Genomic DNA, 72,089 nt, shown 5'->3' on the forward strand with positions numbered 1-72,089 from the left:
AATTCTCAATTTAATGAGACTTCACAAATCTGAACTTTAAAAAAGGGCATCTTTGTAATCTGGTGGTTCAGCATATGGGTGCTGGGGGAAGGAAAGCTATTTTGCATGTCTATAAAAGCTGATACCAGAAGCTGACAGATATTAAATGTGTTTCTAAACAGAGTAGAAGCTGTTGGTCTGATGGTAGGTTGTGTGGGGAGCAGGGGGAATATCCAGAAGTGAGTAGGAGGATTCAGCCTGGCTTCAGCTCTGAGATAATCACAACTGATGTGAGGCAGGAGTGATCAAAGGCCAACACCAGACAAGAGCTGGAAAGAAAGTATTGCCCATTGAGATAAAACACATTTCTGCTTTACTCCCAACATCTTAAAGGACATACAATAATAACTTTTTTTTAATGGCCTGTGGAAGGCCGGGGTGAAAGAATGATCTCCTGCCTGGTACTTCACAGTATCATTATTGTAGCTTTGGTGACCAGAGAAAACGAAGCTTGGAGCAGAGCTAACATCATTCATCAGAGCAGATATAAAACATTTTCAAAGCACAGAGTCACCTGCAGAGTCTCAGAACCTGGCAGCATACCCGATTTTTCCAAATATATCAACAAGGCTAGTAAAAAATGTTGTCTCTCCCCAGAGGTCTTGCTTTTCTGAAAATATTGTTCTATACTTTTCTACTATAACAAGTTACAACACAATTAAATGGTGCAAAAAAATTAGATCTGGGGAAATTCTTGTACCAAGACTGAATAGAACAAGGGAAAGAGAATAACTGCTGATGAACACATCAACTTTTCACTTCTTAGCAATGTTGAAGGGACACATCTTTTAGAGTTTTGGTCTCTCATCTATCACTGGGTTCAGTGGATGTGACCCAAATTAGACAGAAAGAATAGTTATTCTTAGTATAAAGCAGCCATGAATTTCAGAGGCTGCTTTATATTCTTAAATGAAATGAGAGGCCCCAGTCAGTGCTAAGCTAAGTAACTGCTCATTTTGGGTATCAGTGGAGTTATGGCAGAAAAATATGATTCTTTTCATTTCTCCAGACACTACCTTACAAAACTGATTCAGGGATACAATGATTAATACTAGCAGCAGTCATTTAAATTCTTCTCTGACAGCAGCCACACAACATTCTGGCTGAATGATTTCCCACTGGGGCAGGGAGCTGAGTGACTGAGATCAGAAAGTAAACCCAGGACACTAGAAAGCCAACAAGGGGAACAAAAAATCTGAAGGAAAATGAAAAGTAAAACAGTAAATAATTAGTAAAAACACAATCAAAATCAATTTGTCTGTTTTATTACCTGTTGATCCCACTTCTTTCCAACCAATGCAGGAGGCCACATGCCAAGCCAGTGTAAATGTTTTGTACTCAGGAGTATGTTTATTCCCTTGATCACAGCTCTTCCTCACTGCTGGAATGCATGCTATGAAGCTGGGTCTGACAAACCTCTGAAAAACACTTCCCTAGACAAGCAGCATGTGACAAGCAACCAAACTCTGTTCTCCTTTATGACTGATTTTTCTTTAACCTCTGCCATCTTTGAAGGAAATGTCAGAGTAGCAAAAGTCACTTGCTAATATCAAGCACCTTCTGAAAGTATATTCTAAAACCTGGCCTTCCAAAATAGTCCCAATCTCTGAAAACTGGTTTCAAAACTGCAGTAAAACAGGCAGCCATCCATTCTCAGCTCTTGTCACAGTAACTCAGAGATACACAGCCATGCTGACGTGTTGAAAGCCAGTGAGATTCCAGAGAAGGCCATCTGCATGCAAAACTTGCTCTGTTTTTGCTGTCTCAAGTAAAGCCTACTTCTGTTTTCTTAAGTGATTTTTGTTTGTGTGCCATGTGTGGCTTGCAATAGCACTTGCTGAAACAGGCACAGAAAAAAAGAGGTCTCAAGCACAAGGCTGGAAAAATGCCCCTGAGCACACCCACACTTTTTGCTCCAAAAGGCAAATTTCCTAACAGTGTGGTCATTGCCAGGAAAAGATCATATTTTAAGACTTGGTATTTTTTTGTACCTTAAAATAAAGAGATTTATAAGCTTTTATATCCTGATTTCATCCAGTTTCTGTTTCTTCTCTCCTGGTTGTGCCTTTGCTGCTGTTCTTATGCCTACACCTCCTCCTCCTTTTCATTCCATTTTGTGACTATTTTCTGTGGATCTCTTGAACTATATCTTCTCCTAAAATATTCTGAAAATAATTTATTCTGAAAAGAATTTATCTAAAATGTTGTGTTCTATGCTTTAAATTAGTCCTCCATGCTGACACAGAAGATATCCAAATCCCTGGTTCACAGACATGGGGATAAATGGAAAAGTTGTCAAAAATAATGGCAAAACAATTCTAGTGTTCTGTGTCAGGAAGGAGGCTGCTCCAGAGAAGCAGAAATTGCCATAATTTAAGGGACAACTCACACTGTATTTTTGGTAAAAAATGGATCCACACCTGTCATAGCATGACTGCACTAACCTCGAAGTAAGACAAAAGCTGAATCATTATAATTTAGTCTCCAAAAAAAAAAAAAAAAAGCATTTCAGAGTCACCCTCACTGTGCACAACCCACATGTACTATGTTCTTTCCCTGAAAAAGAAAACCACAAGTGGTCTATTGTTAGTAAAGGGCAGCAGCAGAGCTGGGAGAGGAGCACTGGTAGGTCTGGAGAGGGCAGTGCCTGTAGCTGAACACATTTGCTTGCTCTTCAGTGAGCCTGGCCAGGACTTGCACAGCTTTTGGGACTAGCAGCCTGAAGGGACAGGCTCCACAAAGTTGCAACAGCAAAGCTGTTCTGTGCTTATTTAAGCCTCTGAGGCAGAGTCTGAGAGCTCCCCATGGGAAACTTATTTACATATTTGAGTGATACCTCACTGGGTTATGTGAACACTTCTCAGGACTGTGAATCCTGTAGCTAGTCTAAATCTGGGATCTTGCCATGGTTTCTTAGCTTCTTCCCAGTTACAGACAGAGAAAAATTCCAACTGATAAACTCTTTTAAAAGCAACTCTTTTTTTTTTTTTATTGCTGGAAGAGAAAGAGGAGCAGGATGAGCCTTAAGTTTTCATCCATCTGGTGGTGAAGTTTGTGACTGTTTTTAGCTCTTGGACCACAGACCATAGGCTTTGAAGACTTCCAGGCCCACACAACTCTCTCTTTGAAAATTGAAGGGGAAAAAAAAGTTATTTCTTCTAGCTAACAAGGCTGTTGCTGTTTTGGATCATTGAAGCAGGGCAAATCTATAAGAGCAAAAATCTAGTTGAGGTAAGGTTTAGGGAATCAACTTTTAATATCAAGTGGTATGGAATGGAAAGCCAATGTGTCCTTTAAAGCACAGGACTCAGATGTTCCAGGAAAGGTCACTGGACATCTGTGCCACACATACCTTGCATTGGACTGGGGGACTGACACAAAAGTAAGGGATTTATAGGAGAGGAGATGCATGGGCAAGAAAACAGTGGTGGGAGTTTATCAGCAGCAGCATCCTGCAGAAATGCACTTCTAGAAAAAGCACAGAACTGAGCTCTTCCCCCCACACCCTTTGCAGGAGCAGTTTTAACAAAATTCTCTTCTTCTTTTGTGACTAAAATGGAAACCTGGAGAGCTGAGAGTCAGACACTGGCTCGGACCTGTGGTTGACAACCATGAGTGCAGTGGTCCCCAGAGCTGCAGCAGCACAGAGCCTGTGGCCACAGCAAGAGCAGGCAAGAACACTGCACAGCCCCACGAGGCCAGCAGCACCAGCTGCTGCTCTGTGCACACAGGAGGTGTGCAGGGTGGAGCCCTTCTGCTGGGAACCTTCAGGAGCTGTTTGTTCCACAGACACTCGGTGGGGCTGGGCAAACACCCCTGTAGACCTTGCTGGGAAGGTTTTCCAGTGGAAGCAGAGTTCTTCTTGCTCTGCAGAGCACAGATGTAGGACAGGAAGCCATTAGCATTCAGAGCTGGGCCCTAAGCTGCCCTGGACTTCAGAGGGGAAGGTCACACACCTCTCATTTTGCTGATGACTTGTTTCCCACAGGGATGCCACTGTTGATGAATAACTGAATAGCACTGTCCAAAGTCCTACGCTGCATCTCCCTAGTCCAGGGCTGGTTCTCTCTCCATAATTGTGCAGCTCCTGGGACCCTGGGCTGAGCAGCTGAGGGAATGATCAGGTGGAATTGTAAACAGGCAGAGGGAGGAGGCAGAAAGACCTGAGCACATAGCCGTTTCCAGCTACTAGCACAGTCAAGTTATTCTGTTCAAGGCCAAAATTACAGCTGAGGCAGAGAGTGTCCCAGGGAATCCATTATTACTGGAGAAAAGAGCAATTGGCACTAGCTACCTGCAAGCACTTGTGTGAGGGAAGTGAGGGCTGGCTGATGACAGAATTCACCTGTGACCTGGTTGGAGAGAGGGGCAGAGAATGCCAGGGACAGTGTGGAGCAAGCCTGAAAAAAAAAAGAAAAACAAAAAGAAAAAAAAAAAAAGAAAAAAAAAAGATAGAAGAATGAAGGAGGTAAAAAGACCAAAAGGGAGGGGTGGGAGAAGGAGTAAAACTACTTCAAAATTCAAAGTGTCTGTTCATCCAGAACAAGGGTACATTGCCTTCTGTCTGTACATACCCAGCTCTCACCTGAGAGGTACAGCAAGATAATGCCATGTCCTTGGCAAATCCCTTTATTTTGCTGTGTGTCATCTGCTAGCTGGAGATGTCTGCTGGCTGTTCTTGTACCATGGGTCTTGTTTGCCTGACTAGGCTGTAAACTCTGAGGTGTTCATGCACCATGTCTGGCAGCAGTCATGGTCCCTGTGCCTCAGATGAGCCCAAGGAGCTGCTGTAACACATCAGTGCACGTGCTACACTGAATGTTCTGGTGCCCTTCAGCTGCAGCAGCAGCAAGTGCAGCAGCATCCAGTGCGATGTTGCTGAGGCTGAGGATCCTCTGAAGCTGTGAATACCAAAGCAGAGGAGGAAACATGTGAAGGAATAAGTGAACTTTCATCTTCATGTGTTCTTGCAGGGAAGGAAGAAGATTGGACAAGCAGATAAACAGCAACTGAAGTGAACAAGGCACTGTGATCTACTGAGGACATGCAGATCTAGGCCCAGAAATCTGGAGTACAAATAATCAATTTTTTGATGCTCCCAGAGCAGACCTCTGAAGTAGGTGCCCACATTTCTTGCACAGGCTTTGGTGAGCTCAGGAGCACTCTGTAATTCATTTCTTTAAGGCACTGTAATGAGGTCAGCATCGTTTCTCCCAGTTAAGAGATGAGGAAACTGAGGCAGAAGGAGGAGAGGTGAGTGTGCCAAACATGCAGCCTGATCCAGCTACAAGCTTGCTCAAGCTCCTTTTATTATCTCTTCCAAAGAAAGGAGAGCATCATGCCATCCAGGAGTACACACAACCCAAACTTATTTACTTGGTTCACCAGCAACAAACACTGCAATGTCATCAGTTACTGCTAATCTTTCCTGAAAGTTATGGTTTGGAGGGATGGGTAAAACGTTTTCCAAAATCAACAGAGCTCACTAAGAAAGGAAAAAAGAAAATAAGATCTGCTACATACAAATTTCACATCAGAGACAGAGCTAATGTTTCCTGTGAGCTGGGAAGGGGCAGAGTACAATCCCGCTAAGCAGAGGGTGGAGTACAACCCTGCTAAGAGAAAGTCTTGTTATGATGTTTAGTTTAACAATTTCAAAGAGAAATGGGAGGTGAGGTGTTTTCACTTGGCCTGTAGCTTTATTCTGAAGCAATGCTATGCATCCATAGCAATTCCCAAGCTTGTTCTGATCTCCTTGCAGAGTTGTGGCTTAGCGATGGAGATCTGAGGGGCAAGGCATTGCTTTGTGCAAAACTGTTCTTTCACCAGATTCTGGGTGTTGCTGTTCTCTGTTGTACTGGTTGGTTGGTTTCACCTGCCTCTCTCTTATCAGAAGAGCACAATCTACTCTGGCAGACTGCATAAACAGGATCAGAGCCTTCAAAAATAGTATTTTGGGTATTTTTTTTTTCTGGTATGCAAGCTGAAAAATACAGACACATTTCTGAGCTCTAGTGCAAGTCAGATGATTCAGAACTGGAATTGGGACATTTAACCTTAAAACAGCATTATATCAATGTCATATCATTGACCTAGGGAATTTTTCAGAATGGCCTGTGTTTTTGAAGGGATGGATAGATAGATAGATAGATAGATAGATAGATAGATAGATAGATAGATAGATAATCTGTATGTATGTACTTACTTTTTTCTTAGAAGAGGTTAACTATCTATACACTGTATGTATGTCAGGAAAAGCATAGTGAAGATGCAATAAGCTTAAACGTGTTGAAAATAAGGATGTCACTGCTAGGGCTCCTATGCTTAAAGCCAAGCTGGAAGACAAATAATATTTGTATCCATGTAAATTTAGTGGAGCAGTAGAGGGAGTCTGATGTGAAAGGACTCTGGGAAGCAGCAGTAGTGGACAGGGTGCTGGAAAGGCAAACTCCTCTGAAACCTCTCACCCTAAACCCCAATTGTGTCAATGCCTGTGACAGACCCTGCAGCAGGACAGGAACCAGCAACTTACTCACTCTTCACGTGCCCTGGAGGTCCTGGTGCAAACAGCTCATTCTGAAGTGGTTTGCACCTAAAAACCCTTGTACCCTTGGATCAGAATGCTACAAACCAAATGGGACTCTGCAGAGAGATGTTGGGATATTGACATGCTAATTCTGGTGTCCCACCTGGGAGCTGCTCAATCCATTTTGTAGGAAGACAAAGGGAGAGGTAGTTGCACAATATGCAAAGGCTTTTGTAATTTTCATTAAAGGCTGGAGAATCCCCAGGGTTTTATTTAAGCAGAGAAGCAGTGGGCAAAGCTATTTCAAATGCACACCAGTACCAGTGCAGAATGGGAAATGAACTAACAGTAGCTAAAGGTCAGTGAAGGTTGCAATGTACCAAAAAAAAAAAAATAAAAAAAAAATTATCGTTTCTTTCCTAATTAACCCTTGTTTTCAGTTTCTGCCTAGCTTTCCACCCCTGAGGGAGAATGTGTTTGCAAGACAGATGCCAGGTGATCCAGTTCAAGGTGTCCCATCACTTTTGAAGCAGAAGCAAATTACCTGAACTTGAGAATAAGCTGGCAGCTACAAGAAGACCTGCTGTCACTTGTTATTTTTAGATCAAGAAAACGAGATATGTGGCCACAAAGGAAACCCCACCTGCATGCTTCGAGTCTAAGACTGAGGACACTGTTTTTTTCCTCTTAAAGGGCAACACTCCCCTATGTAAGGCAATTTTGACAGGCTTTCAGAAAGTCAGACTGTCCTCTGCAAACCTCTGCAAACTCTAGTGAGTAATACTGAAACAAATTTAGAAGCAGCTCTCTCTGTTTTTTATAAAAGAACCTGTAGAAATGTGCTTTCCTATGCTTTTTAATGGCTCTGTATTTTTCCTCTTTCCTATAAGTGGTCATATCTAGCAAGATCATGGGGTTTTTGGTTTTGTTTTTTTTTTATAACATGGAAAAGAAATTCTTGCTTGTCATTCTAAAAAAAAAAAATTTGGAGAAAAAGTAACAAGCTAATGCGACTCATAATCTTCCAAATCTATATTAGGGAGAAACCACTTATCCTGCAGGAAAAGGGGTAGTCATAGGTTGATCTAATCCCCACTAATTCCAGACAGTACATAAAATCTTCCAGCACCACCAGAGGCAGATTCTGAATCAGAAGAAAGAGGGGTTTACATGTTGCATGCAGCCCCTGACTTCCTAGCATGGAAATAATTCTTCCATGTCACAGAAGATCATAAAGAATAGTTTGAACAGGACATGAAGCAATTACTGCTATGAGCTCTTTACAGCTCTCTGCCTCTCAATCACTCCTCCCAGCCACAGCCTCCTGGAAAAATTTACATTTCTTTCCCATAGCTCAGGCACATATTCTACAGAGCAGGAAGAATGATGGGAAAATTAAATCCACCCATTAGACTAAAGTGCTTCCCTGCTCAAGTAAGATGTGCTACATCCACAGGAGAAGAAGAACAAGCAGTTGATCACTCTGTCACAGGACAGGATGGAGGTGCTGAATTAGTATTGAGCTGGAGTGTTTCTTCTCTTAGGAAGCCAAGCTGCATTTCACAGATGTCATTTATAATGAAAGATAAGGTTTGTATTCATCTGCAGGTTAGGTCTATAATGAGATTCCTTTCCCTGGCCTCTGAGTCACAGTGAAGTGACTTGAGCTCTCCAGCAGGCAGTGTATTAGCCCCAGCCATGGACCTGCCAAACATCAAATACAAAATGCACAGCAAAGCACCCTCTTGGTGTCCCTTGTCATCACATACTCACCTGGGCTGTGGCACCTCCTGTCACCCACAGAGCCATGGAAAGTGTGACACTGGAGCGTGACCAAAAGGAGCTGCTGCCTCAGGGTCTGTGTCTTTGGAAAGTGCCTAGTCCACCTGAAACCTCGCCTAGAGAAATAAATGGTGCTGCTAAAAGTACTGCCCAAGGGAAGGCCTTTGCTAAGACGAAGCCTTTCTTCTTTGCAAATGAGAGTTTGTTGCAAAATAAAATGAGTTTAAAAAAAAGGGGCAAAAAATCCCAACCCTGAACTAGATTATGTGTCTGTGGTTTGTGACCTAGTATAGGACTGTGTGTTAGAAAGATATTAGTTATTCTAGTGTTTCAGATGCAGAATTTTAGGCAGCACTTCAGATTAATGCAATAGCAAGCCTAATCTACGTTGCACTTTCTCTTTCCTATTTTTTGAGCAATTTGACAGTGCTCTTTAACTCTGTGTTTAGGGCCTCTGATTGAGTGTTTAAACGTGATGCCTGTTTGATCAATCCAAGCACTGTTTCTAACCCATACTTAGCTTGCCACCACTTTAATAACAGCACTTGAATAATTCATTGTGCACCTGCACAGAAGGTTTGCATGATCTGCTTTGGAGGTGTCACCCAGAGTCACACAGCACAACCCACTCCTTTGCAACAACCCTGGTGTTGGCCGTCAGGAGCCAGCAGAGTTTCTTGGCATCATCCTCAAAAAGTCAGAAGTTTTCACAGGCTCAGATGCTCAGCACTTTACAGTCTTCTCCTCAATCTCTCATACAAGCACCAAGAAGGGAGTAGGACCAGACAGCATGGGGCAGGAGAAGAAGCAGAATTATTGGAGCCCTAAATAAGACTATTTTGAGGTTTCATCATCAAAATCTCTGTCTCTTTCCATTTCAGTCTTTTGTGATGCATCCCAAAGCTCCTAGGTGTGACTTACAGATAAGGACAGTCAGGTTACCCAGAATGGTTTGAAGCTGGCTTTTAAGTCATTCTCAAATATTTAATATTGCAGCTGATGACAATGGCTGCCCTCCAAGGGAATTTGATACACTAATCCAAAATGCAAAGTAAGGAGACAGCAAAATAAAACTGGTCACTTCCTTCTTTTTTTTTTTTTTTTTGCCATAGCTGTTTGCTTCACTGCTGCTTATTACTAGAATTGGCTGAAATAAGGAATGCTGAAATATATACAAAATAAGCTACACTATTTCTAGCCACACCAAAAATACTTGGAAACCAAACCCTAGCATGCAACACTGTCCTCACTAAATTCAGTTGAAGATTAAAGTCAGATTCAGCTTTTGGGAGCTCTTACTAGTTCCCAAATGAAATTTCTAAACTTAGTAAGGTTTGCTCATTGTCAGATATTCTACTCCAGCCATGGCAGTGGTGAAATTTCATGAAAAGGTAACCCAGGATTTACCTTATATGGAATACATGGCTTTGCAAATAATACAAAATCCTCTCCAGATCTAAACATAAGTCGCTTTAAATGTGAGATACCATTGTGAGATTCTTGTGGCTGTCCCATAGAGGGCCAGAGTTGGACTTTGATGATCCTTGTGTGTCCCTTCCAACTCAGAGTATTCTGTGATTCTGAAGTTCTGAAAGTTATTAACAGAGTTCACTTTTTTTCTCCACAAATCTGTTATGTAACAGACTTGCAGAAATAAAGTAAGATCTTGAAGCCAGCTTTTGTTTTCTTTATTTTGCTAATGTTGGGTATGAAAACACTCAGACAGTTTGGGAAGTAACCAAGAATTCTTTCATATACAGAAATGTTTAAAAAATAAATTAGTAAATTAATTCCCTAGTACTTAGGGAAATAAATAACAAAGCCATCATCTTTTCTCAATATTTCAGCTTTCTAAAAGCAAGTAATGCTAAAACTGTGAGGTTTTCTAAGGTTTCCTCTAGTCTTCCCCTCCTCCCCACTTGTTTCTTTTTATCCTAGTTATATCAAAAATGTCTATTTTATCAGGCAGGAAAGTTTACCTTTCCCTAAAGCCTATTAACCAAATGAACTTTTTATCCTTGAGGTATAGGAAGTCCCTTCTTCAGTTTCAGTGTATCTAATGTCTTCTAGTGCCCCCACAGAGGCCTTCTGCAAAGGCAAACTAAACGTGTCCAAGACAACAGAAAGCAAAAAACCTGGGATGAAAAAGGTGCCTGTAAGTACCTTTGAACTTTTCTCTGTGTATTTTTAAGAGAGCTCTCTAAAAATGAAAAGGGCAAGTCTCATAATAGCTGAAACAGGGCTTCAGAGCTTGAAGACATTTAATATTTCAGCATTAACTATTCATTGTGAGGCCATATGGATCGGTTCAATAAATGATGAAATAACTTATTGAGAAGCCAAACCAAGAACACTGGAAAGAAACATTCTCTTACCCAGCTCAGCCACAGACTTGCACATTTGTTGTTGAAGACCAAAATGCTCTTAGCTCACTGAAGGCTCTCTGTGTATATCTAGAGTCTCATAACAATTTTTCCTAGGTTGTGGGAAACAGATTTCTCATTTTTCTCTTTTTCATTCCTTTTTTTGGCCCTTGCTCTGGTGATTGATCCTCCTCTCCTTTGTCATCCTCAGAACGACAAAATCTGTACCAAAAATGACACTGAGATTGAGATGATTGAGATTGTTCACTGATGATTCAGATCAAACCATGTGTGGCATGGAATGTGCACACGAAAAACCTCCATTTTGTCACATCAAGAGATTATAGTTGTCCCAGGTGAGTAGAGCACAGCAGATCATTTTTCCAGGAAGGAATATGTTATAGCAGCCATGCTGTTAGGCGTCGAAACAAGTGTTTTATCCGTTATCAGCTGACAAGCAAGGTGAGAACATCCTTAAAATTAGGTACAGTTAAAAGCCCTGCAGAGTCAATGCTTTATCCCACTTCCAGATATTCTTAGAGCTGTAATTATTTGTATTAGTCTCTTGTAACTCAATAAAAACCTAGTAACTAGAGAAGAAAAAGCGTGGATTTGTTTGCAGCATGATAAAATTTAGAATTAACCAATATTTTGTTCAAGTACAGTTGAAATCACCCTCCTGATTATTTACAGCTTCTGGTTTTCTCCCTAATAACATAAGACTGGCTCAAGGAAGCCACTTTTATGATTTTGTGTCTTGGAGTCCTTTGAGGTTATAATATTTATTTGTAAGCAGGGTTGCTATTCAGGTTTTTATATTGCCTCAAATGTGTTTGTTGTAGACCCTGGCTTTGCTGTATTGCACTAAGTAGTTTATTTAGTTATTATTTTGTACTGGGTGATTGAAATTTTTCACTGAGTAGTTTTCATATTGCAGAAAGTGGTTTGTTTGTATCACAGGGTTTGTTCAGCTCTCCCCTCTCCCCAAAGCCCTTGGTGATGGTTTTGCCCCAGGCTGGTTCCTCGCCTTGCCCCTCCCATCAGTTGTATCCCATTGGCTTTGGCCCCTCTCCTCGCCTCCCTTCCCTGGGTTTAAAACCTCCTGCCATGATAGATTTTTTTCTCTTTCTTTTCCTCCTTCCCAGATATCCCTGGGGTGGTTCCACAATAACCTGTGGGACTTTTAGTCCCGAGAAGAAAGAGCCCCTCTCGTCTTTTGCTTTTGTCCTTGTCAGTGGAGCCAGGGTCCAGAGCTCGCCAAACGAGCCCCATGAGGCTTTCAATCCAACAGCAAGACCACAGATTCCAATCTGAGGCTTCTCCTAGGCACCTGAAAAGGGCCTCACCCACTTCTGCCTGGTCAGAGAGGCTGCACAGACCCCCACCCACCATAGCACTGCCCATGTTGGTCCCTCTTGTATTGCACTAAATAGTTATTCAGTTGTTTTGCACTGGGTGTTTTGGTAATTTGCACCGGGTGTTTTGGTAATTTGCACCATTCATGTGATTTGTCTGTGATCATATCACATGGTCTTCCCCAAAATCCCCAAAACTCAGGTGTTGGTGGTCTCTTATTGTGTTTGTGGGGTGCCCTCATGGCAGGGAGGAATGATGAATCTACTCCCTGTTCTCAGAAGGCTAATGGGTGTTTTGGTAATTTGCACCATTCACATGATTTGTATGTGATCATATCAAATGGTCTTCCCCTTCCCCCCCTAAGTGTCAGTGGTCTCATTGTATTTGCGGGGTGCCCTCATGGCAAGGAGGAATGATGAATCTGACTCTATGTTCTCAGAAAGCTAATTTATTATTTTATGATACTATATAATATTAAACAATATTAAATTATACTATACTAAAGAATACAGAAAAGATACTTACAGAAGGCTAAAAAGATAATAATGAAAAACTTGTGATGCTTTCTAGAATCCTGACACAGCTTGACCTTGATTGGCTAATAAGTTAAAATAATTCACAGCAGAAACTAATGAAACTATTACCTGTTGGATAAACAATCTCTAACCACATTCCAATGGAGTAGAACACAGGAGAAGCAAATAAAATAATATTGTTTTCCATTCTCTCTGAGGCTTCTCAGCTTTCCAGGAGAAAAATCTTGGGCAAAGAGATTTTTCCAAAGAACATGAATGCCACAGTCTCTTCCTGGTTTGCCCCTCCCCTCATCCCTCCTCACTTGTATCCCACTGGCTGTGGCCACCTTCCTCCGCACCGCTTCCCCTCAGCTTAAAATCCCCCTGGGAGGAGACTCCCACTATTTTCCACTTGGGAAGTCACCTGGACCATCTGGTGTCTCCTATTGAGGAATAAAATAGGACTTTGTTCCCGAGAGGAGAAGAGTGCATTTCATCTTTTTCGTTTGTCCTGTGTAAGATTGTGAGGGCTGGGGTCCATAGCTAGCCGGATTGGACCTGAACAGTCCACCCAGGATCAATCCTACAGCTGGCGCCCAATATAGGGCTTGAAACCACGACCCTGAGACTGCATCCCACGCTCCACCGACTGAGCCAGCCAGGCCCAGGATCAATCTTACAGGTCCCCAGTGCTGACCTGGAACAAGACCTTTGGGAAGAAACTGTACAAGCCCTCAGAGAAATCTCTGGTCACTGCAGGATGAGGCAGGGGACTGCTGCCAGTCAGGCCTCAGTGGTTTGCCAAAGCCCCATTCAATGGAGGAGTGATAAAAACAGGCTACATGTCATAAAAACTGCCCTTGCAGTGGGCAAAATGCTGTTTAAAGTCATTGTTAGAGTTGTTTCACTTGTAAAATGGACAAGCTGGATCAAAAATGGAAGCATATGTTTGACTGACTCACTGAGACTTGCAACGTGCCAGCCCATTTACAAAGAATTGCTTGTCAGCTCTAGCAAGATTGTTCTTTAAGTATCTGATTTTAGCCTGCACTTGACTTGAAAACCAGTAGGTACACCATCCTACAGCCTCAGAGCTAAAACAAGGATAATGAGGAAGAATCTTAGGAAATACTTCTTTTCCATGTGTATGAATTCAACCTATATAACTGAATGAAATATTAACACTCATGTAAAATGCAACATATACTCTGAATTATGGCATGGTTCTAAGGAACCTCAGGAGATCTACTCCAACCTCCACAAGAAAGTTTAACCTACAACCCAGGCAGATGCAGTTTTGCAGCCAGGAGGAATGTGATATCTGTGGACATATTTGGCCATTGAAGCTCACAAAGCAGATCTTGCCATACCAGACCTTTTGCTGTTTTTTTTTTGTTTTGTGTTTTTTCTTGCTCAGGGTGATATCTGGACTGATGGAAAGCATGGTTTTCCTACTGCAGCTGTGTTCACTCCTGCAGCATTTTTCTAGCTCCTGGTAATATAGACATGGCCTGCAGCTAAAGCAATCATTTGGTCACACACTTGAAAGGCTCAAAGTTTGCATGCAGACCATGGTGCTTTCCTTTCATTTGCACATCATTTGCTATTAATAAAAAGACAATAGTAACACCAGACATGTACCTTAAGCACAAATGAATAATAGAAGATAAATTATCCTGAAATATTTTTCAAAACTCAGGGAATAGTAGCCTCATAGCAGAAAATAAAAAGGCTTTTACAACTCCAAATGTGTTTATTAAAGGGTGAAACAATACCCCAGGCCATGTTATTTCAAATTAATGGGGCCTTTTAACACACATTTCTTGATATATCTTATTTGTATCTGCTGAAGTAATATGCAGCTGTGAGGCACAGCCAGAAGTGGTACTCTGCAGAGAAATCTCTGCTGGAGAAACTGCAGAATTTTTATAATTTCAATTAACTGAGTGGGGGAAATCTCCAAAGTGAGTTGGCAAACGGTTTGTTTTTTTTTAATCCCATTTTCCTGGAAATAAAGATCCATTAATCAGCAGTGATGATTAGTTTCATGAAGGAAACTAAAACCTATTAAAAACAAACAAGCAAACAAAAAAATCCTGTCTAGACTTGTAGACCTGTACAACTAGAGAAGCACAACCTTAGCACTGTCGATGCAGCCAAGCATGGCATGAGTGAAGAGAGGCCAGTGATGGCAGAAATCATATCTGAGTGGGAATGAAAATAAACTTTACTACCAGAGTACAAATACAGCCAGTGTGTAAAATAAAGTATTACACTTTGAAATTAATTAATTATACCAGCACATAGCCTGTGGCTGCGTAAGACTGAACATTGATCAATTGAACAGCTTTGTGTTTTTAACACTGTTCAACATCCAATATGGCTCTCAGAGACATTTTTGAAATATTTTTCAGGTGGTTTGCAATCTGTTTTTTTACAGACAGAGCTGTCACAGTGACTCAGTAGGATTCTGCAGAGTAGTCAGTGTTAGAATCAATACAAACAGCTGCAGGGGATGCATCCTTGGAAGAAAGAAGAAAAAAAAAAACAACCTCATCTTCAAGATTTATAATTTTCTTTTTAAAATTCCAAGCCTTTGTCACTTTTGTTTTTCCATAAGGTCTACACAGAGATTGCCTTCAACAAGCACAATATCTGAAAACATCTGAAAGTATCTGTAAAGTACACTGAATTACCCAGTTTCAGATAGCACCAACTCCAAAGACAGCTTTTAAAAAGCCCAGAAAGGCAGCTGAACTTCTAATTCTCAATATGACTTTAAAATATGGTAATCCATATAAATTGCATAAATATGCATCCCTTGTATACATTTTTGTCAGGCATGTATTTTAATGCTTTTTTAAAAAGTATATTTAGCTCCATTTAATATGTATACACCCTTCAAGAAGATGAAACTTCACAAAATTGCTGGCCAAGGAGGAGTTTGGAAAAAACACATTGTTGAAAAGTTTTACATGAGTAACTCCTTAAAAAAAATAAAAAAATCACTTATATCTGTTTTAAAAAGCATTTAGTGATGGAGACTCCATAGGCTTTCTCAGAAATGCTTCAGAAATTCACTATTTCTTGATACCAGTTTCCTCACTGTAGTTTATACCCATTTTTATCTCATCTGCCACAGTCATGGAGAAAGACAGCTTCCCTTCCTCTTTGCAGGAGTGCTTTACATATCAGAAGGTCTGTTACTGTATGTTTTCAGGACCTTTGATCATTCTTGCTGCTTTCCTCTGCGTTCAGAGCTTTCAGAGTTTATGCTACTGGAACTGAGGACTTTTGATCTCTCAGAACTATTTGAAGTGGCAGCTGATGTCAAACATTAGCTTGCTATAAGCTGTTTACCTGTGTGCATTGTATCACAGAACAGAGACACCAGTATTTGGCCAGGACTTCTGGACACCACTATAAGGCCCTAAACCAATTTAGTACCAGCAATTCCCAGAGGAACTTGACTGAGAATTTGGAGACTGCGAATTTTCCTTCTATTTCTGTCCTTGACCATGGTGCTTTTATCTCCATGTATCTGCTTCCTCTTTCAAACCTCCCACATGCAAATGGTGCATAAGAACCAGGCATTACTAATTTTATTTTTCAGCTCTTTACCCATGCTATCATTGTGTTGGGGAACTCTAGCAAAGTTGGTACATTTCCATTCAAAGTATTTCTTCAAATTCCAAAGGACTGTCTACTGTATTCGCAGACTGATGATAAGTAATTGAAACACAAGACAGTCTGATGGCTTTGTCACAGGCTGTTTGAAATGTCAGCCTGCTGGAAACCTTGGTTTTTCAGTTGTAATGCATTTCTGGAACATATTGCAGAGATACAAGCTCACTCCATTCCAGGGCCTGCAAAAATTAATGATCTGTCCCAACTTCGTTTAGATGGAGATGAAGTCGTGCCTTAACAGCCACTGGTAATTTGTTCTTTGCTACAAGAGGCAGGGAATCAATTCATTCATTCAGGAAATGAATCGATTGCTCCCCTAAGCATATGTTTACCCTTGTAAAGAGCAGTTTATAGAGTAGGATGCTTCACAAGGACTTTGGGGAAAACGAGAACTTTTAATTGCCTGACCATTTACATGTTTGGAACGTTTGCATGCTCTTGCTTCCTTTGAAGTCAGAGTCTAGAGCCCCCAAGGACTATAAAGTTACAGGATAATTACTGATTGTTAAGGAATTGTGCTTTGTAAAATAATTGTCCATATTGTTTCTTCTCTATTGCCCCTCACCCCTGGTAGCCAGTTGATTTTAAATAAGAGAAACTTCTAGATAGAAAATGTTTAAGTTTTCCAAAGACTTTTGACAAAAAAAATCCCCTTCACCAAAAGCAATTGAAGAAATCTGGCAATCAGCACGGAGAAAAGTCGTGGCACAGTTTAAGACTGGAGACAGATAGAATTGGACATCAGTAGCCATTTCTCACTGTTGACAGAGGTTAATAGTGGAGTGACCTGGGGACCAGCCTCAGGACTGGACTGAGGACATTCAACCCATGAATTAATGAATTGAAAGGGAAGGTGAACGCCAAGGTGACTATGTCCCCTTCATTATTCTAGATTCTTGTCACCACTAGGGATTACAGAAAACTTTTACAGGATTTTACTGGATTACAGGAAAGACCTAGCAAAGACCTGGGGAATGTGCCAGATGTGATGAATCCACAGACAGCTACAATTTTTGTCAGTACTGTAAATTAAGAAAGAACATTTTTCTTCTTCTGCCTAATAGCAGTTAAAATATTGTGTCACGGTTATCATAGATTTGCTGTTGTTGTTAGGCTGCATTTTCTGCTGTTTCAGCTCTCTTCAGGACCAGGTGAGAAGTAGTGCTACTGCAGAAAAAGAGGTTGGGGCTCAAACCACAATGAGGAGAGGGGGGGAATTCTGCTTTTACAGCAGCATTTGTTATTTTAACTGTTTCATCAAACCACAGCACAAATGCTTTCTCTGAAGATCAAACAAAATAACAAGGAAATCAGCTCTCCTGAATCCAAAAATGGCCACTTAGTCATTTGGAACACCATTCTTCTCGGCAGGGGAAAGCACTGAATAGCAATACTCCTGGCTGTGTCTCCAGGGTGTCTTTTTGTGGGTATCTGTAACTCTCCCAGCACTGCTGCAACGACAGCAACACATTTTTAGAAGCCAGGACAGCTCATGTCACACCGGTGGCATAAGGATCCTTCACACCAGACCCCAATATGCTACCCTTTAAATAGATTTTCTTCTCCCTCCAGTGTGGCTCGTGGAAGCTCATCAAGCAAGACGTGCAATACCATAGAATAAAAAAGGTGTTCAGCAGAGCTTAAAGCAGTCCTAGAGGTGACAGCTGTGAAAAATGAAGTCATTTGCAGCCACCCTACACAGGCACTCCTGCCTCTGAGAGGCAGGGAGCTGCCTCAAGGACAGGAGAGCCCAAAGCTTTGTCACAGTGGATTAGCTCACCTTCAGCCAGATAGATTTGTACTTCCCAACCTCCACTGGGATTGCTGGCTCCAGAATGGAGAGAGCTTAGTGCTTGTTTGTTGCGTTGAAATAGGCATTTATCTTTGTTATTTCTGTATTCAGGATTACCGCCTTGGGTGAGTGGTTCTCAAACTTTTCTGTGTTATTTCTGTATTCAGGATTACTGCCTTGGGTGAGTGGTTCTCAAACTTTTCTGTGTAATCGAACCAGAAGGAAGTTTCACAACCTCAAGCCAGCTGTATATAAATTAAGAGAATGTGGTCATTCTCAAAAAAAGACAGAGTCTGAAAGTGTAGAAAGCCTGTGGAAAGCAGCTCTTGGTAATTATTTTTTGCTTATATACTGCTAATTTTAAATAGGCTTTTCATTTTAGATGGGCTGCTGTGCTTGTCTGTTTCAAAAAGAAACATTACAACTGCTTTCCTGTGCATTTTGCAATACTATATTTCACAATGCTGTTTCCACTCAGCAGAATATAGTGGTTTTACAGTTCAAGGTTAAATAATAGCACCATTTGGAAAGCAAATATTGAGCCAAAGAACTTCAAAGCTGCAACATTCACTAATTCAGCTTCTATGTATTTAAAACTGTAACTACAATAAAAGAAAAAATGCTAACAGAAAAAGCACAATTAATTACTTTGAAAAGATTATAATTAATATTTCAAGTTTGGACTAGTTTCTTTTGCTCTCTCCCAAACTGCAGCACAAAAAGTCCCCGGAACTTTATCAACTTTTGCCTTACTATACTGAGTCAAAGCTCTCTGCAGCAGAAACTACTGGACTGTATAAACATGAAATTCATTAGTGAATGCATTGCAGCAGATAATCATTGCTTTCCTTTCCTGTAGGGTTAAAATTCTTTCTCTTGTCCCAGCCACAAAGAAAGCTTTGCTGCAATAATCATTTTTCCATTTGCATTTTTTTTACCAATTCTCTTGCAATACACTTCGCATTATTTTCCTTTTATTATGTTACCTGATAATTTCCTGGTATCCCTAATAATATTAAAAGTATGCTGCTTTGCCCTTCTTATGTATTACCTGTAGAGATGTTTTCTGTAGCATCACCTTCCAATGCAATTTCCTCCAAAACTCATCAATTCATAATCAAAAAGAGAGCCATGGATTGGACCCAGCTGCTTTGACAGCACAGCCACATGAATTGCACATGACCCTGCACACTTCAGCTTCTTGTTTTGTGTTTATTAAAAAGTCCTCCCCACCACTGGCTCCACTTTTTAACCACATTTTATTTTCCAGCCAAGTATTATTTCTTGACATGCAAGCAGGACAAATTCAGAGTTCTTCAACTTGGCAAAAATAACCTGGGCGACTGCACTGCACAGGTTAACAGGGCTTAAACTCACGAGCATTTCCTCCTTTTGATCATACCTTTCCAGAAGGAAATCATAACTGGCAAGGTCAAACCAAATCTTTTCAAGGACTAAATAACTGTGAAACTGAGGGAGGCACAGATTTTCTGGGGCCTGAGTTTATTTATATGTTGGAGAATCTGAAATCAACAAAATTCTCTTTTTTCCTCTCCCTACATACTTCTTGTATGAGTCTGAATTCCTTTGCTGCAAAAATAACTTGTTGCAGGAACAATACTCCAAGTTCAACTTTATCTTTGCAAGAGCTAAACGCCGCAGATTAAAACAGTGAAACTATTTAACACCCTCCCTAATATTTTCCCCTAGTATTTCTCATGTGAAGGAAGAACTACATGTCACAGAAGTAGAAAAGATGAAAGTTTTTGAGAAGAGCTGGCCTCCTGTAGACACTTGGCCCGGATATTGACAAAAACAGCACCACACAGAAACATTTGCCTCCTGACATGGTGGAAAACAGAGCAGATTGCTAATACACAAACCTTCGAGACCGAGTATCTCATATTTCTCTGATGTAGTCACACAACCTTGGCGAAACCTGTTATAAGATGCTACCAGTACTGGCATAGGTATCAAAACACCAATAAGAACTTAAGTAAGTGGCAATTTCTCAGGCAGAAACACAAAATCATTTTTCTGGTTGTTTTTGTTCATTGGTTGGTTTTCTTTTTTTTTTTTCTTTCTTTTTTTTTCCCCACTTCTTTTTGTAGTTAGGTTTTTGGCTGGTTTTGTTTTAGTTTGTTTTTTTTTTTTTTTTGAGAGGGGATGATAGGTGGTTGTTTATTTGTTTTGCATTTGGAAAGGAAGTGGCAGAATACCAAAGTTATTTTCATACCAGCTTTTCATGTCTCTTACCAGCTGCCTCTAAAAGCCAAGTACAACCATTTAATTCCTCATTACAAAGAAAATGTTTGGATTAAACAGCCCTAAATTCTTCAGTTCTCAAGAGGAAATTCTTATATGTTAGGTATCAATTGTGATAACAATGATGTCTGATTTGATCCATTTATGTAGCATTCAGCTTCTACAAAAACTTCATCAGTTCTTATTCTTATCTAACCCTGACAAAGATATAAAGTATCAATTTTTAACCAGAAAATTTTATCAAAGTCCATGAATCAGGGAAATTCCTACCTCTTATAACCTGCTAATCATGGTCCATGAGTAAGATGAATTACCCTCTCTCTTTCTTCCTAAAATGAAAGAACAATAATTAAAGGGAAAAAAAAAGCTACTTCTGTGCTAAATATTACTCTGACTGTTTACACATACAGAAGTTTCCCTCAGGCAACAAGGGTTTATTCTATTTTAATCAAAGAACATACACAACATAACTCCCAGCATTAAAAGACCCCAAAGACACAGAATAATGAATTCATCCACCATTACAGGAAGATGAATTTTTGAACTCAAAGGAAAAACCTGACTGAATTCCTCATTATGACAAAAGAAACCCTGAAAAATAATCCCAACTGCTGATAACATATTAAAAAGTGACATTTCTTACTATTAACCTGTCAAAAAATAGATCTAGTATAATTTCAAAGCTTCTGCAAGACAAGTTTTGTATTTGCTCTTAGTCAAATACAAAGCTAAATTGAATCCCTGACTAGATTTCTGCCTTTATCACTGCTGCACTTACACTAAATAAAACTTAAAAAGAAACTTGCTACCCTCTCAGTGTGCATCCACAGTGATTCCCTAATGGGACTGCTGGCAAGAGTGACAAAGCTTCACACTGGGAGTTTTGGCCACAGGCTTTTTAACAGTGGGACACAGAACCTTAGGAGAAACATTCCAAATCCTCAGAAAATCACTGAGGCATGGCCCATCCATGGGTGCATCCTAGCCCATGTACCCACTGCCTGGCAAAGATTTGAGCATTTCCTTGGGAGAGATTCCAGTAGAATATGCTTTTTATCTGCAGGAAGTTTTCACCAGGCAGGTCAAACTCACATAAGCTCTTTCAAATCGGCATTTCCTCACTTTGGTATTTTGTCACTAAATAAAAAGAACAACAATCTGGTTGAGACCTTTTTTTAAAAGGTAACAGCTTTCTGCCTAGACGGCTATGAGATTATTGAGGGGTTTTCCCAGTCACTAGTGCATTTGGAGGTCCACAGAGTGTGACAGCACCTCTCCAGAGTGAAAAGGCTTGTGTGTGCAGCAGGCAGCTCTGCACTGACATGGGCCTCTGCTTCATAGCAAAACTACAGTGCAATAAAACCAGCATTTTCCAGCCCAAATGGCTGAGGAGCAAGAGACACCTAAGATCTTCTGAAAAAAAAAATAATTAAAAACTAATAAAACCCAATTCACAGAGAACATGTTTCATCTATTGTTTTGAAGCAGGAAAGCAATAAAAAATATGTTCAGCATGAACACACACAAGTATTACCAAATGCTTAAACCCAAAATATAACAAAAGTAAACAATTTTAATTAATTAGATTATATCTCACAGATGCACAAAAATTCTTATTCATTAAATTACTGGGTGCTCATATTTTTCAAACACAAAACCTGAATGCAGTACACTTTTCTTTGCCTTACCTCAACATGTACTGCCCTCCAACCCCCTAGTCTACAGCTCAGATTTTTATAACCTTGGCTTATAATTGTTACTGAAAAGCATTTAGTCTCCAATAGAAACTGTGAAGAAATCAGCCTGAAATAGAAACTGGTCTGTGAAAAACTACTCAGTCGCTATGGGATCTTATTTTTTATCCTTCACTTGCCTGCCTTGTTCATTGGTGCAGTATTTTAAATTCCTGCAAAGCCCTACTCTAGCTCCTCTTGGGCTCCTACTTTTTGAATGGAAGGATGGCCAATATATATTCAGCTTTTTATAGTGAGAGCACAGCCTCAGAAGCACCTCCTTATTAAGTGCACAGGTTATGCAGCCTCATTGCTGTAGGCTGGATCTATTTTCTTTCAAGTTACTGTTTAATATGGCTCTGTAAATATTTAAATGTATAGCTACCTTCAGCAATTTTGTTAATTTATAATTTTAGGTGTTGTTCTTATGTTTGCAGCCTCTGACACTAGAAATTTGTGTGTGCTTCCTCCATCTCTAAATGTGCTCTTCTTGCTTCTGAGAACATTGCTGCTATTGACTACAAATTGCACTAAAAAACCCTTTAAGATGTGTCAAGACCTGGGATATAATCCTCCCATCAGCTTACATCTTCAGCGAAAAAAAGAGAAGGAAGGAAGTTGAAAACTGAAGTACAGAGAAGTTTGTGTGATGCCTAGAGAGGCTACCTAGAACAGAGGCTGGACAGTGTTAAATGAATAAAATGGGTATTTATTAAAAGGCCTTCAAAGGATACATCTTGGGCAGTACAAGAGCCCAGCCATGGCTCCACCCAAGATGGGCTCCTGGTCACCAGTTTTGACACTTTTATAAGTTTTGGTCCATTTACATATTGGTGTAAAGCATCCAATTACAGCTTCAGGTTATGAAGTCCCATCCTCCCAGATTGCTCTCCTCAGTTTGCTGTTTACACTTTTTGGGCCCAAAGCTGTAATGGTGCCCTTGGTTCTCAAGCTGGAAAAGGATTTTTTTTGTCTGACTAAACTGTGAAGAGAACTTGCTAACACTTTATATAAAGTTCAGAGTTACACACTAATGCAGTACAGAATCTGGAAAATACGAAAGCTACAACTTCCTTAAGTTTTCTCTGACTACGCATCATGTGCATAGTCACAAAAAATAATAAAATCTGCTGCTGTTGTATTAATCCCAGTTCTAGGGGCAGCTCACCAGTATCACAAATGTTGTTCCAGATTTATCTATACGTAGATATCGGTAGGAGGTGCAGCACTAACTTTTCATAGCAATCTGTCAAAAGTACAGATGTGAGGTATCCTTCAGCACAAATGTTCTTGTAGAACAGATACACACAAATACAAGCTTTTTTTTTTTTGCCAAAATATTGTAGAAAATAGATTTTTGTTGTAAAAGGTGAAATTATTGCTTCATGCAAAAGAGCAATGAAAAAAACCCTTCAAAACAGAGTTGCAAGACAAAGCCCACCGTATTTATAAGTAACAAGAATAAACTTTAGGAAAGACTTCTGGAATGTAAACCCAAAATTTATTCGCCATAGAACTGGTTTGGTGGCTGCACTGAGAAGTTGGCAATAACCAGCCAACAAGATATTTTGTGTCAATCAAACAGATCTGTTGGTTTTCCACTGAAAATAATACAAGAATAAATAAAAAGAATAATGAAAGAAAAAAAAATGTGGCTGGACATGGTCACAAGATGCTGCTACTCAAACAAAAGGCTCCATATCTTAATTAAAAGTGTATGTCAAAAGGGAAGAGGAAGCATAATTTAACTTCAATGAAGAGTTGCATACTTTTCAAGACTTCCCACCTCCAAATACTTTTCAGACAAAAGAGTTAAAACATTAACCCAAACTAGATCTTGTTTATTTTACTTTGAGACAAAAGCTTTAGTTGAACAAACTGAAGGTTCTTTCAAATGTAATGAGGAATTACTTTCATTTAGAGGAAAAATAATATGAAACACACAGAAAAAAAAATGTTTCAGAGGCAAATTATTTAATATATGCACCAAAATTGAGCTCACCAGCCAAGAAACTATTTTTGAGACTGAGTTTTGGACCCTTCAAATTTATGTTCAGCTTGAGACAACTGAAATAAATTTTTCTTTAATTAATTTTGATAAATGGATTGAGACATGCAGTCTGTTGTGGTTTTGGCACACTGTCCTGCCTCTTGAGTGGCCACGAGATGAACTTCAGTGCATGAAAGCCTCTATTCTTAATTTTGAAATGTTGCAAAATTATGTAGTAAAAAAGAAGTAACTGAAAAGCACAAAAGAATCCTGTGTTCTGTGGCAGCCTGCAGTGCACCCAACCCAGAGACATTTAGGACGTGGCAGAATGGAGAGGTGCACTCAGATGCTCTCCGAACACCACCTGAAGGGTGAAGACACAAGAGACTCCAGGATTTCTATTTAAAAGAAGGCTCTACAAAACAACACTAGGTCACAATAGCAAGCAATGGTATTTAAATGCAACACTTCCAATTTTAAAATTAGAAAACACTGTTTTGACTGCTAAGGTGAAAAGAGAGGAGCCCTGATCCTAGGGAAAAAAACCATTCATTTACTTCCCAGGCAGACAAAAATTGCATGGGTTTGAAGACTCTGAAGGCACTGCATGAAACCAAGTGCTTTTCAAACACTCATCTAGGAAGTTTATGGCATAGCTTAGAGTTGACAGCTGTTTCCAGATGTCAGATCACGAGTAACACATAAATATTTTGAGAAGAGCTCTGAGAGTATAGTTTTCTCCAAACTGAGAGAAACAACCATGTGGTGCAATTGAAAAATTCTTTTGTTGGGCCAACATCCTTTTGGACGGGAAACCATTAGCTTTCAAAAAATCAGCCATAGATAGATAAGTATTAGAGACTCTTTACCTGCATAGATGAACTTGGTTTGCCAGTCACTGAGGAATGCAAGTGAAAGAAATCTGCATTTTGAACCGAGAATATTTCCTCCTGTAGAAAAACTGCCCATTAGAAAAAGCCCCAAAGTCACATCAAAAACACTCACAAAACAAAGAATCAGTAATATGAACACAAGAAATGAAGCCCACACACATCAGTTGCCACTGGCCATTACACCATTTGAACTGCTTTGGCATTTATAGTGAACACACACTTGTCCTCTCCAATATTTGACTGAAAGGTTGTGCATACAGCAAGAGAAGTTCTGTAAACTTTTCAAAGTTTAGCAGAGAAAACCAGGAAAATTTAATTTATTTTGAAATATTTTTTTGATATTTATAGTTGTTCTACTTTGACACATCTTCCTGTACTTTTCTTTATAAGTGTCTATTTTAAAATAAATCATCAAACACTTCAGGCAATTAGATTCAAATCTCTACTGACAAGCAAAGTTAAAAAAGGAAGTTCTGACAAAGTCACTGTAAAGATGTCACAAGAATAATGAATAAACATTTCGATACAATTTTATTCATACTTCAGCTGCGATTTCTGTTAATAACTGTTTTCAATTTCTTTGATGAAGGAGAAAGCAATTTGCTTCAGTCTTCACGAGGAACATTCCTCTCTCTACAGATTGTCTCTTAGAATTTAACATGAACAGATCTTCAACCTTAACCACTTAAGCAGGGAAAGCAGACTGCAAGGCCACAAAAATTATCAAAACCCCCTTTAAATGGATGTACTTTAAAACCCCCCAAAACAACCACAAAGAGCACTATGTATTTAGTTTTCAAAGCAGCTTCCATGCCATGTTTCTTATAAGCAGCTAAACAGTTTAATCACTGTACGTGTGAGCTGGAACTTAGATGCCTTCCAGGCAAATAAAAAGTTGTAGCCTGAGGTTAATAAAACACAGGAGTAGAAAGAAATGAAACTCCGAATTCTCATATCGCACAATTCAAGTTTATTCCATTCATTCTTGCAACACAAACTTAAAAATACAGTATCATATAGCATTCTGATGTCTATGAACCATGATAATGATGAACCCAACTGTGTCAAAACAGTTAACAATGGTGAAAAGAGAAAGTCAAATATCAAAATGCACAGAGCACTAATTTTTCTTCTGTCACTGCGTAGAAAGATGATTGTTTATCCATTTACAAAATATAATTAAGACAAGTTTGTTTTGAAATTTTGCATGCAACACTGCAATTGCTTGACCTAGGACACTCTATTCTTATCAGCCTCTTCTACAAATAATCAGTGTTATGTTCAGTTCCACTTAACTATTGTACTCTTTTTCTCATTTGCTCCCTGTAAGAAAAAGGGAGCAGAGGGTACAAAATCCAAAATATACTTAAGTTTATAACTTATTCAGCACAAATTTCAAAGGAAAAGGTTTAAGAACAGAGTGGATTTCCAAGTATATGCAATTCCAGTCTGACAAAGTATTTAAAGTCTGTTTATAGAATGAAAAATAATTTACAGTTTGGTATTTTTATCTAGTTAGGACCTACTCAAAGATAGAGGAAGCCACCCATTATTTTTTCCACAAAATAGCTAACAAGAAAGAAACAAATGAACAAGCCCAGTCTTGAGACAATTACAAATGTAGAAGCTTTTATTTTTACTATTTTTTTTTAAATCCTGGGCAAAATTATTAAACACCTGTTATGTAGTGCAAAAAGCAGAAAAGTATTTCTTCTTTATAAGCCAAACATTAAATGCCATCTTTTTAACTATCTCAAAGGCAGCTTGGGTATATATTACAGCCAAATTAACACTTGACTTACTGAAGTCTGTTTGCTTCTTTTTCCCCCCACAGGGTGAAGTAAGAAAAAATAAGGTGTCCCCATAATTGTAGAAAAAGGGAGGCAAAATTGCCTCAGTGAATCTCCAGAAGAGTTAGTACAAAGATGATGTTTCTTTGCTCACTTAAATGAGTTAAAGGGAAGGGCAGGAAAGAATACAGAAGGAAAAAAAAAAAAACAAAAAACCAACAAAAATACAAAACCACTATGCCCAGACAACTTGACACTAATCAACACAAAAAACTTGAATAATCAAGTTCTCCATGTAAAAACAGATTGCAGTTTTCTAGACTAGTATTTGAATAGCTAAGTATTTAATAGCATAATATGGAGGCAAATTGATGTCAAAGATTTTTACTTTCATAGCTGAATAAAGAGTTAAACCTATTGTCTGTGTTCACACTATTACAATGACATGACAATCCAGCACTGATCAGAGATAAGATTAAAGAGTCCTCTTATAAATAGTTATTAAAAGCACTGTTCACCAAATATTCTTGTTCTTTTATCAGCAGTTCACCAATTGATTTATCACTGATTTCCAACCCTTCTGTTCTTCCTCGCCACCCATCTCCAAGAAATAGAGTAATTGCACTGTACAGTTTATGGCCAGAGTTGATTGTTTTCTCCATTGCTTTTCTTATGCAATGTGTAGGTGTAAATCAGTTCTTGCTCTCATTTTACACTCTCAATGCAATGCTTTTCATATTCAAGACATTCAATCCTAATATGCAACATTATTCAAGTAGAACTAAATCTCCATTAAATACTAGTGGTAGTCACCAGTCTACTTCTATATATCCTCTCAATTTCAACAGTGATATCAAAGTAATATCAGCTACTTTTGTTTAAGAATTCAGCATGAGACGTTATATACACGTGCTTTTCTGTATTTTGTTACCAGGAAGTTTGAAATCTGTATTTCAAAAGAGAGGAAGAGGTACAGTTTGTGGTACAGAGCCTGTTACTCAGTTTTAGATGAACCAGGAGTCTAATGAAAATTTTCAGGATGAAAGCCAGCAGCTCAGATATTCCTGAGGAGCACAAGATGTGACAGGAGTGCCTACAACATCATTGAATACCTTCCGACAAGTGGTCAAAATTGTCATACTAGTATAGTAAATCTTATCTAAAAGTCAATGGTTAATATGGTATGGTCATAGTGGGAACTTCCAGAACAAGCCTCATTCCTTAATGGAATTTAAGAGGTTCATCCATTCGACACTGAAAGACTGATTTGAAGATATGCACAATTAAAAAAATTCTGTAGCAGTTAGAGCAAGTTAAGACTTCTGCTTGTACATCTTCCTGCTTCTACATCTGAACTTAGAAATATTCTATGTTTACCAGAAAGGTTTAGCAACAATATTCACCTGATCTTTCCACATTTGCCTTGATTACCCTTGTGTACCAAACAGCCTGGAGCTTTCACACGTGTCTAGGAATTTTATGCTGATGTGGTGAGTAAAGAAATTTCATCTTACATTTCTTTTGGAAAAAAACTACAGTGAAATTTTGACCTCTCTGTCAAAATCAGTTACTTAAAATGTCTGTCCTGGACTGAAACAAACATGGGATAGAAAGACTTCAAATTCAAGCATCCAAAAGTACCTTGGCAGATATTATGGAGTGTAACACCACCATGCCTCAACTGGTCTTTCTTTGTTTGCTCAAGAGTCAGACAACATTAGTGTGACATCCAATTAGTCAATATAAAGAACAGCTCCAATAACTAGTATCAAAAGTCCTCAAAACTGTAACAGAAGCTTTAGGCAGAAGAAGAATAAAGCTACCCACTGAGAGAGAAGAGAGAAGAGCAACCCAGCCACCTACATTACTACACCTCAGATTATGACAGACACTAAGAGCATGGGACTATTGTCTCCTTCACAATTAGTTTCAGGTACATAGCACAGTACTTCCATCTAAAGGAAGTACTTCCATCCATCTAAGAAATCTTAGTACTAATCTAGGAGGCTTACAAGCCAAATATTCAGCATGGTCTGTCTTCCTTCTTCCATTTTCACTAGAAACAGAAAGAGATTGTGCACTGGAAAGAAGTCCTAGAGGGACACTGTTCATAATAGTTTTCAACCCCCTCCAACCAGATTATCTTTGATACAAGCCCCTAACTAGTCTGACTCACAAAGAATTTCCCTCCCCCCAAAGTATTTAGCTGAAGAAGCTGGAAGATGCAAAGAGTGACAGACAGGCAGCAGTGTGAGGCCACAGGAGAGACATTTAAGATATCAGTCCATCCGTCACTGAAGAAGAGTCTTGATTGCCTGGTTGTCAGTGGCTTCAAAGGCAGTTAGTCCATCTGGGCCTTTCACAGTCTTATCAGCACCCTGGAAAGACAATGGGAAGGACTGTCAGTTCATAAAGCCAGGCTGCATCAGTACAAAGTGTGTCAAAAGATATAAAACTTGAATAATTATATTGATTACACACAGCTTTTATTACAGTGCTTGTTTTCATTCAGAAACCAACCAGATAAGATTTATGTACAGAACTTTTCAGCATGCAGCTAATCTGAGTTTCCAACTTTGTCATTTAAAAATAAGGAAAAAAGCCACAATTTTTGTTACACAGAAAGTTGCAAATCCAACAAAGTATCAGTTAATCTTAGATGTATTTTTTGTTTCCAGCAACTAGTACTCTTAAAAAAGCAAAAATTCAGTGTTATAACACTTCTACAAAATATGGTGCAAGAAGCTCTCACATGCTAAATTAAACAGGTAATACCTGGAAGAGCTGATTTACTAACAAATCATACTATATTTGTTCTATATCATAAAATGTCCACACTCATCAAGGATGGTGCTTCTCTTCCATTCTGAAAAAAATGTGCCTATTGATACATCAGAAAAACAACACCACAAAATCATTCCAAGTCCAAAACTGCTCAGGTTTGTTTTGAAAGAGTTATGAATCTACACCTAAAAGGCAGCCAAACAGAACAGGGAGGCAACAGGAAAATGTAGGATAATGCACCAACTGGATAAATCAAAGAATTAGAATAAACTGCTGCAAGTAAGCACAAGCACTGTGCCAGATTTATGGGAGGAGAACAAAAGAAGGGAAACACAGTGATTAACTAGTCATGTTTGCTTTGAGCACTGTGTAATCACACTCATGAAAGGGAAAACACAGACTAAACTGTAAATAGGGTAGCTAAATAATGGGACAAAAGTTATTAGAGATCACAGGACTGATTTCGGAACAACTCTGCAAGATTATATGCAAATCTCACTTGAAAATGACAGGAAAAACACTTTGGGTACAAACACATTTTGTCGAAAGTGTGTACAGCAGAGGGTTGTCTTCAGTTTATGCATAAGCTCTCCACAGAGTATGTACAAATCCCTTCTCAAATACAAGAAAGATTGTCAGTTATTATTAAGGACACTGAATAGTTTAAGGACATAATGGACCTAGAATTTCCATGGCTTCACTGATTATACACACAAATCCCCACTGAACTTCCATACATAATACCATGTCTGTTCCCAAGACAACTCTCATTTCCCTAAACTTTGCAGACAGTCTAATAAACTGGATCTGATACCACTGTGATGTGCTTCCAATGCTACTTTTCACAATGTAGCATATTTCCCTCTCTAAAACTCCTACACTCTTTACTTGAATGTACTGAATCTGTCATTTGAAAAAGATGGTTTTGCAGTGGTTTAGATGGCAGCACTGCCAGTCTTGTGGTCCACTGGCCAAACTCATGCTCTTGGAGCTGCTCACCTTCCTTGTGGCCCCTAGAGATCTCAGTGCAAGAGATGCACTGAGTTCCTCCAGTGACAGGAGCAATTTTTAGTATTTCCTCTCGCCTATCACTGTGTAACATCCTTGATCCAAACAGTACAAGGATGTTGCAGTTCTTTGGCATATGAACATGAGCTGAATTAGTCTGTTCCCAACAAATGACAATTTGGTTACTGCAAATACACACTTGGGCTGAAACCATGGGAACATGGCTTGTAAAACATTTATTTTTCCCCTAAGAAAATCCCCAAGAGATATAGCAGGTGTTCAACACTTATAACCTTAGCTGTCCATGGAAAAGAAAGGCAAATAAGAGTATGAATAGCTTCTTTTGCAGGTGTTGATTATTTCTGCTCCTTAGATAGCACAGATTAGAATCTCTGTGGAAATTAAGAAGGCTTCAAAGCTGTTCCTTGATGTTAAGCTCAGAAAATCCTGATTTGAAGAAAAATGGAACTGTGCAGTAACTGACCTGACAGAATTTAAGAAATTTTAATTCATAAAACTCTCCACCAAAGTACCAGCATTTAGGGTACCAAAGATAACAGTTAACTGAGGTAACCTTGAAGTATAAAGAGAGGTTTTAATCTTAACATAGGACTGCTCTCCCCGGCTCAGAAAAATACTTCAGAAAAATTATTGACATTCAAGACCTGGGTTTCTAAAACAGCTTTATTGAATGTAGGATAAAAGGGTCATGACTACCTAAGGAGGACACCGTTTATTAAAGCCGGTACTAATAAATTTAGAAAATTGGCCATTAGCTGGACAGAAAGACTCCTGCCTACATTCAATAACAAGAGAAGGAAACAATAAAGGCCAGGTCAAGAGGACTTTAATTTGTAGAAGTACAATACTGCCTGGAAGCAACTTTATTAACAAACTCATAGGAGTACAATTATTTCATAGTATTCTCTACTTCCCCAAAGTAAAAAGTTCCTAATATTTGTGTTATGTTCTACTCCAAAAATACACATACACAAATAAATATAAGCCCTCTCCTGGGCAGGGGAATAACAAACAAGAATGTTTGCCCACTTCAGTCACCAAGCAAAGCACAAATGTTAAACAGGCTCTGAGAGCCACACATGAGCTACTTGGCTCCAGCTGCAGTTCTGGAAAAAACCCAATCAACAAGCACAGAACCCATGATGAGAGCTGAACTCCCACCAAACTGTGAAACCAGAACTGGGAGCACTTAACGAAGCTGGGAGAAGATTGGTTTACACACCATGCAGCAAACTGCTAAAAAGAGTTGCCAGATGACACAACAGAGGCAGATGTTTCCTTGTTCAAAAAGTACATGTATGAATTAATGGCCAACAGATCTGCCAACACTTCTAAATGGGACAGATGCATGCATCTCTGAAATCCCCAGTACAGCAACCATGAATGAGGGACATGAGTGAGCAGATGTGGTCATACTCACAGCTCTTCCTTTTGCCACTGTCAGAGAAGAAAAAAGGGACTAAATTGCCCAACTTATAGGGTATTTCTTGTAAAACAAAAGCAGAGCTATTTTGGAAGTTGAACAAATGGATGAATTTTGTTGCATTCAAAATTGCCTATTTTAACATATTGGTTTCTCTGACACTAAAAAACCACAACATTTTATATTACAAATCAAACACCAGATTTTTAAAGAAAAATATGGATCAATGTCTGAAACACTTCTTGAAATACTCCTCCTCCCTTTCAATAGCTGGAGAGTCTCACATAGAAGGTTTTCAACACCTACACAGTCCATCCACCACAGAAAGCAATGGAGAATATTGGCTTAGTAACTGGGAAGAACATTAGAGTCAGGAATTTTTAGATCTTCCAGTAAGGGTTGACTCCCGAGTCCTAGGTATCTGCTACCAAAGAACATTTGACTACGGTACAAACAAGGTACGCTTAGTGTTTAAAGAAGGTTCATAAAATAACTGTGCTAAGAGACAGAACAACCTCTACATATAAGCCCTGCCTCAAACAGACAGAGCTGATAAGCCAACTTCCAGTTTATAAATATTTCACCAGCTAGCCCAGGTAAATGGAAGCAATCAGCATTTAACTCTGCATGAAGAAATCGGAAAGTAATTTATTATTTGAACTAATATAGGTTGGAAAACCCTCCAAACCAGAAATGGAAATAAATCAACATGGGATAAAGGATACCTTATTTTCTGATGATCCTAAATGAAGGATCAATCCTCACAATAAATTTAAGCAAGTCGGACACACCATTTGAATTGTAAATTAAGTCACTGCATTTGTTTACAAAAAGCATAAATAATATCAGACAAGATCAAAGAAGTTAAGTGAAATTCATGCAGCATTAAGGCAGTTAAGGAAAACTTCACCCTGGAAGTGGCATATGAAAGTATTACATGGCAAGAATTCCTTTGGCCAAATGACTTAAGTGTAATCAAGGAGTGCATGTGAATGGAGGAAAAAGATTGCTTGAATTAACTACTGGCTTTGTAAAACTGATCACTTTTGTAATATAAATCAAAGTGTAAACGGAGACAGATTAAGCTTATTCTCCTCAGGACAAAATTTACAAGCTGTAGGACAGAGAAAGCTTGGCTTCCTACTTTTATTTCCCCTCCCTCTGCCAACCCAGATGGGTTCTCAGTCATCTGGCAAAAGCTGAGGGAAACCACACCTCTGAGCAACTTCGCAGCAGAGATTGCATCACATGAAGCACTTAAACAGCTGCCAAAGCCAAATCCACTGAAGGAATGCATTTTCTTCCCCTGATTTGCAGCTCTGCTCTCTAGCAGGAGCCCACAATACTCTTATGGTCACTGTCACTTTTGCTACACAACAGAAGTCCTTCAACTTTGTCTTTCAGCTATACAATCAGAATACCCTCTCTGTTTTAGCAACACAAATGGCATTTGTTTGATGTTTTGAACATATCATCTGGAGCATCATAATCTTATTGCAAAAAAAAAAATCACAATAATATGCTTTGCTAATGGATAACTTGTTCAAAACATTTGTATCTCACCTTTGACAGAAGCAATTTCACACATGAAACGTGGCCCTCATAGACTGCTGATAGGAGTGGTGTGATATTGTGTTTGTCTGGAGCCTGCAAATTGAGATACAATTACTTGAAGGACAATTTCACACAGCATTATAAGGTTTCACAGAACATTTTAATTTTCTTTAATCAACAGTAAGGAAGTAAAAATTTAAGAATATTAGCCAGAAATGCATTCCACAGGATTTTTTAACCTTTTTTTTTAATACAGAAAAGTTAACACTTAAGAGGTAATAGCAAGATATATCTTCCACAAGACTTCAAGGTATCCCAAAGCTTGTCCATAATTTTAGGCCAATTGTGCAGTTTCAGCTGACAAATTTCACCCCATTTAAAAACAGTACTCCAAATTCTCCCATTTTATAGGCAGCATCACTTCAGAAAACAGTTTTGGCTGAAATATTCTTTTGGCTGTCTTCTCTGTAAACTACAGTCCTGGAAAGAATAAGATATGGAGCAACTGAAATGCTATTTTTAACTCTTCCCCAGCTAGGAAAATTCCCAAGGAAGAGAATCTTTCCAGACATCCAGGAGCAAAGTCCTAGCATTTTTGTTATGAACTAAAGATCAGATGTCTTACATGTTAACTTTTGGACAAGCCTTCTAAGGCTCGTCAACATTTGGGGTGTATGGTTAAAGTATTTAGGAATTTAACTTCTGGAGGGCTGATAGAGCTTAGTCAAGCTTTTCAAAACAAGAAGCTATACATGTCAAGCTGCAGCAAAATGTCTTAAACAAGAAAGAATGTCTCCAAAGAAGACACACACTTTTTCCAGTGTGTTCAAAAAGAATTAAAACATTTAATAAGCATAATTGTGAACTTCTAACCTCTAGAATGTCACCTCTCAAATATTTTTAAATGCATCAAATTGTTTAGTTTGATTTATATCTTTCAGTGACCATTTAGGCACTTACACCAATCTCTTTGGTGTGTGTGGGAAGACTAAGAGCTGTTTGCAAATACAATAATACATACATTAATATCAGCTCCTTTCAAGAGCAAAAATTCCAGAATCTCAAGCTGGCCACAGTCTGCTGCATAGTGAAGAGGCTTCCTCCCACCTTCAAGCGTCCGGTTGACATCTTCACCCTTTAAAATAAACATAATCTCATCAGCAAAATTTTGGAGCTAACACACAAGGAAGAGCTTGAAAGAAATCAAACACTTTCAAACATGCTGAAGAATGTTCCACTCAAACATTTCAGTCACTGCCAAAGAAAAATTAAGTTGCTCAATTTCTATTCCCTCACATCTGCACTTACGACTGTAAGACAACCTTGATCCCTTGTTCTGTATTGCATCTCAGGTGTACCTGTACACAAAGTACAAGTGCACTAGGTAACTCACGATTTAAAAAAAAAACCCAAGCCAAACCAATAAAAAACAAACCATTAGAGCTTGTACAAAATGCTCCCCTTGGCTCATTTTGCTTCTCTTGCCCCACAACTAGGATCACAGTTACCTAGCTAAGTTCCTTTATCTGCCTCTATGAATACTGAAGCTTTGCATAATGACAAACCAGCTGCATAGAAGTAAGTCAGCATCATAACTACCAGCAAGTGAGTCCAGGTCATCCATAATTTAAAACCCAATTATGAAACTGTCCACCCTGTTTTATAAATAGCACTTGCCAATTCTACATGATATAAACAAGTCTGAAGAGTCAAGCAAATGAGGCCACAGGAAGTTGTACTCTAATGCCTCTCATAGTGGATTGAGACATCTCTTAAGGCGTAAACAAAATTTAATTTACTGAGTACCTAATCAGCTTTGTTTCCTCACCTTGGGTTGTGCAACTAAGGATAAACTGATTTACTGCCCTTCATCAGTGACAAGAAGTTACTGGAAACCAACTAGAGACAAGCTGTGTGGGAAGTGGCTTCTTGTTCTTATGTGCAAGAAATGTTCGTATTTTAGGAAGTGGCTAAATTTTGCATCATACCTCAAGCCCTGTATCTCCACAGAAAAACAATCAGAAGAATTTCAGCTGCAGCACCAATTCATACTTCTCTATAGAGCTCCTGCAGTCCCTTCACTCCTATCCCAAAGTTTTAGAAAATGCACAGAACAGAGGGATTGACACACATCTTCCAGCCATTACTTCCCTTCTAAGAATGAAAGAGAAGATTGCCAGAAGGAAATCTTATTCTGCTTTTGATGTTCCATATAATCAGTTTTATGCTACTAGTCAAATAACAAGATGACCTCATTATTATCCTCTCTTCTCAATAGAATATTCAATTATTCATCATATACCCTTGTAGCAGATAGTATTGTGATGTAGCTTCTCATTTGTTGAATTTCATTGACAATTAAGTTCAAATTAAAAAAAAAAAATCACCCAGATCAAAGTAGACTAATAGCACATAAATAGTCTGGGAAAGCACATAAAGAAGCAGCATATACTTATGCTGATCATTAAACACTACCCATACTTTTATTTGCACATAGACTCTTCCCATAATTTTAAAACAACTGACATTTATATAACCCATCATGTTTGCCGATACTTTAGGGATTGAGTGCACAGGTTTGAGAAGCCAACCACATGAAAGCCACATAATAACCAACCCAAACCAATTCAATCTCCAGGCTCGTAAAGCCTGACACGTGCCAAGACATGGTAAGTAAAGGAGCATGGGAGAAGGGCAGGTAAGCTAAGTTCTGGGACAGCGCACAGTCAAGCCATAAAGTTGACAGTCCAAAGGAAAGTTAGTCATCACTTCTCAAGATTAGGACAGTCCAGCAAAGCTTTTCACTTCCTTAAGCTTAAAAATATTATTTGACTCACTGGCTTATACTATAGTAATTTTTCTTTTGTTTTCAAAGAATAAAACAAAGGTCCTCTTTTCTCTCTTAAGATGGCTGTGGAATAAATTCCTGCTGGATTATGAACTTTCAGAGGAAAAAAACCCCAAACACCCAAACTCCTATTTTTTTAAGATCCTGAAAGTTGATGAAAACATGTTTATAGGAGAGTACCTAGCAAAAGGTTTGCAAATAAAGAGGTCCCAAACACAGATTACATGGCACTGAACATTGGCACTGAGAACACATATAAGTAAAATTCAAAGTTAAACATTGGAACATTTTAGTCTGAATTAAAAGAACACAGACATCATGTAAGTTACAAAAATTTAAAATAACCCAAGCACTCCTACATTCTGCAATAAACCAAGTCAAACATCCAGCTGTTTCATAGGTTTGAAAAGCCACTGCAAAACAGAATGTCAAAGTTTTACCTGGCCTTGGACTGCCAGCCCAAGAAATATAGAAGTAGGAAGGGAAGATAAGCCAATGCATTTAATATACAGGGATAAACTCTGGCAAAATCACTTGTTTCAAATGCAGTCACCAACAAATATATATTAAAAAACTTGCAGGACCCTTCACAGGTAATTTCTCTCAGGTCTTTAGATCTCCTATTTATATTGCCTAGGGCATTTCTCCATAGGACAAGCAGTGATTTCCAAAGTGAGGTGTGAAAACCCAGAGAGGTGTGCAAGAAAATCCACTGGGGTGTGAAAATAAACTAGATATTGTGCTATTAATAAAATGTAAAAATAGCATTTATTTAATCTTTAGTTCATATTTAATTTCCATTTTTGAGGTATATTTTATAATGTGCACATTACACAGTACAGGAGTACATACTGAAGTTGACTTAAATATTAAGTCCCCAGTGCACCTGCTCAGAGCCAGGCTGGATGGGGCTTTAAGCAACCTGATCTAGTGGAAGGTGCCCCTGCCCATGCAGGGGGTTGGAACTAAATCTTTAGGCATAAGATAAAGGCTTGAACCCCTGCCTCATAAATGAGAAAGCTCTGGTGAAGGTGTGGCTAATTATACCACCGCAATGAGACAAAGTGGTCTCTCAAGCCCTGTCATAGGTCAGTGCAGGAAACAGCACGCAAGTAAAGATTCAAAGAAAAACATTATCTCTGCATCAAGTTTTCCAAATTTACTGTGGTTTTGAATAATACTGGCCTAACATGCCATAAAGAAGGTTATGAACTTGGGTATCAGCAATCCTATGAGGTGATGATTCTCAATACAGAACTGTGAGACAGCAAAATAACCAATATATTGATGGGCTGAAACTAAGCTGCTGAAGGTTTACACTAAAAATCACCATCTCCTGCAGAGGCACATGGCCACAATCCACATGAACTGACAAAATGGAGCATGATTTTTCCTTTACACCCACAGGAGCAAAATCTTCTGTGTACTAGATCAAAAGTGACAGAATGATTCTTCAAGGAAATTTTATGGGACTTCTGCCATTTTCTAGTCTAACAGAGCAGCAAGGTTAACCTGTGTATTAGGAGAAGATACAATTAAGCCAGGATCAAGGAATCATATCACCCTCAAAATAAAACAGCTTCACTCAAAGGTCAGGCTTCTCCTGAAAGAAGATTATTTATTTTCACTTTCTAGAGTAGACCCACACATTCACTAACAATGGTGCAAATATTTGTGCATAGCTTCAGAAAGTAATTTGCCCATGCAAAAGAAAAGACATGATCACCTCTATAATGGCCTTCCAGAATACACCGAATTTACTCAGTCAACCATTTAAGGCTAAGTCTGGTATAAACCGCATTAGTAACATTTTTCTTCTCAGATCAAAGAACCAGGGCACCAGCTATGCAATAGCATTAAAAACCTGCTACACCCATGAAACATCAGAAACAGCAGTTCCCAGGTATCTGCTTTAATGCCCTCTATTAAAATGTGATTATGAGTAAAGAAAAGCCTCTGTGAATCTCCAATTACTAAACAAGATGACATAAAAGAAGACTTTTATACCCTATTTCAAAAGTCACATAAAAATGTGACTAACAGAATGGCTAACAGAAAAATATTAAATTTGGAGATCTTAAGGTATCAATGTCCTTGAAACATGGCTATCAATTTTTCACTGCAGGACAGGAAAATAAAAACTGGAAACTCACTTCCAAATACATTTAAGAATTTTGCTCTTTAACTAAGAGTAGGATTCATTATAACACCCTATGAATGCAACTATCACCCATTTTCTGTAATGGAGCAATTTAATCCATAAAAACATCTGTTCCAACTAATTTCTTAAGTGACTACTGTCAAAAGTAGTTACTCTTGAACTTAATTCTTTCATTACCCTCCTCTCTCACACATTTTCCTTGCTTTACCTTCTCTTGCAACTATACCTACACAAAATCCTTTGTTATATCTCATGTCCTTTTCCAGTTTAGTTCTAGTCAAGGCCTTCCCCACCCTGGGGAAGTGCTTATGTTCTTCTTGGGTACCCACCCCCAATTCCCATTTTTATGCTCCCCTCTTTCTTCCTGAGCTCACAGAGGAGATCCTGACAGGCAACCTGCCCTCCTGTACACCTGATGGATGTCCCAGAGTAATCTGGAAGGATCTGCACCTTAACAGCTTCCCCGAATAAATTGTGCCAACTTTTAATTCTTTTTTCTTTTGCAGCCCTTGTTAGAAGAATGAACCAGTCAGAGTTTGCTGACTTTGTCCCTAGTGCAGATTATGACATCAGCACCATGAAAATGAACAAGTTTAGTCATAAAGTACATGTTCTGAAGCTCATTATTTTCCACAGAGATTAGTTAACCACACCTAACTGACTCTATCCTTCAACTGCCCCTGCCTTTCTGCAGCCTTTATTACACAAGGCTGTATTCAATGACTGCTTTGGTCTCCGTTTATCTGCTCTTTTCCCAGCTCCTGCCAGTTTCAGAAGCATCAACACTTAAAGCCAAATGAGCTAAACTCAAGTTTAACCTAATCTAGGTTAAACTTCACCATTAACCTAATCTAGGTTAAACGTAATCACCCTACAGCACACTCCAGGTGCTTCAAGCACAGGCTTATTTTGCAGTGGCACAGGAACTGAAACCAAGCCCGAGCCAGGTGTTCACATGAGCACTGTGGTTTGTCAGAAGTGTTGTTCTAGAACGTTACTGCCAGGCTACAAATGTCACAGCTCACCCTTCACTTTAGCACCAACTTTTCTCCCGTGTGGCAGCAACAGCTTTGCTACTTCCAGCCCAAGTCTGACCCTTCGCACCCCTGCAGCAGAATTAGTGGCTGAATGATGAATCCGATGAGAGAACTAATCAGTATGAGAATTTATTTGATCATTTCCTTCATCTGTTCCATGACTTGGCATCTGAACACACCAGCAATTAGTAGCTGGGATTTACACTGCAGTTCTACCACAGGAATAGAAACTGACTATTGTGGCCTCATTAAATCCTATTGCATAGGTTAACTGTATTAGTAGAGCAGTGCCTGTAATACTTATGGCATTAAAATGCTCTTTCAGATTTAGAAACAACTCTATATCTCCATCTGTACTTATCAGGCAAAAATAACTGCATCTCCCCTTTTCATGCATTCCTGTCATTTCAGTTTTAATGAAGGAAATCAGATTCCACGCAGTCAGATGTCCTTAGAGGGCAGGGAAGCCTCTTGCAGGAGCTACTGTGTAATTCCTGTCCTCATTATACTAGGAAAGAAAACAACTCACTGTACAGTCTCTTGCATTACTTCCACCTCTTTGCATACAAGGGATCGCCACCTTTACAGTGTATTAGATAACTCTGACATTTTAAATTTACCAACAACTTTGCTGTCTCAGTGGGAAAGAAGAGGAGTAAAAAATATTCTTTCTATAAAGCAAAGTTTAAGCCCTATGGATGAGATATTTTGACTATTTTGCTGCATATTGAAAATATTACTTAAAAAAATGTCATATTTACTATTTTCTTCACAGGCTTTGTTTATGCTGGTTGTATTATTTGTTTTTAAAAATTCAAAGAGATTAAATGAGATGGCAGAAGTAAATTAATGATGTTGGATATAATCTCAAGGCATACTTTGCTATAACAGAAATGATACTGGTATCTACTGAATGAAATCTTTCCCTCTAATATAACTAAGTTTTAGTTTTTAAATCAAACTAAGTGCCTGGAATGTTAAGGTCTATGTTTTGCAGTGGAACATATATAAACTGAGCTTTGAAATCACTTAAGAACAACATATTCCTTAGTCTTCTGAAGGAAGTGCAAGCTTGGATAAATCACACCTGTAGAAAAATTTGTTAGTCATATACTCAAAACAGTTTAGAAAACAATCTTGCACTTCCACAGTGGGTATGTGGGGGCATGGATGAACTGATTATGCCTTAATCTTCCCCAAACACTTTATTTCATTTTCTCAGAGTTTGAGTCTGCTCACACCCCTTCAATCATTCGCCATTATAACTTTCTTCAGATTCATTAGTCACTGGAAAGACTTTTAAAAAAAGCCACAAGCCCACTCCCCCACCCCTCAAAAACCTGCAAACACCAGGTAAGTACTCTGAAAATGAAAATACATTAAGTTATTTTTGCCATTCTACTTAAATTCTCAAAATGGTTGCATTTTAAGTACATAAGCCAAAGTATTTTACTGTTTAACCTGTGTTGGTTTCAGTTGTATGTTCATAGAGTTTTCAAGTCTTTACTGCTGCCACATGGCAGCTCTGGGGCTCATCTAACCAAAAGTTACTTCTCTAGCAAGGAAAATGTAAACAACTTGACTGAGAATCCCTAAAAACAGTACAGTAGAAACAACTGAAAAAAACACCCATTTTCTACACACAAGGTCAATAATTCTACATTTTCTAAAATAACTGTTGAGCTCAGAAATATTGTAAGCCAAGCACAAACTTCAGTCTTTACTCAAACAGCAAAAACAACATGATGTTTTTTATGTAGCTAATCCACGGGTCATAAACACTGGTGGTAATGAGGGAAAACTTAAATACCACACTTCCTGAAATCTGACTAATAATCTAAAAATATAAGGAGAGTTTAATTCTACAAGCTTGTCAGTCTAGTGACTCATGCCATTACAGACTATTTAAGGCTGAAAGGGAACTTTGGAGGTTATGCAGTCTAACATTTTACTCTTAAGTAGGTCCAATCAGATCAGGCACAGACCTCCAAGGACTGAGGATTCCAGAAGTTCTCCAGGCATAAGCCCTTTCCATGGTTTGATCATCCTCACAGGGAGTATTTTTTCTCCTACACCTAATCAGAATTCTCGCATTTTAACTTGAACTGTTGTTTTTTCACACTGTGCACAACTAAACAAACTTCTCTATATCCTGCCCTTTGTACAGAAAGATAAATATAATATCTTCCCTTTATCTTCCTAAAAGGAACAAACCCAAAAACAAACAACAAAATGCCAAAAAAACAAGCTACCACAATTCTAACAGCATCAACTTCTACATCCTTGACCTACCAATAAAGCCAGAGATAAAAAAGCTTGTACAATTTTTTCAATAGGTCCTTTGCTCCATAAAGCAGTTGGTAGAGATTTTCCTATGCCTTCCAGATTCCTAACTAACTTCAGCTGCACTTCAGCTGTCATACCTCCTCAATCTCTGCATATTTGTACAGTGTTTCTAGATTTCTCTCACATCCTGAGAGGATGTGTCAAATGTACCAAATGTACCATGGACTGCACCCCAAGCCATGGGGCCAGCAGGGCAATTCTACCCCTCTTCACTCACCTGCAGTGCTGTTTTCAGCTCTGGAAAACATTTAGATGAGATATTAGGAAGAAATTCTTTACTGAGAGGGTGGTGAGGCACTGAAACAGGTGTCTCAGGCTATGGATGCCCCATCCCTGGAAGTTTTCAGGGCCAGGGAGGCTGGAGCTCTGAACAACCTGGTCTAGTGGAAGGTGTCTGTGTCCACATCAGAGAGGTTGGAGCTAGATGATGTTTTAAGTTCTTTCCAACTCAAACCATTCTATGATTTTATGAAATAACACAAAAAAGGGCAATCTGACCTTTCATCATAGAAACAGAACTTTATATATCTTTCCTCCTCTGAATTTTTCTTCCACAAATCAGTTGTTCAAGCACAGAACTGGAACCTCAAATACTCTGTTTTTCAATTATCTATCAAGACTTGAAAAGAACTAAAATTGATTTTGAGTTCAAATACAAAGTCAACACAATAGACTGAGTTTTACCAATGAAGACTCAACTGTTACTCTCCCAGTTTTCTTACTATTGGAATTTTACTGAAACAATCTTATGTGCAGAAGTACTGGATTTCCCGTATGACCTGAACAGGAGTGCTTTCCTGCTCCTCAGTCTGCCTCTGGAATGATTCTGTATAGATTCCATTCTGCAAACCTTGTTCTCACCTAAAGCACCAATTCACACACTGCCAACCTTAACTGCAAAATGGAATGAAATACACCACACCCCCAAGAGATGCATTTTTATAAAATACGTTGAAGAAATCTGACAACATTGTAGAATACCAGGTCTTAACAATGCAGCTTGCTATACAGAAACAGTCACGTGGTCTGCTGTTTAGGCCTTCACTTCAGTGATCCCAGAACATTCCAACGGTCCAGAACAGTCTCAGAGTCTAAAAAGCAGCATTGACTTTGATGAAATAGTTTTCATTCTTGCCACGACAAGCTGATTTAGCCAACCAAAATCCATGCTACCACTTTCACAGGTCCCTGGAGATTACCAATAGGAAAAGACTTTAGCTATGAATTACTGAATCAATTTTATGGTGTATCTAAAAAAATATTATTTACTGTTTTCAAGTGTAAAATTAACATTACTCTAAACACCTTTGACTAGCAGAGAAAATAAATTAATTTCTTTTTCCAAGCTGCTTATAAGATTTCCTTTAAATAACTTTGTTATGGTAACTGAAATGAGCACCAGCCTGAAGCAGTTTTTGCTGGGTAGAGAGGTTAATTTTTTGCATCTATGACAGGAACTGACACAGCTTTACATTGATACAGCAGACAGACCCTCACATCATCTGCCTTAATACAAATCTGAAGGTAAACTGAACCACCAGTCCAGCGCTTTAGACAAGGAATAATTTATGTAAACTTTTGTGTATTTTATCATAACACTAGTCCAGTGTGCTGATTTCACATTCCCATCTGTTTTAACTAAGAGCAAGAACAATTCAAATAACCAGCTCAAAACAAGTCAGTGCAACGTATCATTTAAACTTAAAAAAAACCCTACTTTTTTTTTTCCTATAAATGGAAAAAAACTCTTGAGATATGCCTCAAGGGTTGCAGCTCTAAGAACTGGACAGAGCAGACGGAAAAGGTAAATTTCACATTTCCACTCAACCTGTTTTATTGAAAAAACTTCTAACACAATGCGGGAAGCCTAAGAAGAAGCAACAGTATTTTATCATTTCTGCCCAGTAAGTTGATGGAGTCTCAAGTTTTCTTGTCTATATCTTCTGATTCACTAGAAAAATGACCACGTTTCACTAATAGTCACTAAATATTCCAACCAAGAGCAAGAGTGGAACCTGGTGAAATAGCTAGTAACTCAAAGTCTGGGTTAAGCCAAAGAGCAGAAAGGGAAGTAAAAAGATTAATGTTGTAAGCTGTGAATTGTTTATGATTTTGAAGCTGATTTCTTCAGTGAAAAACTTGCAATAAGATCCTACCAGAGCCGAGGAAACTCGGCTGCAACTGAAAGTAGGCAGTTTCCAATGGCAACTGCAAAAATTTTGTGCAAGATCCAAATTTTCATGTGAATTCCTTGTACTTTTAAAAATTACTTACTTTCAGTCCTCTCAAAAAAATCAGTGTAACCCAGCCTCACTCAGCCTGCACAGAGACAACTGCTATTGCATATTCCAGCCATTCCAGGAGTTTTCCAACTGCAGCCTGAGTCGACTACAGTTGTGTGCAGACAACTGAATTGAAACAAATGACCTAGATTTTTTGTGTGGCATACCCACTTCGCACTTGGAGAATTTCAGAAAACCTAGAAGTTTGTTGGTTTTTGTTAAACAGCTGAGAGTGACTGCATTAGCTAAGCATTCCTACTGATTATTTCTGTGTTTACCCTCTGACATATTTAATAACATCTTTTTAACTCCTCTGGGTGTTTTATTCCCCATCCTCTAAATTTTATAACTTGAAGCAAAAAGGAATTTTCTCCCAGATGTCTTCTTTCTACCCTGTATGCTTTGGGAAATATATGGGACAAGATGATTTTACACCTCCCCCTTATCACATCTTACTGAAACAAACAGAAATAGCAAAAACATCCACAAGAAATCCTGTAGAGATAGTGATCAAAAACCAAATCCAAGTTAACAGATGTTGAGAAGAGAACTTGAATACGGAAAGTTAAATCCCTGTGGAAGAGGCTGAAGACATGAGTATCAAATTTTCATTATTTTTCTGGATTCATTTCTAGTATTTGCTGTTAGTTTATCCTGCAATATCCAACTGAGCTTCTGTTTTTAAAAATATGAAAAAAAGGCTACTCAAAGAATTTCAGCACAACCCTCCCCCTAAAAGACTCTCATCAGTTCATCAAAAATGGGTTTCTGTTCTGAGGATAGTGCGTGTCTCCAGCTGGCATCCTGTAGCAAGTTGTGCAACCAGAGCAGACAGATGTACATGTCCATGTAAAAAATGGGTATCTACTTTGCAGTTCTCTGCTTTAGGAGAAGCCTTAATTGCTAATAATAACACCAATACTTGGTCTATAAACGTTAAGAAAATGAATTATGAACGTGATTATGAATTTTGCCTGTCTTGATAGCATATCTAAAGTACTCTGAAAAGCTTTTAAAGTGCTGCTGCACTTATTCTGGCTTAAGCCAACAAAAAGGTGCTTAACAAGCACACTTTTCAGGTTTTGTTGGTGGTAAACAAGTATCTAGCTTATCCACCATAATCAAATGCAATCTGAAGTCCTTTGTCTCAGTCAAACAAATACAATTCCAGAAACAACTGCTAAATAAACTGAACTACTGAGCCATCTGTACTTCAGTTGTATCAGCATTTTGGGAGACAAACAAACCTGATACATGAGTTGTTCTGTAGAACAGTAATGAACCAACTGTTTCCTAGCTACAGCTTCTAGAAGCTCATGCTACAATTCCAGCTTCAAAGATGTGCCAAACACTGTTATTGAAAACAGTTGTTCTCCCCCCTCCCCCAAAATGCTTAACCTGCGTAAAGATTTGAGTGAGAAATAATGTAACCCACTCACTACTTGCACCAGCAAGGGATGAAACAGGAATGAAGGGCCCAGTTGTGCAGATTCTCTTAGCTCCTATGAATTTCCATTTATAAGTTTGGTCCAAGATTTCCATTTATAAGTTTGATTCTTAGTCAGGTAACAGCTCAGAGTAATGGCAGCAAGTAGTTCTGACAGAATAAGCTGCTGCAGACACAGGTATCATTGCTCTCTGTTCAGATTACCTCTTTAACTGATGAATGTTTGTGCACAAAATATTCTGGATGATGAACTGAAACATCCAATGATTAGATACTTTCCAAACTGTCTCTGCTTAGAATTCAGAATTAAAGTTAAAATGCTTTAGTTACAGCATCAGGACTCACTTGTCAGCCCTGATATGGAGGGCACAAACATCAATAAAAGCCTTAAACCATTAATTCTAAAGAATTGCAGATCAATCTAATGACTTTATCCCTTAAGTTGACATAAACCTAATGTTCACTCTGAAGAATTTGTTAAGCACTGCATCTATTGAACACAGTGCAGTGTCCTTTTTCATAGGCAACACTGAGCTGGCCTAAAAGGGTTGGATTTTTTTATTGCAGAAGTGATTGGCCAGACTTCATGTTTTACCAGTGCATTTTGGATGAGGTGATTTGCATGATACCTATTTTAAGAGTATACTAAGCAGAAGATATTCCAGTTCACATGGGTGCCAGACAATTGCTAAACAGAAGCCATCAAGCATACATAAACCAGGAATCAGAGCAGTAATTCTGTCTCAGTAATAGACCATCAGTAAACTGATAATAGATAACACAACGAAAACAGAAAAATCTACAAAACAACACCTGTTCCTACAAAAAGGAATTTTTTTTCTCAAGCTTAACATGTCAGAAACTGCCCCAAAAGTTAAGCAGCTGAGCAAAGGATCCCAGCCATTGCTACACCTTCTGCATTGAGTTAACTGCCAACTAAAACACTTTCAGTTTCTGGAAGAACCCCACATCAAGTTCTGCATTAAACTGCTGAGTACATGTTGTCCAAGGAATGAACAGGAAGTGGATGTTTTCCTTTGAGGCAAACACACGGCGCCAGCTACTGGGTTTCAGTTTCAATAGATGCCAACTTGATTTTTTGAATTCTCTGCATGACCTAAAGACACAATAAGTAAAAAAAACCCTGCAACAATAACAAATGTGAATTCTCACAGCTCAGGTTGTACTGTATCAGGAAGAGATGAGAGAATAAACAGGAAGATGAGTGTATCTCCTGAAGATTATTGCTATGGTTAAAAATTCCCTGAATAAAAGTGCCTTAACTGGGGCTTAGCACTATAAGCAGGAATTACCTCTCAAGAAACTGAACAAAAGATATGTCCAAGGCAAAATCAAGTGTTCTATCAAATCCAAAGCAATGAAGCTCAGCTTCTAAATAGGTTTTCCTATAAGATTAACAAGTGCTATTTTCCTGTGCACAGTGAATTTACATTTTCTTCATTCAGCAATGCATAAAAAGATATGAAATGTCAAAAGCAGCATTAATGAGTTCTAGAAGTTTTGTGCCTTAATGCAGAGTTTTGTTGACATGATGAAGCAGTTGGTGATTGGAGTCATGCAAAAACAAAACATGGAAGCAAAAAACTCAATCAGAAAAGCTATTTTTACATCCATAAAATAAATGCTGCTTTCTAAGCAGTATATACTTAAAAACATATGTCTGAATGGCTCCCTAAACCAATTATACACACTTGGAATATTCAGCTTCACTGCAATACTGTCCTTAAAACTTATAAATATTGGTATTGCACTTTTAAGTTTGAAATACTCCACCTACAAGTTAAGGTATTTTTTTCCAAAAATTACTGTTGAAAATGCTTTAGTAAATAGAGTCTATTAACTTGTCACAGAAATGGAACTAAACTGTATCTCATGTTATACTCTAATTAGAAGAATCTATTTTGAAAGTAATTATATTTACTGTCATTATGCCCAAGGTAAATTTAAATAACAGACAGTTACTGTTTTTATCACAAGGCAAATTCAAGTTTTTTTAAATTATGCTAAATATCCATGACTTTAGCCAAGAAACAGTTAACAACATTACTGAAGTTACTGAGAAGTCAGCAATCCAAGAAATAACGATTCGCACAAATGCCTCACTTGAGTACAAAGGATTCTCTGGGATTTTTTGTGAGTTTGTTTGGTTTTTCTTAATATAGGGCACAAAGAGAAATGCAGATCTCACCTCACAGGAAGTCTCCTGGACTCTTTGTTATTTGACTTGAAATCTTCTACTTTCAATTGCATTACCTGAATCAAGCACTGAAAGTATTTTTGAACAAACAAAAAAAAACTTTTTAAACATTTATTGCCTATGGTATTTGCTTTCATAGTGTCATTAACAAATCAGTTTAAATGAGAGATGCTGATGGTAACTGTTCTATGGACAGCTCTCTATCTATTGTCTCAAATGGCCTAACAGCTCATCTTTCCTGCTTGAAGCTAATCACTAATTTATAGGTCACAAGTGTGTTAGAAAGCAAGTTCATAAATGACCAGAGTTTGGGAAATGAAAGAATTAGTCATCCAACAATAATTATCAAGACTGGATCTTAGCTCATCAGAAACTCTGAGCACACAATTTTGTTGTATAAACTGACTCAGAACATTCTCTGGACTTTGGCTGGAAGTGTGACAGGGCAATCTCCGCAACACCTATCTAGTGATGTTTTGGTCTGCTCAGCTCATTAGCCACAGCATGCAAATACTCTCTTTGATTTCCAAAGCACAGCTGAAGGCTAAGTAAAAGGATTTCACCATTTCCTTCTGGCCTGTAACCACGGAGGAAGGCAGCAATGTCTGTAAGCAAAGACAAAAGTGCAGACCATATTCTAATTCTTGGTGCAGCAAGAAAGAAACAAAAATTCTTCCTTTGAAGAAATGCACTGCCCTTGGCAAACAATGTATCTGAACTGAGCTACAGAATTACACTGCATAAGAAATACTAATAAAGAATGTAAAAATGGGCAAAGTGCTAAAAGCACCAAATCCCAAGTCCCTCAAGCTACTTCAAAGCCATATTCATGTGCATTATGAGTTTTCAAGACCATATTTTTCTTTCCCTTCCTGCTCTCCCTCATCAGAATTTCAGTTGCTTTTGGGAAAACAAATTATTTGCTACCCTAGTCTTTATTAAAAAGAGGAAAAAACCCAACCCCAAACAAAAAAAAAAACCCACACAAGAATATTCCAATCAAACACAATTAAGACAAACACTGCAGCTTGTTCAGTAGGACTTATTAGTACTGATTGCATTCCAAGTCAAAACAGCAACATGACAGATAGCAGTTCCTTAACCATTTAAATGAAAGTATTGTTTCCTTCCCCATCTGTGGCCTGTGACTGTAGAATTTGCCATCACTGGTCAGGATCATCATAGGCTTTAACAGCAGTATACTGTAAAAAGATACCCAGCATCCAATAAAAGTTTAAAATTTGCTTTAATATGAGCTGTACTGATTTGTACCTACCTCCCCTCATAATGAGCTAAAGCAGAAAAACATCTAATTGTTCAAAACTGCTGAAACTACAACTTGTAAGAAAAACAACTGTTGTATAACCAACTGGTCAGTTATTGGCACTTATTAATTCCAGCTCGTGCTTTTGTCCTAGCAATAGATCTGTCTATGGAAATGACAACTGTTTCTTTGCACAGAATTGTACTGGGAAATTCAACATTCATTTTACTATGAAGGAGATGAAAAATTAGGGATAATTTAACACAAACCTTCAACTTCAGAAGTGGGAAAATTAGGTAGAAAGAGGTAACTTTTCCCACACTTTTTTGTGGACACATATTCAGAAGTTCAAACAAGCATTACATGAAACCATAAAAAACATGCTAAATTCAACTTCACATATAACTGTAAAATAAAACTTCACATAAAACTGTATCCCCATGACTTCAGCAATACAATCATATCATCCCCTGGTTTTCTGCATCTTTCCTATATTTTCTCTTCTGACCTTTAATCAGACATAAAAATTCTTGGACATGAGAACCCTCAGTCCACAATGTTCTCTTTGAACTTAAGTAAAATATTTGACCTTCAAATCCTGATATATTACCAGCTGAGCCTATGGTCCTTCAGAAAAACCACATGGTAGTTGTTTGGTCTATTGAGAACTACCCAAAGGAATCCTTATTTATGCATTTTGACACTGCTGCAAGATCCACTCATTCAGTATTTTTTACTTATGTGGCCTGCATGAGTCACAATGCCATGGTACCCAAGTCAACATTCACTGCACGATCTTCTCATCTAAGTCAACTTTCCACATATCATTCCAAATGGATACAGATCCATAGCATTGCTAAACTGTTCTCCTGGAACAGAGAAGCTTAGCTCATCTCCTGTAAGGCTTCTGTTGAAGTCAAAATTAACTAACTGAGCTAGGCTTGAAAAACAAGGATTTATTAAAGATAAAACTGATAGCAGAGGGAAAACTGTGGTTAGAATAAGGGAGGGCAGAAAAAAGAAGAGCAGTAGTAGAATTCAATATTTTCCTCACATCACCAAATTCTCTGCTTGTTATTCATTATCTATTCCCAACTTTGACTGTCATACTTAGGAATGCAGATGCTGTATACCACAAACTTGGACAAAACAGGATATATTTCAGAGATAAAATTTGCTTTCAATTTAGGGAATGGAATACATTAGTACATCAGCAGAAAGAAAAAAAGATTAAATTCAATGTTTTATTATCTGGTCTTAATAACTCTACTTTTTGCAGCAAACACCCATTAGGCACAGGACAAATCAGCACAGTAAGAACACCCCAGACAGAATCAAGTAAGTAAGTACTTAATTTGGGTTTTAAGCATAGAAAGGTCAATTATGAATCACATAGGCAATATGTTAAAGCTACCCAGATTTTCAGAGCACAGACACGAACTCAATGAACAAAATCACCATAGCCTGACATCAACATCCCAAAGAAAATATTACATTTAGTGGTTCCAGATTCATGATCATTCAAATGATCACAGCTGGAACGAGCTCTATTGACATTTCAAATTGAAATGACTGAAGAATCAGTTCTATCTGTACCTTCACAAAAAAAAAAAAAAAAAAAAAAAAAAAAAGAGAGATTTGAGCATCCTGGGATGTTCATTCAGTCAGTGAGTCACACATTCCACCACAATGCCAGGTTTGCACACAAGTTTGTTACTCCATGCTGCTCCTATAAACTACTTAAGAACTGATGCACAAACTGTTAATATCTTTGAATAATTCTTTGCCACATGTCCTCAGACTCTCTTGGATCAGACTGGGGAAATTAATTAGCCATCCCAAAGAGGTGGTTTTCAACAACCTCATTAATTTTATTGTGCACACTACTAAGAAGTGGCAGCTTTGCTGTGTTTTTATAAAAGTTTTTTTCTAGTACACTCCTGGGATTTTGCTTAAGAGCAGCTCCACCATGAACATGAAATCTGCTAATGGCAGTAGCAAACAATTATCTTGTTCCATAAAAGAAGAATTTAGGTCATCATGTTAAAATTTGCAAAATGTAAATTGAACACCAAGATTAATTAGAACTACGCAGTAAAACAAAATTATCTTTAGCAATCACACTTCAGCAGACTCAACAGTAATCAAGTGGTAAATAACAGAACTCCAAGAATCTGCAGATAAAGACAAACCCTCATAGTAAAAGTGCTGGCAAAACACTGGGGAGTTACAGGGATACCCAAGAGGCCCCAGAGGGAATAAGCTCAGTCCAGCAGCCCCCAGATGAGGGCTAGCTCTGATATGCTCCTGGACAAGCCAGTGAGGTACTGCTGCCCTGCACTGTAATCCAGACAGGCTTCCAGGCTGTCACTCAAGAGCAGGAAACCTGTTACCTGACCAGAGGCAATTCAGGTATCAATGTAGCCATAATAACAATGTGCACTTCAGCATTCAGCATGATGAGGTAAGGGGAATTTCAATGTATCCATTATATGCTTTATCTGTAAATCAAATAATTCACTCATATATAGCAACCATTTAAGCACACATTTTCATTTAGTTTGTAACTGAAGGTGTAAAAGTCTTTGGAATGGACACTGAAGAGAACAGAAGTTATCCCCAAGAATTAAAAGCTATTTATTACTCCGTGTTAATCTTTCTTCTTGCACATATATTTAAGTCTCTTCTAGGCTTCACAACACTTTACTATATCCCTGACTGCTGCTTCTTGTTCAAAAAGGTATTTCTAGACAATATTTTTTTATTTTAGCCTCCATAGTTAGTTTAGCAGTAGTCAAGTTTTATTTATGTCTCAAGACATGTATTCAAACCTCACTATATCCCAAAGAAGTGCAAGACTGCAGCATCACAGTTTTGTCAAGAACACACAGGTCGCTGCTGTTGTCTAGATGAGTTATTGAAGGTCCTCCAGGAATTTGGTTTTGTTTGTTTTGTATCTAAAAAAACAAGACTCCACACCAGATATGCCTACACAGCCACTTTCTACAAACATCAATTTCACAGCCTACCATAACTTCAACCTCCCAGTCCTCTGAGCAGTAAAAATCTGGTGCTTCCAGCTTTGTTGCCTGTCCTATCTTCTTATGGTATTAGGTTAGTTGACTTACCAAACTTAAATGTAAGCAGCAGGAGGTTTAGGAAACGATGTAAGGGATTAAATCAGCTCATGGAAGTGGGGAATTCTCAGTTAAGCTATGGGAGATGAAATTACTTCAGAACAAACATTTATCGAAGTTTATCTTGCCAAAAACTTTTTGCCTAGTGAATAAAATAAATAGTATTTCACCTCAGAAATCTATTGCCAATTGGAAATGCTATGTGTACATGCTGATAGAAGAGTCCTTTCTAAGCAAATGCACAGTTTATCTGATTCCACCAGGGAAGAAGGCTAAAGAAGTGGAAAAAGCGCAAACACCATTCATGTTAAGAAATTCTGTAGGCTTAATACAACTTGCTATTCTTCTAATAAGTACTTTTTAACCCACTCCCTACCTTGAGGGAGGTAAATTTCTTCCAGCTGCGTGGGTCCTCCTCACCCATTAAACTGCACATTTGATTCAGTTGTTCCCATGGAAGTTTCTGCTTTCTTGAGGAATTTTAAAAATTTGAGTGGATGTATGTGGGAAGAGTGCAGAATTCCTTCAAGCTTTTAGATTCCTGTAGGCATCTCTGAAGCTAATATATGCTGGCTATATTAAAAAGGAAGACATCAAAGAAAGCAAACAGTAAAAACTACTTTTTAATCTCGTCATCATAAAAATAGCTGACACTGTACTTGCTGCCATAACACACTAGATACCATATTCCAGGAGAAATTTACATTTATCATAAAGAAAAAGTTGACACTGTTGCAAGTTCAGAAATGTAGACACTAATATATTGTCCCTTACAAAAACAGAAAGAAGTCTTACAAGGCTATTCAAACTATAAGAATAATCATTCATATTTTAATCAAATAGAAGCCACCAGTATCTTTCAAATGCAGACTGGCAACACTGAGGTCTCTTTTGCTAAGCAACAAAGCAGTATCATTTGGCATTCTCTGTTTCATTGACACCCCTCAGAACTACTCTTTTTGTGCAAACTTTCTTCCCTGAAGAAAGTACCTTCAGGAGAAAGCAAAATCCCTATGTAGAAAAACATGCAATGCAAATGGAGACCTTTGCTTCTGTTTCTGTATCCTTTCTTTGTCCAGGAACTGTTGAAGTGGCAGAAATATTCACATTCTTCTTGGTACTTACTAGTCAAACCTCAGATTGAAAAAAAAAAAAAAAAGAAAAAGGAAAAAAATAGTTACTTGTGACTCCACAGACAGGACTTCCACAGGTTACTACACATAAGTGAAGTCCAGTCTGATTAAGGGAGTTCAACTCCTGGAGCCCCACAGATAAAATCCATTTATATTATTATTTTTAGAGCACCCAGGGTCACCTAGTTAGCATTTCAAGCTAATGCCATTCAAATATGAAATAAAATCAGAGGTCAAACCCTTCATGTGGTAATTGGTGGCAAAACTGCAAGATCATAGTTAAAGGCTGTACTGTTTCCAAACAAATAATGAGGAAACAAGACTAGAACAAGAAACAAAACAAAAGAGAAGCTGGGAAACAAAAGTTTCAGGAAGAATTTGATGAAGATGCAGACTGTAAGATATATGACTGCCTCCCCCATTACAGAGAAAGGAAATTTATGCTGCTGCAAAGTTTATATAAGTAAAATTCCTGAACATTAAATCATACTTAGAGCAGGAAAGCAGCAGGGAGCAGAAGCCATATAACTGATAAGGAAGAAAGTCAGCAAGAACACAGAGCACACAACAGATACTTTCCTGAGAACTCTAACTACCAAAGCATGATTTGCCTTCACATATTTCATTAATCTCAGAACTGAGAATGCAAAGTTCCAGCTGAGGCTTCTCCTACATTCAGATGATTTATGAAGTTCTCTTGCCCCTCCTCAACGTACATTTCCTGTTATATAGCAAAACCTAAACTCATTCTTGTACTCTTTCCTTCCCTGAAGGCACCCCCTCTATTTCACTCACCTTACCAAAACTGACCTACCTGCACTTCTGTAAAACTTACAAAAAATCAGACAGAAAAAATTTTAAAAACCACTAGAAAGGATGAGGATCAGTCAAAACTTGCTTATATAAGCTTTGTTTCCAGAGGAAACCAGCCTAAGACTTTACTAGCCCACTAGTCTGTCAAGGAAACAAAAAGGACTGAAAACATTTGACTTCTTTTAGTTTGTTTAACAACTGAAGACACAACACAAACTTGCAAGTGTGAGAAAAGTACGAATAAGATTACATCATAAACCAACAAAAAAACCCCAGAGTTTATTCAACTTCTACATCAGAAGCAGTTCTACAAGCACTCAAGGATTGCTGGCTCCTTTTACAGTAACCACCTAACTCCAGTGAGTATCTCTCTTTTAAGGATGTCTGCCTCATTAGTACAGTTAGATGACAGACTTCAGCCTCTTTACTACAGCAGCATCCAGGCTGGCTCAAGCCTCTTTCAGTAGCAGATGGAACCAAGTATTTGACGCGGCACTGAAGCAGATGAAGAGTGATCACATAAATCCATTTGCTACACAAGTTGCTGTGACACTCGGGAAGAATGGGAATACAAAAAAAAACTTTCTAATTAGCACTGCAGTGAACTTGTAGATAGAAACTGAACCAAAACACTGCCAAAGCATTAAAGCTTTTGCCTCAGCAAAAGATACACAAGGATCCAATAATTACTAGCGTGCAGTGAATTTTCTAGACATGGAAACCATTTAAAAGCAGTAGAAAAAATCCAAATATGCTGCTGACACACTCCAAGTCCCCACATCTGAGAAGATATTAGACATACCAATGTATTACCCAACTTTATTGCACAGACACAGGTACACAACCCTTAGCAAACAGCTGAAGTGGGATAATTACATTGTTCCCAGTTATTTCCTCTAGAACTTTACAGGCAGAGCATGTGAGTGCACAGCCACTTTGATGCAAAGTCCAGCAGCTTAGCTGGAACTGTCAGAGAAGACTATTCAGGCTAAGCTGTTGGACTTTGTACTAAAGCAGCTGGAAGTACTTGCACACTTCTCTTTTTGCCAGGAGCATTACAAGTTTGAAAGTTGACAACTGGAGTAGAAAGAACCTAAATCATCACGGCAAGTTGTGTCAGCATGTGTCAAGCTCCCAGAGACAATCATTAACTTGTACGGAGATCAAAATAATTACAGGTAAATTAGATGTACACCTCTGCTCTGATGTAACAGTTCCCAGACAATCTTCCTGAACAGCAAGGATTCACTGAAGCAGAATGTTGCCCTTGTGTGCTTTTCCCACAAACCTCAGTGACAAGAGAAGGCAAATGAGGACAGAATGCAGCTTTCCAATCCTGCCGTGTACCTGAGGACTGTTCAGCCATCACACAGGTGTCTGCTCTTCCCGCAGCACTCGCCCTGACCAGGTACCAGCACACTTCCCAGAAGGTTAATGAATTAAGCCTCAGCACACCCGGTGGCTTAGCATCACCCTATTAAGGATGAGCCCTGAGGCACAGAGTGGAAGGATAACCAAACCGAGGCCACAAATCCACAAAGATCAGCGAGGCAGGACCGGGATCCCGCCTGTCACTCCTTCAAGTTTCACGCAGTGACACGGAACGACCGCACCGGCATGCGCGAGGGGCGGCCGGGGGCAGGAGACGAGGAGGAAGCCGGGGAACCGAGAGGCCCCGAGGAGGGGGAGGGGGCCCTCAGCTCCGCGCGGAGCTCGGCCCACGGAGCGCCCGTGCCCGCCAGGCCGCGGCTCCCGCCGCCCCGGCCCCATCCCGGGGGCTGCGCGCACATCCCTCCCCCGCTCCCTCCCTCCCTCCCTCCCTCCTCCGCCCGCGCCGCCGCCGGGGACGGCGGCACGCGGGGCGCAGGGCGCATGCGCGCGCCGCCGGCGTCCCCGCGTTCTCCGGGATACCGCGGGGGGAGAGGGGAGGGCGAGCAGGGAGGGCTGCGCATGCGCCCTGGGCCCCGCGGCCCCGCCCGGGCCCCGCGGTTGCCATGGAGACGCGGCCTAGGCCGGGCCCGCCGGGACCGAGCCGTGCCGAGCCGTGCTGAGCTCCGCCGGACACGGCCGGGACGCGGGATCCGCCCTCACAGTCCGCTCCCGCTGCGGGAACCATGTGTCTGAATAGCTGTTCTGCAGACCCCGAGGCTCTGAGCTGCGGATAATTATCATAATGCTTCCAAAGCGGCAGCGGGGAGACATGAAAGGAAGGATGTGGTGGTTAATTAATACGTTGGCACTCGGCGGTTGCATCTGTTTAACAAAGCCGCATGTTTTGCGTACGGAACATGCAGCCTGTTGTGTTACTCAGGCTTGTCTGCCAACAGGCAGCTGCTCTTCCTAATCCCCCCTGGCAAACAGCATCCCAAACGCCCTCGGGGCTGGAGCTGCTCTGCAGGGCCTCTGGCCAGTCTGAATCACAGAGTTTGGTTGGAGGAGACCTCTGAGATCATCCAGTCTGACCTGTGACCCAGCACCACCACGTCCGCCAGACCATGGCACTGAGTGCCACATCCAGGCTTTCCCTGGACTCCTCCAGGTGGTTGGAGGCAGTATGAAAACACACAGATTAGGAAGAATTTCCTTACTGTGAGGGTTGTGAGGCACTGGGGCAGGTTGCCCGAGGAAGTTAACACATACCCCATCCCTGCAAGTGTCAGGACCAAACTGGATAGGGCTTGAAGCAATGTGTTCTAATTTAGGTTGTTCCTGTTCATGGCACAGGGCTTGGAGCTAGATATATCTTTAAGGTGCTTCCAACCCAAACCATTCTATGATTCTGTGAATCAGCCATTCTATGATAATGAGTTAAAGTGTAGGGAGACTGCTAGATTAATCAACTGTGCATTTTCTGGCCCAGTTACTCCCTTTGAGATAAAATACAACTTTCTGCTTACTGGTTAAGCTCTTTCGAAGTCCTACCTTACTGCTTTAATAAATAACTTGGAATTCATTGTCACAGTCCATTATTCTGCTGGTATTCTATAATGTATCCACTTTTATAAATCATAAATACAGTACACACAACAGTCAAGAATAAAAGATAATCTAATTAATTCAGCTATCCACCTAAAAAAACCAAACCAAGCCAACAAAACCCAAAGAACAAACAACATAAAAATCCAAGGAGACTTGAATACATATTGGTCCCATTGCAGTTTTGATTTGAAAACACAAGTTTGATCTCATACTTGCTGTATTCCCTTTGTGTAATCCTGAACAATTCATACACAACAGCTGTTAGTTCAGCAACAACAGCCAAGCAGTAATATAAAATACCCTCGTATAGAACTCAGTCTGTTGAGGAGAAAATAATAAATGTGACAGATAGCAGCCTAGATAAAGTTATGGAACTGACACAAGAGTGACAAGTGAAAATTGAACAATTGATTTTCTTTCAATTTAGTAGCTTGTATTTATACTGAAGGAAGAGGGAGTGGAAAGGAAAATGAAAGAAGAGTTATTTTTTCTTTCCCAAGGTCAAGTAAAGCTTGCAGACAGGGAAATGCAACAATCATTGACTGCATTCATTTTTGGACTTGAGGCAGGAGGGGAAGCAGACAAAGTCAGACACACACCACCAGTTATTTGGTGCTTGTTCATGAATCCCAGTGAGGCTGGGCCTCAGAAAGTCACTTGGGTGGCTTTGGTGGTGAGGAAGGGTGTCATTCTATGGAATTGCGTCTTCCCACAGAGTGGAAATGCCTTTTCCTTGGACACCGTATAGTGAACACAAGTAGCAATTGCTAAACAGGGGCTGGCTCTGAAAACTAAGCCAGTGGATGATTCAGTGTTGGAAAATACTCTCTGTCAAATCAGAAGGTGAATAATGGTTTAGAAGTTTGATCCATAATACGTAACCAGGCTGGACTTAATTATTAACAGAGTACAAATATTTTGACTGTAGGTTTCCTTTCTTTCATTATATTAGTTTTAATTGTTTATTTCACATCTAAGTGCTGCTGTAGGTACGTGGGTCGTGGTAACTGGGACAATTACCTGGCCCATTGGGGCTGCAGCCGAGCCGCATCCCCAATGGCTGCAGCTGTGCAGGACAGGTGAGCAGCACTGAAGGTCATGAGACAAGGAATGCCAGGGTGCACTGACCAACCACCAGCCAAAGGGAACGGAGGGCACACAACTGCAATGCATGAATGTGAGGGGTATAAAAGGTTGGGCCAAAGAACAGGAAGTGTGGATGCCTGAAGCTTTTGGATATGGTGTTACTCTATTTCTGTAAGTGCTTAAAGCCTTCTGGTATTGTATGGTGATACTCTGTGTATCTTGGCCATCTCAAATGTGACATACCACATCTTTCATTTACGAGAGTATGCACTGTTATGCTATTCTGTTTCCATGACTAAAGCAGGCTAAAATCTTTGTACCTTCACACAAGACAAGTTACCTTTTATTTCTGTAGCCTTACCTATGTTTTCAAGAGCAGGCCATAGAAAATAGAAGTTAAAAAATTTATCTTTTGATAATCTCTGTTATTTCTTTAAATCAAAGTAATAAAATTGTAGAAACACAGAATAATTTGGGTTGGAAGGAACCCCTGGAGGTTATATGTGATCTAATCCTGCTTAAAGCAGGGCTAATTTAGATGTAGCTGCTCAGCGCAACCAGTCAAGTTCTGAATATCTCAAAGTGTGATGAAACCACAACTTTTCCTGGTGGTTTATTCTGGTGTTTGACTGCTTTCACAAAGGAAACAAAAAGTCCTTCTTTCTAGTCCAAGTTTCACTGCTGTAACTTTTTATTTGTTACTTCTTGTCCTATCTCTACCTTTTCAGGAGTGCTTGTCTCTATCTTGTCTCTGTCTTCTCATGAGCTAGGTGAAGATTGCAGTAAAATCCCTTGTAATCTCAGGGCTGAACAAGCCAATTCCTTTGAGCTTTTTGCCACATGTCAGTTGTTTAAGTCAGCTTATCATCTTGGTCATCTTCCGATGGACTCTATCCAATATGCCCCTGTCTTTTTTATCCTGGGAAGTGCAAGCCTGGAAGCAGTGCTCCATCTGCAGCCTCACAAGGGATGACTATAAAGGGTCAGTCCTTGATTTTCCTTTGGAGGCTGGACTTGCCTTCAAGCAAACCTTTGAAGTGAAGAGTTAAGCATCAGGGTGTCTAACCCTGCCATGCTGGCTGTGAGTGTCAACACACCTCTGTTCCAAAGCAGGGGGCTGTTCAGGGCAGCTGAGCATCACAATCAGAAGAACTTAGCCTGAAGCTTTGCTGATGGTGCCAAAGGCTGAATAGGTTGCAGTTAGGGTTTTTTTTTTCTACAACAGCTTGGGCTTTGCAGTGCTGACAAAGGTGAAATCTTCTGCTAGTAAGCAAATGGGAGTTGGGTGCATTAGGGGCTGGTACTAACAAAGAGGAAATGTAACAACATCGCTTCCCTCACAGTACTCATTGTTAAAGCAATAAACAAGTGACTACTAAAAGTGATACCACTGTGATTTTTTTAGCCAAATGCAAATAAATTGTTGCACTTTCTTAGCTGCCTAGAGTAACACCATAAGTGACATTCCAGAATTTTACAAGCACTTAGAAAACTGGAAATTCCCAGCTCTTTATGGAAGAATTGGCTAGCAAAATTGTCTTTTGTAGAAACGGTGGCCATTGAGGAAAAAAGAAATTACACCTATGCGTATATTTTTAGCCTAATTCAGAAAAGGTGTTTGTGTGCAAGTTACATTTGAAAAGTGAGCGTAAATATGTCTAGTTTATATGTTATGTGAAAGAAGGACTGGAGGGGTTGGGTAGTACCAGAAGTAGGCTAAAAACTGAGAAAATGTCTAAAAGTTTCAAGGAAGCTGCCTCATTATCTCCTGCTTGCTAGATCTGCAATTTTCCTTCAATGAACTATGCACTTCATTGTGTGTTATGGTTTCCTTACCTTTAATAGGAATTTTCTGAGGCCCTTTTTTTCATGGTGGAAAGATTTTCCACATGGGAGAGACATTGACTGCTGGCTTCCAAATATTGCTATTTTTAAAAGAGTTTAATATTTTAGGTGTAAAATATTTAGGTGTCTGAAACTCTACAGTGTGTATAGCTTGCCTGTATGCTGTAAGCTGTCATTGTTCTGGAAAATACAGAAGGTTTGATCACAAGACATGGAATGAATCTGCTTTAATCAAACCAACAGTTTTGAAGTTCAGAGTGACCAAATTAATCATACAGATTATACTCAGGGGATTTAATATCTGAGCATTTGAAAACAGTAGTGAAAAATTTGTACTCATAGTTCACTCAGTATCATAATCAAATTGGTACCACTCATGGTTCCACCCTGAGATCTACATTTTCAGAGCAGCGTGGTCCTGGGTTTTTGTAGGCTCATCACAGCTATACTGGTCATCCTATAAGCATCAGAAGATAAAAAACCAAAATCTGAAAACCCCCAACCAATCAAAAAAATTTAAAAACTCCTCAAAACTACAAAAATCCCCTCATTTGGTTATGTGTGTTTGTGCAAATTTGTATAGTCTAATACTTTGTGAGATGATTTGAACATACAAATGTGTTTGATAAGCCGAGTATCTCCTTATAACTATAAGGGCAAGGACAGTAAATTCCTTATTTTCTTGGGTTTTGCCTTATTCACTAGTGGTATTTGACAAACAGCAAGCAATAACAGTCACACTCACAGTGCCACAGGGAGACTCCATTGTCCCAACCATCATTTTTAATGCCTTCATTTTCCCATCCATAATCCAATACTTTTCTACAATTGTGGAGAACCTTGAGAATCTCAGATGAATAATGTTGTATCAGTGAAAAATATTGTAAATATTGATGTGGTTTTTCCTGACAATCACATGCTGAGATGCAGAATAGACAAGTCTAAGGAATCAGTTACAGATATTACTTGCCTTTGGGGAAGAATTGGAAAAAAAAAGTTAGGATACTTTGTTGACATGCAGATTTCTTCAGAAATTGGAACATATCCTGTTTTGTGAGACTTTGTTTAAAAAATTAAATATGTTTGGAAACAGATGCGAGAAAGACCATAGCCACACTACAAATTCCTTTTTGTGGTACAGCACTGAAAAAGTTTAGCTTTCTACATTAATGAAAATGTTCTTGTTTCACAGTAACTAACCATATTCTTATGTCACTTGTATTTCAGTCATGTCTCCGGTTGTGTTTTTCCTGTGAAAATTAGACAGGTTATAGAAACTGAAAATGCTGTGCTTGAGAACTCTCCAGTGTTTTTCAGCTAACCATAATGACTTAGTGTCCATTTTTAATCAGCCTTTTCCTTACTTTGAAGCAGCAGTTGGGGGTTTTTATCTTTTTTTTGCTTCCTTCCTCTCTTTCTGTATTTTTCTCTTGTCCATTTCCTATTTAATACATAGGCTATCCCTTAACAGAGGCAGAACTGTGGTAATGCTCTTATCATAATTATGTAAGAGTTTGTGCCTCCTTTTGCAGAAGGGAATAGCTTCTTGAGTGGGTGTATATTCATCTTGCTACGTAGATTGGATGGATTATGAAACATTTTGCTTTCAATTTGGAGTGCATCTCTGGTACAGTACAGTCTGGAGCAATGTTGTGTTGCAATGCTGCCCCTTCTATCTTCCCAAGGAATGTTTTTGCTGCATTCTGCACAGTCCTAGTAGGCAGTGGAAGGACTAAATGCCATCCTAAATTGAAATGGCTTAAAATTTTCTTTCACCTTAATAGTGCAGTTACTGAAGGCCCCAGCAAACCTATGACATTCATTATTCCAGCATTGTAGTGGGAATAGTGCTGGAGTATCTCAAGAGAGCAGCTAAATATTGCTCAGTGTGCTCTGTCAGGTTGTTCCTGTTGTGTGCCACACTCCAGAAGCACAGCTGCTGATGTTTGTAGTGACAGGCACAGTGACAGGGTCCAGCCATCACCAATGTTATTAGACTGCAGCTCTCCATCACTGTGTGCCCTTTGCACAAAAACATCTCCACTGCTCTTTCTTGCCCTAGGAAATGCCTGGCTGGAGCAGTGGAGATCAGGTGCCTCTGCTCGGTGCTATCCCATGCCTCCCAAAGTGCCTGCAGTACCCCCAGTAATGGAAAAGACTGGCTGTGGTAACCCCTCTGGATTCTCATGGTTTATTTGTACTTTCAGTTAACCAACCTTGTGCTGACAGGATACTTCTGTTTATTTCCTTAGCAGATTAATGAAGTTATAAAGTCTCAACATGGAAAAGGCGAAGGAGAGTCCTATGCCTGGAATATTTCTGCAGCTATAGATAATCTTAAAGCTTTCTGCTCATCCCCCATGAACTGTCAGAGCCACTTCTTATCCATGGGCTTTTCTGCATCCAGCCAATGTGCTCAGGGGCTCTGTCACTATTGTGGTGGTGCCTACTCTGTCTCTGCCAGGTGGGATGGAGTATTGGAGCAGTGTGTTAATATAGCCTCTCTGGATAATGCAGCACCTGCTATGTCTGCCTTAACTGTTCCGTCTTTCTGGGATGGTCTTCCTTATCTTGCAGAATCATTAGTGGCGCACCTGATTGAGTATTTAGTGTTTTCTCACAGTTCCCATTTGAAGGGCAATTGCAGGTTGCATTATGTACATGCTAATAATAAAGCCTGTGCACAGAGATGTGACTTTTTTCCTCTATCCATCCACTAGGTGTTACTCTCTAATTTCTAGCTGCTATGCAATGTGTGCTATGAAATTCAGGATGTAGCAGTGGAGGTAAAATACCAGTAAGAGAGAAAGAATGACTTTTCCTAGGTCTGTGTTTCCTTGTTCCTCTTTTCCATGGGAACTGATGAACAGTTGGCCTTCTGATTTATTTGGTTGGCATATTTTAATTTGTTTGGGGGTTTTTTGAGGGGTGCTTTTTTTTTTTTAATCTAACGAAACTGAAGTATACATGGATTTTGGCTGTGTATATGGTTTAGAAGTATTAAAACAGCAATGCCACATATATATAATGTATGGGGGCATAGGATCCAGAGCAGACTTCAGTAGCACTTTTCAATTTGCCTCTCTAGACCCTATTCATAGTAGTAAGAGGCAAATAATCAAGTCACTATTAGCCACAGTTTCAGAAACAAGTTTACATTGTTACAGACAGCAATTAGACATTATTTTTTGTGTGTCTATTCAGACATAAATCAGAACAGAAGAGTTCCCAGATTTTTCTGCTTTGTGTAATTGTAGTTCTGACATTGAAGCAGCTAAATAGAAGACATAGAACTTTCTTTTCAATATCTGTTAAGATGACATGAGCTGTCAGAAATCAGTAAGTATTAAAAGATTAGCAGATTCTCTCTTAATGAGTAACATTTGTTTGCATGTTTTCTCTTTATTTCCCATCATATTGTGGTAAGTACATCTAAATTTTTTGTTTCTGTTTTTGCGGAATATCATTAAGGACTTACTTTAGACAGCTGTTTCAGAGTCTAGTAGATGGCAAGTGCCTATGCAGATTTTGGCTAACTTGAATTAAGTGATATTTCTCCTGAATGTGCTGTTTCTGACAGAACTATCAGAGACAGATATCACTAAATAGAGAATTACAGATCTATACAGTTAGATGTGGAGCTTTGTAAATGTTACTCAGTTTTCAATCATTTCTTCTGTTCACTTGAGGGTATGGTAGCTGATAAAATAAATATGGCTATTTGCAAGTGAGTAAACAAACCAAAGCTATTGGAGCCTTCTTGTTGATAATTAAGCCTACCTTAATGTCAGTGTTGGTGAAATTATTTTGGATGCTTCCTGGGAAATAAGCTTCCAGGAAATATAGAAGTGCTGTTAGAGCACATAGCTGCAAATCAGGCAGGATGATGAGTGCACCAGGTAGTGCACAGGGGAAAAAGAAACATGATTGTTTGAGGAAATTCTCTGAATCATTCTCTGAAGTACAAAATGCCACCTAGCCTTTGAGCTTATAGCCCTGTAGAGGATGCAGGGGAATATATGTATCTGTGTCAGAGGGGAGGGATATTTTGGACAGAAGTAGCACTTTTCCTGTGGCCAGGAAAACCTATGAGGCTAAAGGAGACCGTGGCAGGCTGCAAGTCAGCTCTCCCCCTGACTGGTGCCACTGGTTTTGTGACAGGGAGTGGTCACCTGTGTGACTATGAGCTTGACTCATCTATTTCCACTGAAGGAATAGATGTCCCTGAGGAGATCACCAGAACAGTGACAACTGACTAGGAGATTCAGGGAAGCAGCTGCTGAACAGTTGTGCTCATTTCATGATGATTTTCTACATGTATTCTAAGGCTGGGACTGCAGCTCTCATTCAGAGCAAAAAAAAAAGTGTGAGTGTTTTTCTCTATATTATTGTCCTGTCCAGACACCTTTGTGTAACGAAAGCAATGTGGAAAACATGTTTCAGGTGGCAGCTGAAGATACAGTAAATAAGTAAATTTTGGGTATATTTGAGCACTTTCTGAGTGTTTGTTGAGCAACTGTGTTTACTGTGAACATCTTCATTTGCTATAGAATGCCCATATTTACCTGCACACCTGTTTTCTATCTAATAAAACTATTTCCTATCTGATAATTTCATACCAGTGCATGTGATCTGTCTTGAATGTATCAGTTTAAGTATATATATCAGTTTTATTTCCTGACGTGAAAAGTAGGCAATATTTTTTTCAATGTGTCACTCTGGTCCCTCATTTCTCTTGCTGATGGTACTCTGAGCAATCTCCCTTCTGTTGTGGCCATGATTATATCCCGCCTGACCTCTAGTGGTTCCTTTCCGAAGTGAATCTCCTGTGTGCAGGGAGTGCAACACTGAGAGAAGCTAAATAGGGATTTCAGGAGCATGCCAACGGGCATGTACCAGCCAGGATGTGGCCAGCAGGACCAGGGGACTGATTGTCCCCCTGTCTGGGCACTGGTGAGGCCGCACCTCGAGTGCTGTGTCCAGTTTTGGACCCTTGGACAAGAAAGACATGGAGGCGCTGGAGCATGTCCAGAGGAAGAGCAATCCAGCTGGGGAAGGGTCTGGAGCACAAATCCTGTGAGGAGCAGCAGAGGGAACTGGGGGTGGAGAAAAGGCTCAGGGAAGACCTTATTGTTCTTACAACTCCCTGAAAGGAGGTTGTGGCCAGGTGAGGCTTGGTCTCTTCTCCCAAGGAACAAGCAATAGAAGAGGAAATGGGTTCAAGTTGTGCAGCAGGGTTTAGGATGGATATTAAGAAAAACTTGCTTACTGAAGGGGTTGATGAGCATTGGAACAGGCTGTCCAGAGAAGTGGTGGAATCACCATCCCTGGAGGTATATAAAAGACATGTAAATGTGTCACTTAAGAACATGGTTAAGTAATAGGACTTTACAGCATTGAGTTAATGGTGGACTAGATGATTTTAGCTGTATTTTCCAACTGAAATTATTTTATGATTCTTTCTCAGGGTTGTTGCATGATTAGTTGCATGTTATTAAATACTGGAAACCCCCTGCATGAGTTTAGTCCTATCTTCTGTTCATCTCTTGAGTTGAAATAATACTTATCCATCTTTATAAAGTGCTTTAAGATCTATGGATAAGTTTTTAATGGGTTTAGGTTGACTTGATCTAGCAGAGATAAAGAGGTTGGACACCAAATTAAAGCTATCCTGACCTACTATTATAAAATAGGAATGACCTTCTGAAGCTATGTAAGGGTGTGTGTACTCTGTTATGTCCCTATTTATCACACACCAGTGCCTGGATGCTCAAATCAGGTAAAATCAAATGAAGCCATCATTGTAATTATAGATCTTATCTCTTTGCAGGTCTGTTTGCATGCATGTACATGTAGATTATGCAGGGAAGTGTTAGAACATATTTCTGCAGGTTGACTCTTCATGGAGATTTCTGCTTGCTTTATCCTATTTCAGTAGGTGCACAATCATTCTGACGTCCTCAAACCTGGTTTTCCTATGAGGATTAGTCATGTTCCTTTTCTGTGGATTTAAACCTTTCATAACTATCTGCTTACTTAACAACTGCTATAACAAATTATGGATGAAGCATAAATAATTCATATTCACCAGAACATACCTGTTCATAACCTGAGAAAAGAATGGGCAGGTATTCACACTAATTCCCAGATGCTGCTGCACTTTTCCATCCAGAATCTTCCTGGCTACATTTGTCTCGCTAATAAAAAGAAACAGTTTTGCTTTTTAGTATGTACCTAATTCTAAAAATGATCCCTCTGTATAGGTTTTTCTCCCAGAAGAATGAATGTGGCTTTAAAATGGTTAATGTTGTGCCTACACCAATTTCTCTTGGTAATGGTTTTAACATCACCAGTTCAGCTTAGAAATGTTGACATTACTAATTTCTTTTAGCCTGGTATTAATGTTTGCTCTCTGTATTGCAGATACTAAAATTGGTAGGCTAAGCCTTGCTGCATTTGGAAGGGGTTTCTGGTTGATATACCATTACCCAGGCTGGTGGATCTAAAGTCCCAGTTCATCATAATCTGAACATCTGAGAGGGAATAAGGTTTCCTATGCAAATAGGGAGAGAAAAGAGGAGAAAATGTGGGAATGTATTCCGAGAAACAGTAAACAGATTTTTTTCCTTTTCTCTGGAGCCTGGCCCTGTTGTACCTAACTAGTTCTTTACTATATTAACAGAAAGTTAAATTTTAAATTTATTGAACCTCGCATGGTGATGAACTAGCCACAGTATTTGAAGCATTACCTTAGTAAACTTCAGGTTTGGAGTGGAGCTGAATGTTCTCTGTAATATTCCATGCTACCATCAACGGGTAACTGTACAATTTGCCTGCTTTTAGGGGAGTTTTACTCCATAACCACCTGACATCAGGTACAATTTGCCTGCTTTTAGGGGAGTTTTACTCCATAACCACCTGACATCAAAAGGCTAATGCTTGAAATCAGCATCACAAGAATAGAATCTGAATTAAAACTCTATTTAATAAAAAAAAAATCAGTGGATAAATCATGACGTTGGAGGCATAAAACTTCTGTAATCTATTGGCAATTCTGATATTAGTGACTTTTATAGCCTTGGGCTAGTAATATTAAACATACTCTGTCAAAACTTTCTGAATCTGGCAGTTGTGTAATTGAAGTAGCTGTGCAGAGTTTTGACCACAATAAGTTGGCTTTACCTGCTCAAGATCATTATTAGTGAGAATAGATTAAAAATACGAGGTCAAGCACTTCTAAATGAGGGTGTACCAGACTTATTATTGTCCTCTTTATGATTATTAACCAGTGCCTAAAATTTAGCAAAATTAAAAAAATTGGGATAATGAACAGTCAACCTTAATTAAAATCACCATTTGTAGCTGCTGTAAGGAAAAAAAAAAAACTATATACAGGAAAAGGGTAAACCCAGCTTTAGCCTTGCTAGCTAGCAGTGATCCCAGCTGTTTGGTTTGGTGATACTGAGGTTCACTTTCTAAGAAGCTAAGAACTGGTTTTCATCTGCACTGATGTTTTGAAATGATTGCTTATTTTACTAGTGAACATCATATACAGCATAGTATTTTCTGTCCATGATTCATTATGTATCTAAAATGATACAATGCCCTTTATTTGGTAGTCATATATATTTTACTGCTGTCCTTAAAAGAGCAATTCCAATTGGAGGAAGCAGAAAGAGTGAATTTATAGATGTCAGTGCAGCACCTGTAATGGGATGCAGATGCAAGCTTTGTTCTGCAATCCTGTCAGTAAACTGCCTGTGCCTTCTGCAAAAAGACAGGTTCTGCATTGCCTTTGTGTCAGAGTGGATGGAGGTGGCAGTTAGCTCGAGCTCCTATCCTTAATGCAATGTTAGGGTGTTAATTTTAGAGGAGTTATCACTGTGAGATATGCTTGGAGATATTTTTTGGGGTGTGGCACAGTGGTTTTGTGCCCTTTTAAATGAGATGATACCAGACTGTGTTCATCTGGAAGTTGTTCTGCATGGGGGTGGAGAGGTGAGAGAAGAGAGGGATGGTACAGGATCCTCTCTGAACCTCAACAGGAAAAATAAATGTCTTAAGGGCACTGCTTTAATAGGACAAAATAATAAGAATATAGAAGGTCATCTCGTGTCCTTTTAGATTTTTGTCATGCTATGTTTGTGGAGCATCTGATGGAGCCTGGATAGGTTTTCCCACAGCATTGCACAGAGCAGAACAGAAGAGAGAAAAATTCTTCCTTTTGGTCATTCAAGCTAGTATATAAGAAAAAACACCCCTCTGTTTCTGCCAGGTGCTCTCCTGAGAATTTCTTGCTGCACTTTTAGTTAAAGGCAAGGTGTGGAAGGCAGATGATACCAGGGCAGACACCACAAGGGATCTGTTTACAGGTTCCAGTGGAAGGAGGGCTCAGAGAGCTGGAGCACCTCTGCTGTGAAGACAGACTGAGAGAGGTGGGGGTGTTCAGCCTAGAGAAGGGAAGGCTCTGGGGAGATCTTAGTGCACCTTCCAGTGTCTAAAGGGAGCCTAAGAGAGAGCTGGAGAGGCCCTTTTTACAAGGGGATGTACTGGCTTTAGATTGAAAGAAGGCACTTGTAGATTAGATATTAAAAGAGAGAAAAAGTTATGTTTAAACTCTCATTGCCATAGCTTCTCTTCGAACCTGGAAACTTCAGCAGGGACCACAGACAAATTAACATTGTTTTATGCAGTGTGTTGCCAGCACAGGAACTGAGTAACTAACCCCAAAGGACTGTCATTTCTTTCCCTGTTTTTCTCATGGCATTATAGGAAGCAAGTTGTGGTTTTCCTTGCCTATATATGCACATTCTCTCCTTTTTCCTGGCTTTGCTTTATTAGTATTTTCTATGTCTAAACCATGTTTTTTCTGATTAAGCCTTTCAGATGCAGGAGAATCTGTAGAAATGCTGTTTTTGTATAAAGTACTTCTGACAAGCTATAGAATTTTCATGCAGCTTATTATAGAGTTTTAATATTTGTTCTTTCCAGATCAGAAGCTAGGTTTTCACGCCATGCATTGCAAACTCTTAACAGCACTTCAGGCATAAGCTTTAGAATGGATGGAACATTTAAAATTTTTTCTGTAATATGTCCAAGAAATGAATTATCAGGAAAAAATTAGTGAAAAGTGACTTTTCCATTAAAAAATTCTATTAAAATAATGATAGTTTTCAAACAAACTGTGTACAAATTTTACAGTTGAACATCCCTAAGATATTAGGGGATGCAAAATCCCTCCTTCAGCTTCTGCAATTTCAAGGTAGCTTTTCAATTCTTACTATAAGAATGGAGGGGATCAAATAGCCAGAAATGACAAGGTACATTATAAAATATGCAATGATGGCCAAATTTTAGACTTCAGCTCTCTAGAAAATCCATATTTGCTGTCAAAAAGAAAACCATTGTGCATGAGGGAGCCAGGTTGGCTAGAACCAGCTGGAGAAGGTGAAAATAACACCCTGTGTTGTCACTGTCACTTCTGGTGGATTGCAGAGGACTGACAAGCAGGCTGTGTGTGAAGTTCATCGGCAGCACTGTTTATTTTGTCCCAAGAGCAGCAGTGGTGACTGCATCCATACATCTGTCAAGTCTTGGCCACTCTGTGTGAGCTTCATCCATCTGACTTCTCCTTCACTCCTCCCTGCACAAAGGGCTTTTGTCTCTCTTTAACAGGGCTTGTCTCTGACATTTTCTCCTGAGAAACCTACCGAGGGCAGCTGTGAAGGAGATCACCTGTGGGGTCATGGCCTGAGATCAAAAAATGGAGAAGAAATAGTGACCCCGTGTTGCTGCCAAGGAGCTGGTTACCCATCAGTAAAACATTGTCCTGCCAAGTGGCACAATCTGCATCCAAAGAGCAGAGCTGTGACTTTTCCCAGCTACATGATCTGAAGCACCAGGAGTGCCTCTTGTCTGATGGGAAGATGCATTGCTCTGTTGCACCCTCAGAAAAATAAATCTAAAATGTCTCTGTGTGCTCAGCAGGATGGCTGAAGGCATTTACTAAATCTGGTTTCTAGCATGAATTTTCTTAACTAAAGCATTTGTTTGTGTTTGCCAACTGAAATCTCATTTTAGGTGTCCCTGGAATCTGGAAGGTTTCATATCCTGCTTCTGGACTGTGGTTGGAACCATCTCTAGTTTCTATAGATCTTTAATCTGTGTTTTTTTCCCCAAGGGTTATAGCTATGTGATATGATAGCTGTTAAGGTTCAATGTAGAAAACAAAGCTCAGTTTTTAAATAGGAGCTTTGAAGAGGCTATAAAATATATAATGCTATTTTGTGAATCAATATTTCATTTAATACAACCTTTTATGTATGGACAGACTTCCTTTGATCTATATTTATTATCTGTCACTTGCCTTGAAATGAGAAATGTAACTACTTTGATAAATGGATTTGAAAGGTTATTTAGTTTCATGGTAGCTTCTCTAAGTTGCCATTACATGCTTTGCTGAAGTGTTATTTGACAACTTTCTGAAGGGATATCTGCCTGCTCTGGGGTAGTTATAACTTTATTTTTTTCATTGTATGGACATACATGAGAGGATATGTGAGAAGCAGGCACTCTTTCACTTTCCTTTGTGCAGATAATCATTAAAATAGTCCAGCACTCTTTTCATTGGCATGTGGAGATCACTCATTCAACCTCTTCTTCGGACCTTTAGAAACCACCATAAGTCACTTCTTTCTTAAACTTAACATGATCCATGACATTTAGTTTTATCTGGAGCTGAATTTCTCAAACAGAAGATAAACTTACATGCTTGCTGCTTTGCTTATTGCATGATATATCTCAGGGCTTCTGAAAATGTCTCTATGACCCAACCCAAAAGTTCATGTACCAATGGGAGCCTTTCCTGCAACTTGGGATGAAAGAGCCTGAGAAGATTCCATATGCAGATTATGACCCTTTGTACTTTGTGATACATCCAGAGACTTGCACCTGACAGTTTAGGAGAGCACTCCCTAAGTGCTGTTATTCCTTCAGCCTCTCTGTCAGGAGGTAGAGGATTGGGAAAAGTAAATAAGGTACTTATCTGGGGAAACAGTCCAAAAAGTAATGCTTTCAGGTACTTTCTGTACTTTGTTTCAGCTGAAGACACTGCTGTCTTGCTCCCTGGTAGGAAAGGACTGTTTTTCACTATGGTAAATGACATTCTCTGCTGTTGACCCACCATCTATCTTCTGCAGATAGTTAACATTTTTATATATATATTGCCACTTTTGTCAGGATAATTTATTTTTCACTATGGCTTCTTGGACCTCTTTTTCTTCCTCTTCACCAACATCCCTAGTGCAATCACTGGCTAAAACACCCATCTCAGTTAATCACAGCTAGGTGTGCAGATTTATAGTGCATCAGCTGTACTTTTACGGTGCCTCCTTTATTTTTGCGTCATCTGTCTCAAGACAACTGACTGAAGCAGGAGGAAACAAAAATATAAGTACTATTCTAAGCACTCTGCAACTGAAATAATGCCTTTTCAAAAATGCTGAAGGAGATTGGCAAGGATATGGCAATGAAATATAAGATCATTATTGATCATGATAGAGAGAGCTGGGAGGGGAAAAATATTGCCTTGTGTGGGTGTATTCATATATAACAGGCAGAAGGGGAAGCCGGGCTTCTTAAACTGAAAACAATAAGCTATTTGTTTCTGGACGGCTCAAGTGGGAAACAATGGGAAAGAAGATTCAAATTGTAGATCTAAGTTTTTTGAGTGAATGTAGTGCAGTAATTTCTTTCTTTTTTTTTTTTTTGTAGCTGATTTTCTGCAATTACTTTGCAGTAGCAAGGTTATTTTCTATAGTCTTTTGTTTTGCTTGCTTATGATATTTTTTTGAAAGCTCCTTACTCAACCATTTCTTTCTGCAGTGCCCAGTGATTTTTCTGTGAGGAGAAAGGACTGCACTCTGGTGGGCTCTTAAGCTGCTGCAGCTTAAAGGGCAGCAACAACACAGCCT

The 72,089-nt window shown here is 39.2% G+C and overlaps 1 protein-coding gene across 1 annotated transcript; it reads right to left on the reverse strand.

Annotated features, from left to right (window-relative positions):
- Positions 1 to 25,888: 25,888 nt before the first annotated feature.
- On the reverse strand, positions 25,889 to 52,700 carry MTPN (myotrophin). The gene is made up of 4 exons (XM_039708125.1): positions 52,638 to 52,700; positions 34,543 to 34,656; positions 33,531 to 33,614; positions 25,889 to 29,109 (listed from the first exon to the last, which is right to left on the reverse strand). Exons 1-4 carry the CDS (start codon positions 52,695 to 52,697, stop codon positions 29,023 to 29,025), a joined length of 345 nt encoding a protein of 114 aa, XP_039564059.1. The 5' UTR covers positions 52,698 to 52,700; the 3' UTR covers positions 25,889 to 29,022.
- Between the last annotated feature and the right edge of the window lie 19,389 nt (positions 52,701 to 72,089).

This window comes from Passer montanus, unplaced genomic scaffold (genome assembly GCF_014805655.1).
Source record: "Passer montanus isolate IOZ18808 unplaced genomic scaffold, ASM1480565v1 scaffold20, whole genome shotgun sequence".
In the NCBI taxonomy this organism is placed as follows: domain Eukaryota; kingdom Metazoa; phylum Chordata; class Aves; order Passeriformes; family Passeridae; genus Passer; species Passer montanus.

Bases quoted from the DNA above. Each gene is read 5' to 3' on its own strand.
- MTPN (XM_039708125.1), bottom strand. From the start codon at position 52,697: ATGTGCAGTTTAATGGGTGAGGAGGACCCACGCAGCTGGAAGAAATTT. The intron at 34,657-52,637 runs GTAGGGAGTGGG...TTTATTTTAAAG, and splicing joins AGAAATTTACCTCCCTCAAG to GGTGAAGATGTCAACCGGAC. The intron at 29,110-33,530 runs GTGAGATACAAA...TTGTCTTTCCAG, and splicing joins TGAAATTGCTTCTGTCAAAG to GGTGCTGATAAGACTGTGAA.